Below are 60,948 nucleotides of genomic sequence, written 5' to 3'. Positions count from 1 at the left end.
AGTTCCCATCGCAGCACAAGAGTGCTGCACTGCAATAGTCTTTGCACCTGGCGGGGACCATCTCCGGATGTATCATATTGTGCGCTCGGGGATGGTATCCGCCATGTGTATCCCTTGCTTTTAGAGTAAACTGTCTTAAAGGGCCTCTGCGCTGTTGGCTTCGGCCCCACGCACGCCTCCCAAAGGTCCGGGACCCCATGGTCCCGAGATATGGAAAGGACAAACAAATAATAATAATATGTTTATTGCTTTCATATTGGTGTTTATACAGATGTTCTTAACTAATAATGTTCCACAATATGACACCCTGTAAGGGTATTGCAATGTTATCTAACACATAAAACAATTATACAAGTTACAGAATACACAACAAATAGTAGTCGCAAAAAAATTGTTTATAGTATACATATGCCTATTTATGGTATTTATATTAGAAAATAAGTATTGCGTTTTTGTTGCGAAGTTGCGATATTTGTTGCGATGCACATATTTTCTAAAATACGTGTAGGTACTTACATTTTTAAGGGAAGTTAATAAATGCACACTGCATTTTGAATACGCAATCCAAATAACTTTGTATTTTACAAATCATTTATTAGTATGTACAGTAAGTAGGTAAATCGAAAATAAAATGAGAATAAATAACTTTAATAACTGTAAATTGTCATCAACTTACCACGACAATAACGCGCCAATTAAAAATAAAAAAAGTTTTTTTTTTGTGTTTGTTGCCAGTAGCCACTGCATGAAAAAGCTTTCACAGACGGGCGTACCGGACCGCGAGTATGTTCCGGTTCAAGGCAAAGAATAAAATCTACTCGATAGACTTTATAAAGATGGTCAAGTAAATCTTGTCAATAGAAAAAGGCGCGAAATTCAAATTTTCTATGAGACAATATCGCTTCGCGTCTACATTTTTAAAATTTGCCGTCTTTTTCTACTGACAAGAGCTGCTTGACCGTCTATATCTATGGGTTCATCAGCGGCCACTCCACTCGTTTGACTACTTTTGTCCCATTCTAATTATGGAGTATAGAATTCTAATCATACATAAATAGATATAGATGGTCAAGCAAATCTTGTCAGTAGAAAAAGGCGCGAAATTCAAATTTTCTATGTGACGATATCCCTTCGCGCCTACATTTTTCAATTTTGCCGCCTTTTTCTACTGAGAAGATCTGCTTGACCAAGTATAGCAACCGTCTGTAGAGCCCAATAGCCCAATAGTGTGTAGCCTTTTTGATTTTCGTCCACACGCAACACTGTTCCTTTTTTGACAGACGTCATAAAAACAATAATTCTTTCGTTGTCGGTGTAATTGGTTATAAAATGAATTTTTATTTTACTAATGAATGTATTATTGATAACAATTGTTGTTTCTATCTATAAATAAGTTTAATATTGATGATATGGATAAGTTTAAGATGCTATCGTAAGTATAATTATAACAACGTCAGGCAAGTTACCACAGGAATGCAAATTTGCAGAAATTGATAATGGTTTTAATGTTTTTAGCGGCGAGGAGCTTGTTATTCAGGGAGCGAAAAAGGTCAATAGTTCTTTACCTGAATTAGGTTTGAAGGATGTAATCCCAAATGGTTCTTGGTTGGAACAGAAACAAATACAGAGCTCACTGGAAGCTCGTAGACACATCATTGAAGTAGAACGCGTAGAAAAGTGGTAAGCATTTTTTTAAATTAATTACAGATATGACAAATATACCGTAAAGGAAGTGTTTTTTCCTCAAACTTAGTGAATCACTTAATATTAATCTACCTACTTAGTACATCAGCACTAAAGCAGTCCAGTAAATTTGGAGTTATAAAAGGTCTATGCTTTGCCCTTTTGCGGATGTGGACTAATGGCCTGTCTATGGAGACAGGGCTGAGTGGAAAAGACAAAGGGGGAGGCCCTTTGTCAGAAGATTTTTTCTTCTGAAGAGGCTATAAACTGTGTGCTACTCTGCAGCGGCGCCACCATAATGAATACCAATGAATTATATGATGTACCTAAAAGGTATTATTATTATTATTAATTATTAAAGCCTTCTTTATTTCCTTAAATGCATTAAACTCTAACTTAAATGTATTTCGTTATATTATATATTTTTCATATTAAGGACCCCTGTCGGGTATAGGCCTCCTCCATGTTTTTCCATTTATCTCGGTCTTTGGCCTTAATTGCCCAATTTTCACCGGCTATGTCTATAATATCCTTTGACCATCTCGTTTTGGGTTTTCCTGCTGTTCTTTTCCCATATGGTCCTGGCCACTTAGTGATTTTGCTGGTCCATCTTCCATCTGTCATCCTGGCTATGTGGCCGGCCCACCTCCATTTTTGCTTGAGTATGAACTCTAATGCGTCTATGACATTTGTTTTGGATCTTATGTGTTTACTATTAACTTTCTCTTTTAGTTTTATTTTTAGGATGCTCCTTTCCATCGCTCTTTGACAGGTTCTAACTTTTAGTTTGTTCTTATTGGTGTGCACCCATGTTTGGCAACCATAAGTGAGACTTGGTAAGATGCATGTGTCCATCACTGTTTTTTTCATGTTTAGGTTGTAGTTTCCCTTTAAGAGCTCTTTGAAACTCCAGAATTTTCTCCAGTTGATATTAACTCTGCGATCTATCTCTTCGCTGTTGCTGTCGGTGCTGAATGAAATCCATTTTCCCAAGTAAATGTAATGGTCTACATATTCAAGTTCTTTGTTTTGTATGAAGATTTTTGTGTGTTCCCCGTTAGTCATGATTTTTGTTTTAGTATGGTTCATTTCCAATCCAACTATACAGCTTTCCTTGTCTAGGTCATTTAGCATTTGTTGTAGGTTTCTGGTATCTTCTGAAAAAATTGCTACGTCATCAGCAAATCGATAAACCTAAAAGGTATATCATGTACATATAATGTTTATGACTGTACCTGTGATAGGAAACGAAATAATCGGCATTGGAAGTGGTGCTGCTGGGGAGCATACTCCCCAGCGGCGTCACACAGTACTCATAGATAGAAATGATATTAGCAATTTTTTTCTTATGTAAATTGATGTACTAATGGTGTTTATTACGTACCTATTGAAAAAAAACAATTATTTTGCATTGATTAGTGATTTTAATTCCGCATTCCGCCTAAACGGTATGAGTTGTAAGAGAAGCGCGCGGGTGAGCGAGATGGAGATAGAAATTCTTCCCACGGGACCGCACTGTTTTTGCTTTCGTTATGTTTCTGTGTCTGTACTTCTGTATCAATTGAATTGCATTGAAAGTGGCGCCGCTGCAGAGCAGCACACTATAAACTGCCAATCTGCTCTTACACATGCCTAGTTCATATGTCGCTGGCCCTATATTACAGGGTTCTATTTATCACTTTTATCGAACTGAAATTTGAACATGGTCATAGTGACATTAAGTGGAATTTCAACTATCTTGAAAATGTAACATAGAACCCTGTAATATTGGGATAGGGATGTCTCAATTATGTTTGACTCTTTTTCAGTTCGACGGAGTTAAAAAAAAGCTGACAATATTAACTCACATTTATAGACGGGTCTAACGCGAATTTTAATCAATTTACCGATGTTTCGACACAGGTTTCACTGGTTGTGGTTGCGGCTGACTGATGTCCCAGCAAATTGTCAAAACAGACAATTAAGCTGACAATGTTTTTGATTGAATCATCAACTAGAAAACCTTTTTACTTACAGTGGTACTTTAAGCCAAGCAGATTGGAATGATGAGCTGCAGCTTGCCGAGGTGACAAAGAATACTGGTGGCCATTGGCAATATATTGGTCACAATATCGGCAGGCAATTATACCTTTATCCGGAGGAAGCACTATATTTGATGGAAGTTGTAAGTATTGTACTATGTATTATAATCCTTTAGTTGACAGTGGTTGGTTTCATTCTAAGGGCCGATACAGATGGACTGCAACCTAACTGCAGTTTGTATGGGAACTGCACGCCAACTGCAAGGTCAGTGTGCAGTTCCCATACAAATTGCAGTCAGGTTGCAGTCCTCCTTACTATAGCGAGTTTACTACTACTATGCTCAACAAGTGCAATGTAAAGCTGCCGAGTCCATGCATTGTTTATTAACTGAGACTTAACTTATTCTTGTGAGGATGTGCGGTTCAAGCTCCTATATCATGATATTTATTTTATTTGTTACAGAGTTGCCTTCAGTTGAAGTATAATGATGTCACGGTATCAATACAGCAAGCATATTCCTTACTTTTGAAGGATAATAACTCACTAATTCAATATAAAGTATATGCATCACTGAGTAGACTGGGATACAAGGTGTTAAGACACACTTATGTTAAAGCTAATGATTCTGAAAATGTTGAAGCTGAAGATAAAGTACAAGACTCATCAAGTAGTGAGAAAACATGTCAAGTAACAAATACCAGTAAGGAAAATGTAGAAACTAAGAGTATGAATGAAAACACAGAAGGAGATGGTGCAAACAAAATAAATGAAATAACAGACTGCCAAATGAGAAACATTTCTAATGATGAAAATAGTGATAGTACTAAAAATGCTGAAATAAAAGATGATACAGGTAAATTAGAAAGTGATGAAACAATTAAAGTAATTGCTATCACTGGAGAATTGAAGGGTAGAGATGAAGAAAATATAGCTATGGATCAAGACAAGCAGGAACTTTGCGTAAAAGAAAATGATCGAATTGCTGACTGTCAGATGAATGACGCTTCAAATGATCAAACAAGGGAAAATACGGAAATTGCAAACCCACCAGAACTTTTATCAAGTAGTGGTCAAGTATGTGAAGTAACTGTTATCACAGAAGAACAGAAGGACAATAAAACCTTGGATAATAAAAAAGAAGAAATTTTTGCAAAAGTAGCTGATGAAATTACTGACTGCCATATGTCTGATATTTCAATTAATGAAAGAGGTGATACTAATGAGAATATCGAAGGTACAGAGAAAGTAATAAAATCTATTAGTAGTGAACATACATGTGAAGTACCTGATATCATTGAGAAACGGGAGAAAAGTGAAGAAATGGATCAGAAAATGGAAGAGGATTATGCTGAACAAACTGATAACATTGCTGACTGTCAAATAACTAACAGTTTAAATCTGGAAAATACAGATAAAAATGATATCATTGAAGGATCTGATAAACTAAAAGACCATACAGAGAATATAAAAACAGGATATAAGACTGAAGAATGTATTGTAAGCAGTAAAGATATAGTTCAAAATATTGAATCTAGTGATGAACAAAGTTCATTAGTAGACATTAAAGAAAACTCCAAGTCGGATGACTGTGAAATTATATGTATGGAAAGTTGTTATACAGATGAAAGCAAAGTAAGCTCAAGTGTTTATTTGTGTGATGATGACTTCAAAGAAATTAAAGAAAACGATGTTGAAATAAGTGAAGAGATTGTTAATAGTAGTTCTGCAGTTATTATACAAAATAAAATAGAAATATTGACCTGTAGAGAGTTGAAACCCAGTAACCCAGTTATGGTTGATCATTGCATTACTGAAAACTTGCCTGATTTTTATCAAAAACAGATTGTTACCGTCAAGGCTCCAGATGAACAACTTATACCAAGAAATGTGTACCTAAACAATACTGCCTATGTTTTGAATTTAGAAAATTTGAAGCTGAAATCTGTAACTCCAGCACCATCTAGTACCCGAACATACAGTGTTTCTGATGAAGCTAATGAACAGCATGTGAGAAGAATAGGGGGTGCTTTCTCCGGAAGTACCCAGATTCATTTTAATCCACAATTCTTCCCTAATATGAGATTTCCTCAACAAACACCACAGTTTCGACCATACACGTACTGGAATCAATACCAATGGTCCTACCAAAGACCGTTTTTTACTAGCTTGCCTTTCAGGTTTCAATTCCTACCAAGAATGCAGCCTATGTTTAGGTGCATCCCTTCCCGTTCAATGATTCCTAATCTCGAAAATGCAGATTCAAGAAGAGCAAGAAAAAGAAAACTGGAAAATCCCAAAAAATACCACTTGGAATCCATTAAAAAGCTGGCTTTAAAGTTAAAAAGTTTAGTAGCATCAGGGAATAGGCAAGAACAGAATATTCAGGCCTTGCAAAGACTGATAGACACTTACAACGTAAGGTACAAAGCGAGAATAGAACTCACAGCCCAACTGGATATAGTAGAAAATGAAATAATCCTGGAGACAATTTACTTGGATGATGATGATCAGTCTAGTTCAAGAAAGAAAAAGAGAGAAGAGATGGAGTCATATGATGAGAATTTCAATTCCTTGAAACAATTTGCAGTCAAGATTAAAGATCTTGAAGCTAAAAAATTACTTACAACGCGGCATAAAAGAGCATTTTCGAATGTTGTCAAAACTTTTAACAAATCTTATAATGCTGACGTTTACTTCGATTCAAATTATGATATCATTGATAGAAGACGTATAGTTATTGCGTCATCATCTGACTCAGATGGTGCTGTTGAAGAAATTCAGATCTCTACGGAAGATACTTCAAAACCACGAAAAAGTAGAAAGCTGAGAAACCCTTTTTACATTCTGAAGCAACTCTCGGAGAAACAGAGCCCAGCCAAAAGTTCACAGGACGTAGTGAGTGAAAATTGTAGAATATCATTAAAAAAGAAGTTTCAATATAGTGAGCATTTGAAAAAGATGTTTAGTAAATATTGGTTGCCAAGTGAAGACGATTTTGGTAGAGCAGAAGTGCCTCTTAGAAGCGAAATTAGGAATCAAATGGACCAAAGTGAAGAATTTCTTTACCAATTCATAAAAAGTCAACCTGTAAAATTCAATAGCTGGCTGGAGGCAAAAATAGCATATTGGCATTCATGTAAAGAAGCAGCTCTAAAATACGAAGCTCATTCTCAAAACGAGAACATCAAACTAGATTCTATAGTAAAACCCGAAGACTGCACGGACCTTCGTAATGTGTTGAAGAAGTTGAGTATCATAAAGACAGCAACAGATGTTGAAGGAGAATGCAGCCTTAGTTTACATTTCGATGTCTACAACAGAGATGTGGCCAACTTTAAGAAAACCAAGAAACCAACACCACACTTCAGGGTGATCTGTATTGAGTGAGTATTTTTTTAGCCTAAGTTATGTTATGGCTAGGACTATAATATACAGGACAATTTCATTGATGAGCCGTATACATAGACTAGGAATCCTCTAGCTAGGCCGAGTTTAGAGCAATTATTTCATGCAACTGATGATGCCAAAAAAGCGTGGGTGCGCGGGACGAGGTGAGCGAAGTCCCGTGCCGTGATTGGTCCGTTCAAAGACACGGATGTCACACGAAGACACTTTCGACTCGAACATGGAGTAAAACTACCGTATGCGTGGCAGGGTAGCGCGACCGTATTCTATCCCCTCTTTTCTGTGAATGCTCACACAGGTTGCTATGAAAAACGTATAAGTGAATGGAATCTAAATAAATAAGTATGATAGTTTTTAGAGTTCCATAAGTACCAACAGTAGTCGTGAAAAGGACTATGTAACTTCTCGGATGAAGGAAGCAATCTTTGAACTATATAATCATGCTCATTTAAAGCCCCGTCTCCATATCGCGCGGCAAACCATCGAACATTGGCTCGCGCGGCAGCCGCGCGCAATGGATACCGGGCTGCCGCGCGAGCCAATGTTCGATGGTTTGCCGCGCGATACGAGGCTTTATACACACTTTACAGAACAATTTATATTGCTTTCAGGGAATCATCTACATTTCCATCTGGCGTGGAGTTCGCTACGCTCCACTCGAAATACGACGATGATGTTGTAATTCTGTTCGCTATAGTAGGAACATCTTCAATCGCGTATCTTCAGATGAACCCAGTTGATTTGCCGATTTATTTACCCAGTAACAACCTACCGTAAGTTAATTTTATAAAAGGGAATATAATAAAACTGTTGATTTTATTAAATCTTTTATTTCAGTATACGGCAAAGGCATAGTAACAGCAGATAAGTTTGTATCGTTAATGGGGTAACTTCGAAATATGGGGTTACTTTGACAACTGATAGCTTCGGTAGTAAATACACCTTCGCAGATTTTTATTTCTGATGACAGGAGTTCTGGATTTCTGGGGTGCATGGCTAAAATAGGAACTTTTGTAGGCTTAATTTTTTATAAAATTTGACATACGTACGAGTATGTACGTCTACTAAATGTAGCCCAAATCAAAGCTCTGCAGAAAATTGTATGAGAAATATGTAAATTCCTATTTATTAGGTTATACGACTACCGCGACCGAATGCTGTAGTAAGTATCTATAAACTGTGAAGTAGTATAAGCATGTTTCGATAGTTACCCCAATGTAGGGTATTCTTTGTAGGATTTTACATAATATCTACCGCTGTACCATGGATAACTAAAAAGATTAAAGCTTTTATTCTTAAATGGTAATCTAAGCAACTATAATGGCACGTGTTTTCGGATGGCTTAGTGCAAGGTCCTAATTAAGTGTGTACACTACAAGCTATCTTACTAACTATAAAAGTTTACAAATCGTAATAGACAAGTAAATATATAAGACCAGTACAGCACTAAGGTCCACTGTTAACTGGCAAAATATTCGCAAACCTAATAAGGTCCAATAGCAAGTACATAAGCAACAGGTGTAAAATGAACGCGACTTTGTACATACTTATGGGATTGAGGTCTTTATTAATTACTTGTCTCTGAACTAGCTTATCAAATTTTCGTTGTAATGAATAAGGTTTTTTTTATTACTAAATGGATGATCGCGCATCGAGTATGCCGATAATCCAAGACTAAATAAAATGAATCTTAGGTGGCTTAATGCTTGATACAATTATACTAGAGGTATACATTGACAATATTTGAACTTTTCTTAATTGGACGTAATTTTGCAAACGGGAACCCCACAATAAAAAAAATCGAATTTTAGTGTTATTAAAGCATGAAGTAATTATTTTGAATGGATATTTTAGTATGGGTTTGTTCCCATTTGCAGAACTACGTCCAATCCTAATAGATGTTCAGAAAAAAAAACACCTGTAAATCACGACCTTAAAGTAATTTTCCCATCCTCGTAAGACCCAGGCCAATTATTGCGCTTTAGAAACTAGGATCTTTCTTTTATTTCTTTGTGAGTTCAAAACCTGAATTTAGTTTTTTGTACTTGTACACGTACGCTGGGACTTACGATGCTATAATAAGTACTAACACAACCATAAAGCAAAAGAAAAACTACATAGTAGTAAACTACTTAATTTAACTAATGAGGCAGATCAAGTTGAAGTGAGGCAAAGTTATTTAGGAAGCCTATATACCTACTATAAAATTATGCCTTAAAATAATATGAATAACACTAAAACTAATGGCATATGATGCATAACACTATAATAATACTGTTAATTACCGGTAGGTATTGCACTCGAGGAACAAAATTGCTTTAGTAACTATTTTATTATTAAATTATGATCTTTTAAATATATTAAATTACTAGTAATTTACTAGTAAACTTTTAAATATATTAAATTAAAAGTAATAGTAATATCAAGTAATAAGTGATTTGTGCTTTCAAACTGATAATTCTGGGTATCACAAAAAGTTGCTTTATAGGTACTCAAAATTATAATTAAACGTGTATAAAGTACTTAAAATGGAACGACAGTAGGAATCCATGTTATTATCGATTTATTTTATTTTAAGAACTAGGAATGAGCTACCTAAATATAGTCCAAAATGCTTTCTTAAGGAAAAACACATTAAAGGCCTGTCCACACCGGCTGCGTGTGCGTGACGTCCATGTGCGCGTGCGGCGTTGTAATACGTATACAGGGCTATAACCGCGAGAATCGAAGTTCGCAAATTGCGGGCATTTTTCTCTGTCACTCTAGTTACGCCTTCATTGGAGTAAAAGAGAAAGATCCCCGCAATTTGCAAATTTCGGTTTTCCCGCTAGCCCCTCTGATCATTATGAGAGACGGCACACCGCTTGCGTGTGCGGCTCTAATGGCTCCTCTACACGATGGCCCAGCGCCGGCCACTCCAAGGGACGCATTTATGCGTTAGAGGGAGCAAGTGATATTGCTATTTGATTCTACCGCATGGCTGCGTCCCTTGGAGTGGCCGGCGCTGGGCCATCGTGTAGAGGAGCCCTAACATTTTAGCGCACGCGCACGTCACGCAGTCGCAAGGCGGTGTGCACAGGCCTTAACCTTTTGAACGCCAAACGGCGCATTAATTTGCCGTGCCACTGACGCCACGGGGGTAAAATTTAGTTTTGCGAATAAACAATGCCAACCTAAAAGTCGGGTGTTTTTCAGTAGATTTTCATCAAAAAACGATCGACGCAAAATGCCGTCTTTGGAGTCGTCACGATTTTGCGTTGACGTCAAATGCCGTCTGTGGCGTTCAAAAGGTTAATTAGGTACTGTATTTTCCTGGAAACTAGAGTAGGTAATTGTTTATCATAATTTATTGCTAACCCATTCGATTCTCCAACTACAAACCTTTACAAAATGGAAGTTTTTTTTCTTACTAGCCGTTTCAAATTCGAATAGTTAACTAATTATAGGTCTTATATAAGGTTTACCCTAAGTAATTATGCAATAAAATTAATAGATTTGACTACTCTATGGTCTTGTTCCTAAATTGGAACAAGAACCAAAGTAACTCTTATTGTAATAGTTCCCTATCTCAAAAAGCTCACATAATATCTTGTGCTACTTACTCTCAAAGCAAAATCCAAAGATCGGTGGGCTTATTTGCCATACTTACCTATTACTGATGACCTACCTAAGGTAATATCTAATACCTTTTGTATTTTAACTGTACTTTGTATTTGTACTGTCAAAAATCAGTTTTCTCACTTCGACTACACTTCTGTTGTTGTTGCATTATTCCATGCTCACATCGTAACTGCAGCTACATTAAAATGATATCGTTACTAAATTAGGAACAAAGTACCTTAATACCCAGGCAATAGCCTACATCACAACACATCAAGGCCATCCAAAATTTATACCAGATAATTCGTAAAACTTCTCATTGAAGGGCCTGTAGAATTCCCTTAGAGTTTCTATGGTGGCGGGGTTGATATGGGGGTGGCTCCGGCCCTTGGTCTTGCCTAAACAGTGGGGAGTGGAACGGCTCTCTGACTTCAGGAGGCAGGGGAAGCCTTTGGAGGAGTTGAAGTAGAAATGCTTCTCGGTTATCACTCGTTTGAGGCCGAGGAATTCCTGAAATTAAAAGGAATATTGTTTAATGTTGCTAGAAAAATTTCTCCTTCGTGTAAAGGGATCAAATGTCTTAAAACTAGAAAATAATAAGTAGTATTCACATAAAGAGGGAGGTACAAAGATTAAGAAAGAAGTTCACCATCAGGGTAAGCTTCCACCTTAGCCTATATAGACGCAACTCCAATGGAGTCTCAAGCGCGCGGGTGTATGGCAAATAAATTCGCGACTAGTCATCAACAACACATCGAATCTGGAACTCTGGATCGTATTTCTTACCTTTCATTGTAGGTACAGGTAGGGAGGTCCCTCTATATGCGTCTACTTATTATGTATTTCCAGCACAGGGTCGATGTCGCAAACGTTCTGGTGTCATTTGAGCAGATAGGAAGGGTAGAAAGGATGGTGATAAACAGAGCTGGCAGTGAAATATTCCGCATACCTGCACCCTCGCCATCTCAGCAGCGGGATCGTCCACCAGCCGCTCCCCGTTGACGAGCAGCAGACTGCGGCGCGGGAAGCGGCGCAGCCAGCGCCGCAGCGGGCGCGCGTACACGCCGAGCCGCACGGGGGGCCACGCCGCCGATACTGCTCCGCCCCAGCTGCCGTTCACTACGGCTAGCTCTTCGAAACGAGGGAGCGAGGGGGTTTTACTGAAAATAGTAATGTACAGGTTTGTACTCTGTACTCACGAAGACTGATCATTATGATCGACATAAAGAGACCTATCTCTTTAATGTTACTAATGCTTTCAAATGGAAACAGATTGAAAGTAAAAATCGGTAACCGAGCTGGACGAAGGCCAAAGATGTTGCTAGATATTTTTGCAACTCTGAGGAGAAATACAAAATTTTATTTTTATTTATTTATTTAATAATCAACTATACCATACCACTTTACAGAGTAATCCGATACTTGATATGTATTACATAAAGGAAGACAAATAATATATAACAACACAATAAGAGTCAGTTCCGAAACTCCCAGAATAAAACTAAAGCTATGTGGCACATAATAAATAATGAGACAAATAAAGACACATCTAAAAATAAAGTAAATTTTAAAATCAAAACACCTCAACAAGGCGCAATAAACGATCCCCAAAAAATAGCCAACATCTTTAATGATTTTTTTCTCCTCCACTGGAAATAATAACCCCACCCCTATAAACAGAATACCTCTAATAAATTCAATAAACAACTCATTTTTCCTTCGGCCTACTCAACCTAAAGAAATATTTACAATTCTAAAAAACCTTAAAAATATATCGTCTTTTGGCATAGATGAAATCCCCCCAGCTTTATTAAAATCTTGCGCAGAATCTCTATGCAGCCCCTACTCCCTACTAATAAATCAATCTTTTTCACAAGGCATTTTTCCTGATGCATTGAAAATCTCATTAATAAAACCCATTCACAAAAAGGGAAATACCGCAGACATAAATAACTATCGTCCAATCTCTCTACTACCCACGTCATCTAAAATTTTTGAAACCGCGATGGTAAAGCGCCTTTATAGTTTCTGTGAAAAATTCAAAATTTTTAGTGAAAATCAATATGGCTTCAGAAAAAATCACTCAACTACCTTAGCAATCTATAAGTATGCCCTAGAGATATTCAATATTATAAACGACAAAAAATATGCTGTGGGGCTCTTACTCGACATGAGTAAGGCCTACGATAGAGTCCGATATGAAATCCTTCTAGACAAACTATATAACATAGGTGTTAGAGGTATTGCACTGGAGTGGTTTAAGTCATATTTGACCAATCGCTCCCAATATGTTAAAATAGAGCACAGATTTTGATAGAGCAATTACACAGCACATTAGATCTGAGAGAGTCCCCGTAAAGGGCTCTATCCCTCAAGGTAGCGTCTTAAGCTGTATTCTATTTATCATTTACATAAATGATCTTCCTAAAATATTAGACGAACATAGCACGCTTTTCGCAGATGACATATCTATAATGTTCCCATGCGATACTACTGTAGAAGTTCAGAATAAATTACAATTAACGCTAAATAAAATAACAAATTGGTTACAATCCCATAATCTACAGCTCAACATTAACAAAACAAAAATTATACAATTTAAACCACATCAAAAAACATCATTGGAAATAGACTTTGAATATAATAATACAAAATTAGATAACGTGAGTTCTGCCACCCTGTTAGGAATAGAATTAGACTCAAATATGAGCTGGAAAGACCATATTCTAAAATTGTCAAAAAAATTATCATCTTTTATATATGCCCTTGAGCATCTAAAGCGAGCTACAGACCTACAGACATCCCTTGCGGCATATTACGCATATGCTTATTCGCGAATATCATATGGCCTGGTCCTTTGGGGAAATAGCTGCGATATTGATAAAATATTTATTCTGCAAAAAAAATGCATCAGAATTCTAATAAACATAGATCAAATGGAGTCGTGTAAACCCTATTTTATCAAACATGAAATACTGACCGTTGCATCTATGTACATATTTGAATCATGTAAATTTGTAAGGAAACATTTAAACTTATATTTATTCAAAGATACAACTCAAATTAAGAGAAATAATCGTAATATTAATCAACTAAAAGTGCCTTTTTCGAAATTAAAACTTGTCACGAGTAGCCCCCGGGTCATTCTAAGTTAAGAGGTAATCGCTTGTATGAAGAAGTGGCACAACATAAATGTTAGTATTTTGATCTAATTATACAATATTTTTAGCTTTTAGCTTTTATATATATTTGTAAGCTAATCAGTCATTTTTTTAATTTTTTACCATTTTAGAAGACACCAGGGGAGAGACCGTACTTTTTCTATGTAATAAAGAGAGAAGGGTCTCTCCCCTGATCTCTTTAAAAGCATAAACAAAATCGAAATTTTGACCAGCCTTCTTAGAAATTCGAGCAAATTAAAGGGTAATGATTCATTTAAACAAGAATTCATACCTCCACTGTACATTTTGGAAAATTATGCGCCAGGGGAAAGACGCCAGGGGAAAGACGCCAGGGGAGTGACTTTTTCATGTCAAATCAGATATAATTGTGCAAGTATTTATTGTGAATAATAAAATTCAAGTATTTATATAATCTATGCATAAACTATAGTAAATATACAAATACAATTAAGCATTTATATCAATAATTTTGAAATAAAACTGACCAGGGGAGATATCACTTTCATAAAACAACATTGTCAAGTATAGAGGTCAATGATTTTTTTTATTTTTATTTATTAAGTACAACCACATCGTATGTATTACATATGTTGCATTACAATAGAACCAAAGTACTTCACCTGATACAGTACGACAATTATGGAGTACATAGCGTTGTCTAAGTAATATTGGGAACGAATTTACACTATAAAAACATAAAAAACATTAAATTTTAAATAATTAACTAATACCTATATACATTATTTACAATTTTGCGACAATCCTTAAACAAATAATTACAAATACTAATAATTTAATACAGATTATACCTATTTCTTGGAACTAAATATTATTTTTGGCAATATCTTAGATTTAAATGTGGGTAGACGGTCATGAAAGATGTCAATGGAACTTTTGTGAATGGTAAGACTGTTGTAACTCGAGCATATTCGTACCACGGGGGCCTGCAGACCAATATTTGTCCTGGTAACCGGTATAGAAAAGGGTTTAGCTATAGGCCGCCGCGGGTAGTTGTGGGGAGTGGTGAACGATATTTTTTCGAGTAGTTTGCTGCAATTTAGCTTTCCGTTGACTACCTTGTGTAGGAAGCACAAGTCTAGCATTCGGCGCCGATCACGTAAGCTGTGCATTTTGTATCTAGCAAGCCGGCAGTCATAGGTATTTCTGTGTGAAAATCCAGGTGTGTGAAATGCAAGATGTCTTGTGAATGCTCTCTGTATACTTTCAATACGCTGTGAGTGAACATGATAGTAGGGGCTCCATACTATTGAGGCGGATTCTAGGTGGCTACGTACAAGGGTGTTATATAAAATAATTTTAGTTTGTTCCTGTCTAAAACCACTAGAGTTTCTCCTTATAAAGCCAAGCATTTGTGCAGCCTTTTTAACTGCTGCGTCAATGTGTGCATTGAATTTCAATTCACTGTCAAGTGTAACTCCAAGGTCTCTAATTTCAGCAACTTCCGTTAGCTCGACGCCACCTATTTCATACTTACTCACAAGCGGTTTTTTCTTTCTGCAGTATTTTATAAAAAAGTACTTCTTCGCGTTTAGAGTCATTCTATTTTCCTTGCACCAGGACATTACGTTAGTTAGATCGTTTTGGAGCATTCTGGCATCCGACTCGCAAGACACTGTTTTATAGATTTTTAAGTCATCTGCGTATAGTGAATAGTTAGAATGTTTTATGTGGCCCGTAATATCGTTAATGAATATTAAGAAAAGCACCGGTCCCAAATGCGACCCTTGCGGAACTCCCGATTCGGCATAATAAGTCAGTGATTGGTAGCCATGTACAACAACACTTTGCGGCCTGTTAGCAAGATATGACTCAAACCAGCTCAACCAGTTATAACCTACACCAAAGTGACTCAGCTTTTTCAGTGGGATTGCGTGGTCGACTTTATCAAACGCACTACTGAAATCTGTGTATATAGTGTCTACTTGTGAACCTCTATCAACCTGCTGGCATAGATCAGTAACAAAAGGCACTAGATTGGTCACCACTGATCGACCAGGTCTGAACCCGTGTTGATAATCTGACAGACTGGATTCCGCCAATCCTGATAGTATAGGCACAATAAGGGACTCGAACAGCTTTGAGAAACATGACAAGATTGAAATCGGACGATAGTTTTGCACATCAGCCTCGTCGCCCTTCTTGTAAACTGGCACAATTCGAGCCTCTTTCCACGCATCAGGAAATCTGCCCTCTATGAGTGAGCGATTAAATATCAGATAGAGTGGTAAAGTCAAAGCCGGTCCACACCGTTTCACGAATATAGGGGGTATACCGTCGGGTCCAGCACCTTTTGAGCAATCGAGTTTTTTGATAGCCCGTAGTATTTCTGATTCAGTCAGATGTATTTTGTTGAATGATCAAAATGACTGACAATCGGAACCAAAAGATGACTGTCGCAGGGTTGGTTGTTAGTATTGAATGAAATGCATTTCTATTGGGATTAAAATGGAAATAATTAAAGCTATAAACCCAATATTTTTACATTTACATAATGGCCAGGGTAGGAGACATAGAATCTGGGGGACAAAATTTAACATAAATATTTTTTATGAATAAGAAAAGTTTTAAGGATTTTATTAATAACATTACAATCAATATCTGTTCTAATTTATGAAGTATATCAAATTTAACGGATTTATGGGAAATACATCTGGATAAAATTACTGATTTATTGAAAAACCTGCAAAGGAACAGGCCAGGGGAGAGACATTTTGCATGTTTGAGGTGCAATTGTGACAAAACTGAATTAATAAATAAATTGAAATTGACTGTATATAGAGGAAATGCAATCTTTTAAGGGAAATTACCATAATTTATTTAAATTGTTTAAGAAAAGTATGGATACGTATCATGGACACCATTAATACCTCTTAACTTAGAATGACCCCCCCATTATATGACTATAAAAATCTATAATCACCTTCCAAACTCTATCAAACATCTGGAAAATGAAAATCAATTTAAAAAACAGCTGAAAATGTTTTTAATTAGTGGATGTTTTTATAATATTAAAGAATTTTTTGACCAAGTCAGTAAATGAAAATATTACCGTGCTTAGTTTATGTAAGGAAATAATGTAATATTGCTATCAAATGATCATGTGTGAATATATGTACAATATTAATTTAATGAAATGTGTATAATAATTGTAATCAAATCACCTACTTGTAGCCCTCTTATATTGCCGTGCCCTTGCAGGGTGTCACATGTATACCTTTATTTATGTTCCATCCCAACCATGTCTGTAATGTGATATGCAATAAAGTATTCTATTCTATTCTATTCTTAAAAGTAAGTAAGTAAGTAAATACTCTTTATTGCACCACAAAGAAAAATACAATAACAGATTTACAGTGTAAATAGTGGTATGGTATGGTTTGTTTTAAGTATTACATTAAAACAAACTATAACTAAATATAAAACTATGTAACCTTCCTTATTGAGCTTTATCCAATGGTCAGAGGTCAATGAGGATATGAAGGGTTAGGATCGCCAACGCGCATGTAACACCTCTAAAGTTGCAGGCATCCATAGGCTATGGTGACTGCTTACCATCAGGCGGGCCGTACGCTTGTTTGCTTGCCACCAACGTAATGTAATGTAATAATCCTTTATTTCGGACAGTAAATTTCTTCTGTATTTATTTCCCTGTCTGTGTGCTACTTCTTATTGGCAAAATTTGCATGGCATTCGGATCCTCTCTATCCTTAGCAACTCTCGTCCCTATCCTTGACAACTTTCGTCCAACGTCTCCACTGACATAGTATAAAATAAAAAGAGAAATCTTAAAAAACAAATATTCAGCCCAGAACTAACTTGCTCTGCTCTGGCAACATGGTCCTACTGCCTTTGTCCTACCAATTGGACCACTAGTTTTAGTACCAATTGAACTACTGAGTTTGAGAGTAGTGAGTGTACTCACCTTGCCGACTGTGTGTAATCACTAATAGCCCTAGTGACAGGATCCCGGACAACTGCCAGCAGCTTCACTCCCGGATTCATGGCATGCACTCTCTTCGGAGCTGTCCGCGTCACCCAGTATGATGGCGTCTTCTCCATTGTAATCTGGCCTTCTAGAGTTGGTGGCATTCTGTCCCTGAAATTTTTTGCACATTACAATTTTTTCGGGACTTGAATACAATTTTTGCAAGTTTAAAATGTTTTTTCTGGATGCGAAAAGTCAAATATAATGTTTTTTGACTTGCAAAATTTCAATATTTTTCATTAAAGAGCAGCTTAGGAAGACCAATAGCATGGACAGAGACAAACAGGTCAATATAGGATGGCTCGAGTTTAAAGACTGCTTCAAAAACTCACCTGTACCATTCAAAGCCTTTATGATAAAATTTATCAAAAAAATGTACTTCAGAACCTGCGGCTCGCACATCTGGGTGTAACCTGAAATAAAAATTATCTATATTACCTACCTACCTACAATGGAGGAGGCCTTTACCCACTAGGGATTCATTAGTAAAACACATATTATAAGTCATAGTTTTATTTTAATTTTTTATGTAAACACTTTACAATGAATAAAGGGCTTTTTTATTTATTTTATTATTTTATTTTATTATATTACCTACAAAGTAGTTCTATCTGTCATGCTTTGGTAATTGTTTTCTACCAAAAAAGACATGGCACTATTTTATGTCTCTCTCTTTTTAAAATACAATGCTGTCCAATAAAAACATTTTTATTTAGTTTATATGCAGCATCAGGTTTCTCTGCATCCAACACTTTGGCAACTAGCCAAAATCTCAACAATGTCGGTTGGTGTAGTTGTTATACATAGGTAGTGCTGCAGAGCTAAAATCTGCATCCAACAACAGAGTTGTCTTTGAGCATTCTAATTTTATTGTTGTTGTGTATATTATGTTGGACTTACCTTAAAAACTCCAAGAGTGCTCTGGTTCCACATTTCTTAACACCTATAATTAATGCATCGGGCAATCTTTTCACTGGCATTACATTTTGATTTATTAGTCTGCGATATTTGTAATCAGTCGCATCTAGTGTGTTGAAACCCAGCAGAGAAACGAAACGAACTGCAGCACTTTTATACTTCGAATAATGATCCTTCAGCAGAAAACGTTTCAGGGAAAACTGCAATCAAAACATGCATGCAATTTTAATAAACTAAGCTAAAACATCTGCATTGTATTCTTTTATTTGTAGAACACAGGTGTGATGCTTACCTTTCGTTCGTCAACTAAACAAGTATTCAAAACATAAAATAAATATAATAGAAATAATAATATGAAATATATAAACAATGTTCGTTTCGAAAAAGCCGGAATCCATTTCATTGCTGTTTTTCGGTTTCATTCCTAGTTTGTACTTAATGTAAACAAACTGTTATCATGGTGTAGAAATCAGAGCTGTTTATTTATAAAACTTATCAGAGCAAGCAAAACACAATCATATGGGATTGTGTTTTGTAAAAAAGACATTTCAATCACCGAAATAACATAAAATCAATTCAGCGGACATCCTACCAGCCTATTTCCGATATCAGATTTTTCTCTAAATTTTCCTTTTCATTTTTTTTTTGCACGACAGTTTGACAATGGAGCATGTTTGAGCAATATATTAAAACGCTGTAGAATAAATAACTTTTTTATATGAATGGCAACATTATCTTTTGTTTTTAAATCTGGCAACTTTGTAATTACTAGAAAATGTTGCCAGATTGAGCTATTTACTGGATTTACAGTATTTATGTCAAAAAAATATGTATTACGAAGCGATAATATTTTCAACTACTCTGCAGCTGACACGGGTGGTTCACCGGGCAAAATTATTTACACAACGACAGACGACAGTTTAACAAAACATCTTGAGGTTATATCGCAATATAAAAATCAAAACGAAATTGAAGACTAAAAAATCAGATACTTTGTTACATGTTTGTTACACTAAAATAAAGAATTTTATTCTGCTGTACGTGACAACACCGGTTTCTTTTTTTTAATCTATTCAAGCGGTTGGTTGAGTTGAGTTCATAGTTGAGTAGTGTTTACGACGTTGACGTACTAAGTACGCTAGCGAAATATAGATTTGAGTAATTCTCTTTTGTTTTACTGCTTTAGTGTTGAATTGTTAATAATTTATAATCATCAGATTTAAGTTGTTGCTCTCAAATGTTTTCATATTTATTTAGAAGATAGCTTTATCTAAGTTGCTGTATAAGTTAGAAGCCAAAAGCAGCAATGGCGGTGCTGGCTGCAGCTCAGTTGCTGGACGAGTTGATGGGCAGGCATCGGAACACCAATCCAAATGAGAAAATAAAGAAACCTAATTGGGAAGACCAGGAGGTAAGTCTTTTTAAATGAGTTTCGCTTCAAAAATAGCTTTGTATGCGATTTTTTTGTCACTTAGGAAGATTTTGAGGTTATGAATTTATTGAATTAAGTACGCTGTTTCTAAGGCGACTGACCGGTTTGCAGTGATGCATGACTGCATTGCCGATTCTGAAATCTTAATTTTCTACAACGGCCGAGATTGATTTGAAAAAATGAAAATGAAAATGAAAAAATATTTATTCGCTAACAAGCAATATTTAACAAAATACAGGTTGGTGTCCCTTTTTAAGTATAAAAATACCTGTGTTAAGGAACACCGCTCTTCCTTAGTGATTAACTACAAGCTAAAAGAAAAACTATAATGATAAGTTTAATAACAATAATATAAATTAAATTAAACTAAATTAAACTAAACAAATTAATAAGTTAATAAGTTTTTTTTCAACATAGAGAAAAAATAAAATGATCATTTTATCTTATTTGTGGGTGTATTCAATACAATATTAATCCTTGAGGCTAGTTTTTCATAAATTTCACGTGTTGTTTCAGTACTGCAAATATTACATGGTGAAGTTCTGTCCACATGACCTCTTTGTGAACACGAGAGCCGACCTGGGCGTGTGCCCCAAGGTCCATGACGATGAGGTCAAGGACCTTTTTGAGAAGGCGGACGCTTCGTATAAGAAGTCGCAATATGTGGAGGAGTTTCTACGGTTCTGCCGGCACATGATAAATGATGTTGAAAGTATGTAATTTTGATATAATTTTAATTTAATAATTTAGTTACTATACGGTATTGATTGTGAGTTTGACTGGGTATAAAGAAAAGTCCTAGTATAACATACAGTATTTTATGAATCAAGTGAATTAATTATGTCTCATTGTGTAGGTACATCAAATAAATATAAATGAAATATTCATGTAAAAAACATTGTAAAACTAATTATTTTTCTGTTTTAGGGAAAATCCAAAAGGGCAAGCAAAGATTGGAGTTGATGAACTCTAAACCTGAAGGTCCACCGATGACCCAGGCACAAACTGAGAAAAATCAAGAACAGGTATTTACATTCAAATGTGTAAATTCTTTCCACTTCATATGACGGCCACACACTTGAAGACTGGAATGGGAAGTAGTGAGGGATGTAAGGTGGCCGATGATGAGTAATGTGGCCACACTACATCACAGATAGAGGAGTGTAGTGTCCAGATCTGCTGAATGCACACTTGGTGGTATTCCTTTTACCAAAGAGTTATTAACAGTAAATGGATTGAATTGTATGGATTGATTTTCAATCCACAAAATAAAATAAAACAATTGAATTGTCAGTCCAAAACCATTAGTAGCATCTTCTTTTCATCCTGTTACCCTCTGCTGAGTGTAGGTATCATATTCTTCCACTGACTCCAGTCCTGAGCAGCTTGGTTAACATAACTACCAACCATTAGTAGCATAACTAAGAAAAATTTAAATCTAATGCATAATCTTGACAGGTCCAACTTCTCTCTGAGAAGATACAAGCGTTGGTCCAAGAAGCCGAGGAGGCGGGTACGAGAGGCGATGTAGAACAAGCCCAGGGCCTCATGAAGCTGTGTGACCGGCTCAAAGAGGAGAAGGAGACTTTACTGAAACAACAGGAGAACAGGTAACTAATTAACTCTATTAAATATTTATCATTCTAACTCATCACTTAAAAGTCAATTCCACCAGCCAACTTGAGGTATCACCACTACCACCCTACCACCCATACCACACCAACTCAAAATTCGCATTAAGTTACTTTTGGATAAGATGCCACTTTCTCAGTTTTTGAATAATTAAGATAGTCTTAATGAGCTGGTATAGTAAAAAAAATAATATAAAAAAACCCTTACTCTACCAATCTACTTTGCTTATAGGTAGGTAGGTATGATGAGGTCGGAAGACCAAACTACTCAAGGAATCCTATCAAACCTTTGATGTTGAATAGAATCTCTCAGAGATTCAAGATGTTTGACCCTGTATGAAGCCACAACGCTGCAATCCAGCACCACATGAGTGCCTGTCTCTTCTGCCTCCATGCACCTTCGGCTTGGGGGACTGTCTGTATCACCTGAATGAAAAATGTTTGTTAAAAGGTCCACAACCTGTTATGACACTGGCTAGAAGAAGTTAATTGATTTATTATTGAGATATATAGGAGCCAGGAACACTAATTAAAGAAGCAAATACACGTCCGTTTGTATTCAAAGATATATTTCGAAGACAAGTTAAAACTATCACCAAATTATGGCATTACATTATTTATAAAATCTTAACCTACCCGCATTCACTGACAGAGTGATCAGCTGTGATACATGTACATATATCACAATTATGTTTACAGCCATTGGTCCATGACCGCAGAGCTGGCTGCCGCCCAAGAGAAGCAGATGGAGGTGTGCCCGGTGTGCGGCGCCTTCCTCATCGTTGGTGACGCCCAGCAGCGCATCGATGACCACCTCTCCGGGAAGCAGCATGTTGGGTAAGTCTTAGTTCTTTAGCTGACCATGGCAAAGCCAAGAGGAAGGGCAGGGCAGACTGCACATGGAGACGCCCTTGCACATCCCTATCGCGTACTACGTTCGACGTGATGCCTCCCTGTTACAGTTACGTACAAATTTACAAGTGCGACAGAGAGGCAACACGTCGACTATGGTTCGTGGTAGGCGCCCTGTGTGTGCCCAGCCTGTGTCGTGTGTTCAACCGTAGCTTCAATGATATATTGTGCCGATTCTGATGAATACGACTACTGTTTCAACCAACTTCGACCAAAAATTCGTCAGCAATAGTGAAACAAAATCTTGAGTTCTAAGTGTTCTTACTCACCAAGAGCAACATTGTATTCTCAGAGACTATACACCATGGTTGTAAATACTTACGATGTACAAATCTTATTTTGGACCATATTATTTCAATGACTTTTGTTATTATTTAAATATTCCTCCGTCTATAGTACGTTCTTTTTAGCATTAGAAAGAAGGTAAGCGATCTTGACATGTCTTTTAATTGCAAAACGCTTTTTAAAAATCAGTTATAGACCAGCGGTGGAACAAAAATGGGTTTTAATAACATTAAAGTTTTTTCTTTTTTGATATGTTATTGTAAGCATGTTAAATAACATTCATGTAAAAAGTTAGAAAATTTTAGGTGGAGCGTTCGGCCATATTTAAATTTTCAATTTTTGCTAAATAACTATGTAAATATAAAATTAAAGTTACAAAAAAACTTTAACATATTCAATAACACTTTAATTTATTCACAATATTCGGTTTTTAGAAATCTGGAACAGCTGCTTTCTGGTGAACGTAAAAACAGGAATTATTATGTAAATACAGAATTAGAGTAGCTGATATTGCAAAATTACGATATTATCTATCAACTTAGTATACATGTAAAAAGTTAGAAATTTAGACAATGTGCTTGTCTAGATATTGATTTCTCGTTAAGCAGTATAGCCAATATTGAATTAAAGTTTGTAGAGTTAATATTACACGGTCATAATAAAGATCTTAATTCTCACACAAAAGATTAGAAATATAAAATCACGGCGACACTAAATACTGATACGTAAGTATGCATTCCGAGCTTATATTAAGTTACATTTCAAACGCGCGGCGTTTGCGCGCGCGGCGTTTGCGCGCGCCGCGCTGTGCGCCGTGGCAGGAGGTAGCGATCGACGGTCGCGGGCTAGCGGTTAGCGCGGTGCCCTTAAAAATGCGCAAAGCGTTTATAAAATTATTATCAATGGTACTTAAATAGTTATTTTACACAGTACACTAATGGAAACTTACCTTCCCTTATTTATTTCTATATGTACTAGGGATTGCCCGCGGTTTCGTTTACGTAGAATTCGTTATCGTGTTAAGTATAGAAATAATAGATACATTTGAAAATTATTTTAGGTGCATTGTCATACAGATAACTACCCTTGTTAAAGTATTCTTCAAATTCAATACACAGGTGTCATTTCAATATAATTTTGCGTAATTTGGCGCTTTTAGGTTATAAATGACTAGCGACATATATTTTTTAAGAGCGATCATCTCCGATAATATTTACTTTATCATAAAATCAATTTCAAACTAACGTTATTCAATATTTATCATTTTAAAGTCAATATTACCAACCAACTGATCCAATTTACCTACGGTAACAACTCAAAATTTGCATCAAATTAAATGCCACTTTTCTTATCCGTTTCGAACAATCAAGAGGGCCTTTACGAGCTGATGTGGTGAAAATTTTATTTAACCTTCGTCCCTTGAAACCTTCACTACGCTCAAGGTTCAACTTTACGAACCACTCGCTACGCTCGTGGTTCAATTTTAGAATGTTTGAATTAGTGAATGTGCTTCCTGCCTCGCACAGCCAAACTGTGGAATGAACTGTCCGATACGACCTTCAAACCTTCAAAGACCCCCATCTTAAAGGTCGGCAACGCGCTTGCAACCCTTCTGGTGTTGCGGGTGTCCATGGGCGGCGGTAATCGCTAACCACCAGGTGATCCGTCTGCTCGTTTGCCTCCTATTTAATAAAAAAAAATGTTTCGCTTGTTTGGGTATCAATATTAGCACGAGCGGTTAATCAACAACTTTTCCCCTTGTAAAACAAATGAATAAGGTAGGTGAGGTGCAGGCATATAAGGCCCGGCGGGTAACAAGGCCCAGCATTCAAAAATAGCAGTTGCTCCCTATTATTCCCAATTATTCTGAATTTGTACTTGTTGCTAAGAAGGCCCACTGTCAGTGCAGGTAAAAAGGTCTAGTCCCGGGCCTTATTGAACGTATGAGATGAAATATTAGATTAAAAAATTTTAAGATAATTTTCAATATTTTTAATCTCTTATTAATAAGGTCGATTTGAAGAAACTTCTATGAAATTATGACTTATAAATAACACTTGCACTGCGTGGGCTGTCAAAATTGCTGCAGACTTTTCTTGGTCTAACTCTAATAATTTTTCACTTGCTTTATTGACCTAAAGACGTTTTAAAGAATCAAAAAGTCTAATAACATTGAGGCACTTATACTTTTTAAAGGCAGTAACTAATTACAAGTGACTTTTTTTTGTTAATACATAGGTAGGTATTTACGATCATCATCATATATTTAAGAGTATGACTCTTGTCGGTGGAGCAATTTCCATGTTTGGCGGTCCTCCGCCTTCTCTTTGACAGCCCGATACGACACGACTTTGATCTTTTCCTTTATTTGATCCATGTACGCTCTCCTTGGTCTTCTCCTCTTCCTGTTTGCTTCAACTTTCCCTTCTATGATATTTTTGATAAATTCGTCGTGTCGTATCAGGTGCCCAAGCATCCTTCCTCTTCTATTGTCTGTAGTTCTTAACAAACTCCTCCTCTCTCCTACTACATAGGCCACACTGAATGTTTTGCACTACTGGCCACTGGTAAACATTTAAATTATGAATTGTATATTTAAAAAAAAATACAGGCTTTTGATTATGGAATGTGACAAATGTTGGCGACAAATCGATCGTCTTTTGTTTTTAATGGCTTGTCAAAGTAAGTCAGTGCGTTGAACGTGGCTTTAACGCGAACATATTTTTAGAGCTATGATTTTGTTATGATTTTAAAAGTTCGCTTACTCCGCAAGAGTGTAGTGCTTGCCTTCAAAATGCTTTTGGGATTGAAGCACCACATCTGAGCATCGTGAGGCGTTGGTATGGTGAATTTAGTAGAGACAGTATTATTCTAGATAATGATTTTCGTGAAGGTCCACCGTCCACGGCGATCATTCAAGGAAACGTGGCTACTGTGAGACGACTCATTGAAGAAAACCCACGAATCACCTATGACGAAATTTGAGGACAATTAGGGATAGGTATGAGACAAATACAAAAGATTTTACAAGAATATTTAAAAGTCGGGAAGCCTTGTTGTCTTTGGATTCCTCACGAATTAACTTCAGTCCAAAAACAGGTACTTTTTGACTGATGCCGAGAAATGCTGCTTATTGTTCAATAAATAAAAAAAATATATATATATATACAGGGTGATCAATCCAAATGGGTCAGTATGGAGAAGTTAGAAACTATGAGAGATAGCGAAATATGTTCTTAGGAACCATGGCTTCGATTTTAGATTTAATAATAATGGCATTCAATTTTTTTTTAAATTCTCTCATACATAACCGGGATTCGAACATGGTCAATATTCTTGTTGTTTGTTTGTATGGCAAGTTTTAAACGATGCGTGATAGCTGGGGGGTGCTCGACCAAATATCATAGAGGGCCCCGAGACAAAACAAACTAGATTAAAAAAAAACAAAATGGCCGATTTTTTTTTAATTTTTTCAGGGCTTTAAAAGGGCGAGCTTCAGGCCGGGAGACCGAAGGGTGACCCCGGCGGAAGGCCGAAGGCCCGGAGCCTCCACCCCGACTCCCAAAACGCGAGGCCGAAGGCCGAGCTGCGTGAATGCGGTGCTTCCAAGCGTTCTACCAAGTCAACTGTCTTGACGAGCGAAGCCGACGGGCCGAATGCCCGACGTCGAAGCGTCGAGGCTTGCGAAGGCCAAAGGCCGAGCTCCGCGTAGGGCGCCGAAGGCCCGAAGCGTCACATGATAGGGGGCAGTTGGAGCTTAAACACGACCCAACACTTTTCCTATTGGGAGTCGGGGTGGAGGCTCCGGGCCTTCAGCCCTCCGCCGGGGTCGGCCTTCGGCCTGCCGGCCTAAAGCTCGCCCTTCGGGCTCGCTTAACCTACTTGGAACTTTGACTTTGCCCGTGTCCGCCACCATTTTAGATTTTTTCAAAAAAATATTTTGACATGGTAATTTTGGACCCCAAGGCGCGGCTAGCATGCCAAATCTCAGCGCGCTCGGACCAACTTGAAAAATAAAAAAAAGTCGGCCATTTTGAATTTTTTTAATGTAGTTTGATTTGTCTCGGGGCCCTCTATGATATTTGTTCGAGCACCCCCCAGCTATCATTATATATCGTATCGTTTAAAACTTGCCATACAAACAAACAACAAGAATATTGACCATGTTCGAATCCAGGTTATGTATGATAGATTTTCAAAAAAAAATTAATGCCATTATTATTAAATCTAAAATCGAAGCCATGGTTTCTAAGAACAGATTTCGCTATCTCTTATAGTTTCTGACTTCTCCATACTGACCCATTTGGATTGATCACCCTGTATATCAAATGAAGGGGCTCATTGTAAGAATCTCAGATATATTTTTTCATAATTTTAAAATAAATAGTTTAGAAGTTATTTAAGAAAATACGCAAAAAATTACCATTCCCCCCCCCTTATCTCCGAAACTACTGGGTCTAAAATTATGAAAAAAATACACATATTAGCTCTTTTCCTATAGATGACAGGAAAACCTATTAGAAATGTGCAGTCAAGCGTGAGTCGGACTTAAGTACCTAGTTTTCCGATCCCTACGGGTTTTTTAAAGACATTTTACTCACTTTTCCCTAAAAAAAATATATTGTTAAAAATTGTGTAATCTACTGAACCCTTGGAACGCGAGTGCGACTCGCATTTGGGCGGTTTTTGTATTATACTTACATACAATAGTTCTTGTAGAAACGAAACGGCCAAGCCACACAATTTTGATGTAGAGCTAGTAAAGTTAGAGGGCTTATAGAGTTAGAAGCTTGGCAAGAGATCTGATAACTTTTTGACAGTGCGAGCCTTATGGTTTCGTTTGGGCAACATTTTACATCAAAATGTTTTTGATGGGATTTCACTTCTTTTTGTAAGTTGTTTATGACAATCTTCCATCCCCTAATTTAAAGGGTTGGGGGTGATTTACTATTAAAAATCCTGAAATAAGTATCTGGGGGCATCTGTTACACAATGTACTTCTTACTGATTCCCCATATAAACCCTTCACCCCGTAAGGGTAAACTTTGGGGTTGAAATCTGCCTTCACCCCGTAAGGGTAAACTTTGAGGTTGAAATCTATTCTATATCCTTCCCCATAACAATACCTATCTACATACCAAATTTCAACTAAATCGGTTCAGCGATTATTGATTTCCCATACAAAATTAAACCCCATCTTCATCCCCTTAGGGATAATTTTTTTTTTAATTTATTTGTTGTTTGTGTACTAAAACTATCTTACATACCAAATTTCAGCTTCTTAGAGGACTTCAGGAAGTACCCGGTATTGATGATCATCGAGTGAGTCAGTGACGAAATCGAAGTTTTTAGATATGAATAAAATCTAAAGTATAAGAGCTATGCAATTGATATGCTTAATAAGTCCGAGAACTTTGTTTATCTGGTATAATCCAACCCCAAGTTATGAGGGTTCCAAAAAATGACGAAGCGCTTCGAGAAAAGGTAGATAGTGCCCTTGCGCTTTTCTCGTCTTGGCGGGGGCACTGCCGTGCCCCCAGATGTTAAAAGATGAGACTACTGTAACTAATAAAGATTTATGTTTAGTTACCTACTATTTTCGCGTAAACTAGACAATTTTTATATCTTTAGTTATTAAGACCCAAAATAATTATTTTCACTTATTATAAATAAATCCTCCTGTTATGAAGTATCAAATATTGCTATTTGTATATGTATAACTCTTAAGTTAAAAACTGTCACATGTCAAAATGATTATTTTTTGCGGGATTAAGTAATACACTGGTAGTGTTCAATAAGGCCCATAATAGGACTTTTATAAAAGGTATATTTTCCAAGAGTATCGTAATATTTTTATAACTATTTTGGTATAATGAAGAAACTTAAATAAATGAGAAACCTATTTGAGTGAGTTTTTCATACTTCATATCCTGTTTATTAAAAAAAAACCATTTTAATTTAAGGTGGGCTGTATATAGGCATATACGGCCCACACGGAATATACAATAAGTTAAGTGAGGCCACTTACCTTATTGTATATTCAGGATGTATACCGTGTAATATTGAGCAGTTGGTTTATAATATATATACATATTATGATATTGACGTTGAATAGGACAGGACATGACAATAGGAACCAGAAATAGGTATAGTTGGTTAAACCAATTTGTCAGTAAATAAAAACAAAAAACTATATTCATCCTTTTCTTTTGGGTGCTAGTACTAGTGTAAGTCAAAGATAGTATGATGATTCTCCCTGTCTATGTTTGAAATGAGACAGTCCTTTGACAAACTATGTATAGTAAAAATAGTTGTGAATATCTTGTACATTTTTATTACAATATTAGTCAAGATAATCAGAATCAGAATCAGAATTATTTTATTTGCTAGAATACTTAAAACAACATGTAGTACAGGATGTTAAGGTACAGTAGGTGATAAAGTATTCAGTCGATGAACGACATGCAAAAATTATATAAACTAATAAGAAAATGTTATCAACAAGATAACGTTTTCTTAGATACACACTGAATTTAAAATAAATACAATACGATAAAATTACGATTCAAATAAAATTAAATTTAAAATTAAAATTAAATAAATGTAGTTAAAAACAATTTTATATAAAAGTAGTAATGTCAGTTATGAGTTATACAATTTAAAATCCATAAATTCCCGGATGCTATAAAAACAATTTTCACTGAGCCACTTAGTGATCACTGTTGCAAATTTATTATATTCCATTTGCCTCATGTCTTCAGGAAGGTTGTTATATAAAACAATGCACATATTATACGCATTTTTACGATAGATCGCAGTACGACAAGGAGGTTGGTACAGAAGGTCCAAGTATTGAGCTCTTTGGTTACCCGCAAAAACATCAGACCTGCGCCTAAAGAGTTCAGGATGTTTTTTAACAAATAGGCATGCTTTTTTTATGTACATACATGGTAGTGGTAAGACCGAGGTGTCCTGTTTCCATCTCAGTAACCAGCTGGCCGGCTATCAGCCAACAGTTTATATGAATGGCAAAGCTCTTAAATACAACCCCTGCCCCAAGTACTTAGGCGTCACCTTGGATAGGTCATTGACATTTAAACACCACCTATCAAAAATCTCTCAGAAGGTCGCCACGAGGAACAATCTTCTCCACAAACTATGCGGCACGAGCTGGGGAGCTTCAGCTGATTGTCTACGCACCTCCGCAATCGCGCTTGTGTACTCGGCAGCAGAATACTGCGCACCAGTGTGGCTTGAAAGTGCACATACCCATACAGTGGATGTTAAGCTCAACGAGACCATGCGTTGCATCTCTGGCACTATCCGACCCACACCCGTCCACTGGCTGCCGACATTGAGTCACATTGCCCCTCCTCACTTACGGCGACTCCAGGCGCTGAAGAGGGAGGCGGAGAAGATCACTAATAATCCCGCAATGCCTGTCCACGAGGAATTCTGCCGCCCACCCCCTAGGCGACTGAAGTCCCGGAACCCACCCTGTGCCGCAGCTGAGAGCCTAAGCAGCTTTAACGTTTCGGATAGGTGGAAAGCGGAATGGTCTGCTTCGGCAACCCTGAATAGCCTTATATCTGATCCGACTAAAAAACCTAAAGGATTTGACCTTCCTCGAAAAATCTGGTGTCGCCTGAACAGGCTGAGAACTGGACATGGCCGCTGCAATTCAGCCACACACAAATGGGGATGGACGGCATCCCCACTTTGCGAATGCGGAGAGGAAGAGCAGACCACCGAACATATCTTTCAACGCTGCCCACTCCACTCATACCCTGGGCCTGCTGAGGATCTGAACACCGTAACGCCTGACTTGGTTGCTTGGCTTGGTAACCTCAAGGCTACACTTTGATTGCCCTTAATGCACAAAATTGCCATACGATTAAATAAATGGTAGTGGTAAAATATTTAGTTTTTTAAAGACAGGCCTGCAGCTTTCCATGATAGAAATATTAGCTATAGCACGAATGCACTTTTTTTGTTTAATAAGGGCCCTAATTATGTCTACTGAATTCCCCCAGAGCAAAAGGCCATAGTTCAACAAAGAAATATAGCTGGTCAAGAAAATCTTGTCACTAAAAAAAGGTGCGAAATTCAAATTTTCTATGGAACGATATCCCTTCGCGCCTACATTTTTCAAATTTGCCGCCTCTTTTACTGACAAGATCTGATTGACCAGTTGTAGGTATTTTTACTTAATAAGATATTTTAATTTCACGTAATGTCCGCATCTAATTTATATATGTGCACGGTAAACAAACAAATGAATGATAAGAAAAGACAGACAGTGTTACTGAGCGGGAGGTGGGGCGAGGGGCGAGGTATCGAGCGCCGCGCCGGCGACTGACGGACCAGCGCGGCGTATGTATGAATTTCGCGCCTTTTTAACTAGATTTTACTATTACAATGCAAGCTACACACAGAAATTTCTTACTTTCCATAATATGGCTGCGTATATTATTTTATAGTAATAGACTTATTTTTACAGACTCTAATTCAATATTAGATCTTATAGGACAAAAAACGCATATTAATTCTAAAGCATATATCTTATTCTTCTAGCTTTTTAGCTTGCCTATTAACTTATAAATTTAGATATGTTGTTGTGGATTTATTAAACTTTAATTCAATATCGACAAAATAATAAGCTAATTGTAGTTTGACAAAGAAGCACATTAAAAAAAATTCTAATAATTTTTCATTATAAAGCGTCATACATATTATAAACAATGGAACTTAAATATTGCACTTTAATTCAATATTAAAAAATCATTACTAAAAATATATAAATACCTAATTTAAATCTAACGCTAGTTCTAACTTTTCATCATATATAGCATATATGCTTAAAAATATGTCCTATATCAGATCAGTATCACTTTTTCAACTTTAGAATTATCAAAACTTTTAGTGCAAAAATCAGGTCCCACTATTGAGCTATTACTATTACGAGCCCCGATGCATATGTTATCGTCCAGTGAGACCATTTTTTGAGGTTCTCGCGTTTGTACAAAAATAATGTTTTTGTTTAAAAATGACTAATATTTAATGCTTATACTAATGTAAAGAAATACCGTTTGTACTGAAAGGAAAAAAATCATGTTTTTTTATTTTTTTATTGACGAGTAGGATTACAACATATGTGAAAAGGGCTAGGGAAAGCAATAGGGCTCTGCCAATGTACTGACAATTTTGTTTCGAGCCCATGCATGCAGCAGTGCTGTAGGAGAGGACAATATGATTTGGACAACGTTTTTGAAAAGTCCTTTTTTTCAGCAATAAAAGTCTCATGCAATTTTATTATACGATCAAAATAAACTACATTAAACATTGCTATTATGGTTCCCATTACTGGGTCATTTTATGTTCATGTGTAAAATTTATTAAAATAAACAAAATTGTTGCGTGGAACTAGACGAAATAATTTGCATCGGGGCTCGTACTTATGAAAGCATAAGAGTATAAATGATTGTACTAGATTCATAATTGTTACATATTTGCCGAGACTTATTTTTAAAACGTATTTTTCAATTAAAAGACACATCAAGATTGTTTACCTTTTTTCTAATGTAAAAAAAAACTATAGTCTATCTGAAAGCCAACACTTGTCATTGCACTATTTACAGCTACTTCAAACTCCGTCAAGCCTACGAAGAAATGATGGAGTCTCGTGAAAAGGAGCTACAAGAGAAAGAGAAGAAGCGTCGCGAAGAGCGAGACAGAGAGCGCAGCTCCCGCGGCGGCGGGCTCGGCTCCGACCGGCGAGACAGGGAACGGATGGAGAGAGACAGAGAACGCGATCGCGGAGACAGGGATAATAAAGAGCGGGACAAGAAAGATGACAAGAGCGACAGGGATAAGGAGAGAGATAAGGATAGGGAGCGTCATCGGTAAGTTAACTTTGTTGAAAGTTCTTGCTTGCATGGGCGAAAGCGGCACGAGCGTAACGCTTTCTATGCCATGATTGAGGCCAATTCGATCTCGCTCGTACTTATTCGTACACTGTTTGTTAAATAATCAGCTGAATTTCAGTAAGAAAGAAATGTACTTTAACCACACCAACCTTCTTAGTAAATTATAATAGAGCTGTTGAGGACACCAACAATTGAGTCGCTTAACTTCAAACTCGAGTAAATCCATTGGGTAATCTGGCAGATAGATTTACTCGAGTTGGAATTTAAGCGATTTCTTCGTTGTAGGGAGTTAACAAGGGGGATAGAGTAGCAATACCGGATTTGCAACAAGTCAATAGCTACCAGTGGGCCTGTTTTTGAATTTCGAGCGCTTGATTTCGTGAGTTTCCCTTCAATATATCTTCACTACTAGGCATTTAAATTCTACGCTCGAAATTCATAAAACCGCCCCCAGTTCTGATGAATTATTTTGTAGGTCGAGCCGTGAAGAGAAGGGCGGCCGCCACGACGAGCGCGACCGCGAGCGGGACCGCGACCGCGACCGCAGATCGCGCAGGGAGAGAAGTAAGTACACGCCGATGCTCAATACTTGTACAAATATATCGGAGCGGCCAAGGTGCTCACAAATATCTGAGCACGCCTCTATAGGGAGTATTACTGCAATGTTCTACCGCCAGAGCGCAGCAGTAATTTGTTTAGTATAAACCATAGAGTAAATTAAATATACTAGGCCTTAAACAGTTTTTTGGCAAGTTTTGTTTAAATTTCTTTATCTGCCTCTCTATCGATCCAATAGGCAAGAGAGGCAGAAACCGAACTTTCGATTGTCGGTCTCACGGTAGGCCACGTGATTGGCCTAGTGACGCCCGCAACGCAGAGTTTTGCGTAATATACCTATTGTCAAGGTTAGACTGCTAGTTCAGATATTGTGAACACCTCTCCGATATATCTGCCGGCCTAGCCAAGGTTACAATCGCTATCGCTTCGACAACGAAAAGCATTATGTCTCTTTATCACTCTTCCATATTAGTGCGACAGTGACAGTTGCGTTTCGATCGCTACGGAGCGTAAGCGATCGTCATCTTGGCTACGCGGCCTGATGGCGACTGTACAAGCATGTAATCACTACATACTAGTGCCTCTGTGAGATGCATCATTAAACTTTTCCGAAAATAGAATCGACAAAAAAATCCTTATAATTTTCATTACCTGCTCCCTAAATTCCAAGAGAATCCACTGAGAAATGCGATCAATAGAAAAGATGGATAGATTGGATAGACGAATGCATATGTACAATCAGCAGCAAAAGTAGCTAAGCAGAAATACATTTAAAATGATCTATCTACACAGAACCTTATTCTCTTGACACTAGAGTCCGTGTGTAGATCATTTCGAGCCCTACGCTACTTGTGCTAACTGTAGCTAAGCTAAAACGAAACCATGTTTCCAGGGTCGTCCCACGATCGTTCGCGCCGCCGCTCACGCGAGCGCCACTAGCTACTGACTGAGGTATCACAAATAGCGCCTCACACCGGTACGTATACCCCCACCCCCCACCACTTACCCACCCACCCCCCACACTCCACACGACCGACCCCGCCCCATGTTGATCATGATGAGTAATAAACGAACATGTTGTTTTACAGCTTAATGTAATACCAAAATATATGGCAAGAGTCCTTTGTACTCTCGATTCGATAATTCGTCACACCGACGGACTTGGCAGGTATTTGATTGGTTATAATAGTTGCCGCGAGCTGGGAAAACGCATATTACTCGAGCGCTGTCCATTCAAATAGAATCCTTAGCGCTCGGGCAATAAGGTCGTTTATGATAGCAGCACGGCTTCGTCGTCGTTTGAGGTATTTCCAACATTTTTCGCCGCTACCTAAACAGAGTTGCCACGCGGATCGCGGGTCGCGTATGCCATGCCAGGTATTTGTTAGGGCTCCCAGACCCTTTTAGGACGTTGACAAACTGACTACATGAATAATAAATTACCTACGTGTCTCTTGTCTTTTCAGATTTCATGTTTATTCCTACAGATTATTTTTTCCAAATTAGTTAGTTAGGACATGATCATAGGTTGTCGTATTCGGTGTGTGACAGATTTGATTTGACAACTAAAATAAAATATTGTAAAGTAAACCATGAATGTGTATTTTGAACATTTTGTGTCTTAAAATAGGGCGGCGTGTGTCTTAAAATAGGGCGCCATCTAGTTCAGTGCTGTGATATTTTTGCAAGCAAAAATAATATTAACACATAACTACCTCAAAAATTGACATTGGTATTTATCGGTTGTAATCAGTGGGCTCCTGTGCTGCCCCCTACAGTTCACACACACCCTTGACCGTTAGAAGGTCCACCTTTGGACCTTTATTGGAATTATTAACTTGAGCTTGTCATTTTAACGTTAGAAGAAAGTTTTCCTATGCTGCCCCCTACCTTTTGCGACTGTTTCCCAATAAAGACAATGAATTAACTGAAGAGTAAACAAATCTCAAATCATTCACACCCTGAAAACCCCAGCCATTGGCCATGCTGCGTTTTCGATGTGAACCGTTGCAGCGTTATATCGCTATTAACTTGCCAACACATAACGCGCCACCGCGGCCCGTGCCTAGCCAATGCGAGGATAATACAACATCTACTATGTACTTCCAGGTACCCAAATCTTGTAATGTGTGGTAGCAGGGTATCACTTTACTAATTCATTAAATCTGGTTTGAAAACCTGCTGCCATAACATAAAATTTAACCCTTGCACCCCATTGGATGATATCTATCAATGATTGAATGTTTATAAAAAAAAATATTTCTCAAAACTTATAGGAATCCAATTTAACCCGTTGAACGCTTTACGTCATAAACAAAAACGTTACACGCCATGGTCACGGGCGCAATAGAGATAATGTAACCTATACACGGTGTAACATGAGGAAACCGAATAATTTTAACCACGCATTTCTGAGGTCAAAAGAAGGAAAAAATGTAATATGAGTTTAGGTCAATTTCGCCAAAAAGAATATTTTCTTTTTGTTTTTTCAATTTTTTGAATGTATTTGTTCATAGAAAATAAATGTTATTGGTAAACTTGTTACTTAAAATTGATTTTTATTAGTGTTCCGTACAAAACTTTGTTTACGGAACACTTATGGGATCACTTCGGTCTTGTTTTTCGTAAAACCTTCTTTTTGCAAAGTGTTACTTGTCACTTTTTGACATCTATCAATAAGGATATTTAAGTAGACTACGTCCTATAGCAGCAACATTACCATCAAAAAGGCCTTTTACATTATGTAAAAACAAAAACTTGTTTATTTTTAAATTAATATTATCCCTGAAACTAGGCGTTTTTTTTAAAAAGTTTATAGGACATTTTTGTCTCTAAATATGATCAGGAATACGCTGTTAAAATTATTCGGTTTACTTATGTTACACCGTGTATGTATGTGTTCATCGCGCTGTGGGCACAACTAGTTACGACGCGTGTTTTTAGCGTTCATAAGGTTAAGGATTTAAGCACAGAGTAGTACGTACAAAGACACAGAGTACCGGCTACTTAAAGTTGGCTGACTCATTGAAGTACAAGATCTCATTCATTGATAGATTCATCCATGTTAACATGCTCAAGTGCCCTTTACTAGCTGGCTTGATGGACTTTTCAGTTGGCACCCCCGTAGACGAAGACCGGACCCGGACCACAAAAAGAGGTACTTTTGAATTAAGCCATCTAACCACTGAAGACAGAAGGCCGCAAGCAATAATCCAGAAGTCCACAATACTCCCGCGTTCCGAGGTGACATAGAATTACCCGTAGTTATAAGGTACTCTGATTGTTGGTTAGATTACTTAAAAATCTACTAAACTGTCATTGGAATAGTTAATTATGATAGTTTTAAAATGCGTATAGGAATGCAAGCAAGCTTTAATATTACAGATACAATTTGTATTTTAGTTTATGTCACAATCTGTCAGTCTTGTTTAATATTTATTAACCAATATTTATTATTTATTACCAATGCAGGTATTTACCTGCATTGGTAATCATTTAGGTCTTGAGTAACTACAAGATACAATGCGTTTTCCATAAATAAAAATGCCTCGCACAGCTAAACTGTGGAATGAACTGTCGCCCAAGGTATTTCTGGATCGATACCACCTTAAAATCATCAAGAAAAGAGCGTACTCCCATTTTAAGGGCCTCTTCTGCTCATTTGACTCCAATATCATAAAAAAACAACACTGTAATTGTCAATGCTGGCGAGACTCGATGACACTGATTTATTTTCGGTAGATTTTTTGTAATCTAATTACCAATCGGAGTTTAATAATAAATTAGGTGTTGTTCAAGACGGTTTACACAAAGTAGCGTCCTGCCTAGGACCTGTTATTTTTACGCTTAGAGAATAAATGTAAAGTGTAGACTTCTGTTTCCTAGGAAGCTCTGTAATGTTAAATATACCAGTTGCCACTGAGGAGTGATTCAGGTATTTATGCAATTATTATTTTTTCGTCATGATGATGTTTTTGTGATCGAATTTTGTTGGACGACTTGAATGTGTGAACTATGAATTATTTCGAAGGAATAAAAAATATAACCATTTGTTTGTTTCATTTATTTAACTTATTTCCTCTACTAAAGCTAAGCCGTAGGTATAGGTATATAACTGGTAAATAATGTAGCGTTTTTTCCAGTTATCGGCTCACATTTTATAAAAGGCTGGTATCCTGTAATCGCTGTTTGCTCCTCTTTCTAATAAATATGGATGTTATACCTGTAATTGTAAGTCTTTTATAAAATACGACTCTGGTAACAGAAGTGCAGACCTCTTAAAAATCCCATGAATTTAAAAGAAAGAAAAATGCACCCTATTTTGTTTGCCATACTTTTTTTCCGTGTAGTATTATATCCGGAGTACGTACACTACGTACAGCCAGCCAAGAAAGTGGTTTACCACTTTTTGACTCTATTATCTGATTGATAGAGTCGAAAAGTGGTAAACCACTTCCTTGGCTGACTGTACGTACTCCGGATACCCATACCATAGCCATGCCTCCGCATCTCCGAACCTCCGTGCCATTATAACAATAAATGAAAACTTAAGGTTGCTGCCATCAAGTTAGTCTTCTTGATACATAAAGCTGGTCAAGCAGATCTTGTCAGTAAAAAAAGGCGCGATATTCAAATTTTCTATGGGACAATATCCCTTCACGCCTACATTTTTCAAATTTGCCGCCTTTTTCTACTGACAAGATCTGCTTGACCAAGTATAGCTCAATAGTTTGAATTACTGCTGAGAAATTTGTATGCAAAGCTGAACACTAGCAAAGTTTCAAAACTACTTCAGTCGCACCGTACAATTTCTAAAGATGTGCTTAACTACGGGATCTTTTTATTTAATTAGATTCTGAATAGGTAGCTATTCATTGGAAAAGAAAAGTGTCACCTAAGGAAATAAATGCGACGAGTCTCATTAAATAGACTAAAAATAAGAAGTAGGTTTCTAAAAGTTTGCGACGGGAACTTGCTTGAATATTTTATTTAAATTGAGGACGTGATCCGAACTTCAAACAGGTAAGACAATTGGTAAATGGTTACAATCGGCACTATCGGCAGTAAATATTTTAACCTTGGAAATATGCATGGTAAATCCTCAATACGGCATTTTATCTCAAGTCAGTCATTTCGTGATAAATTCACGAAATGACACTATAAAATTAAGAGATTAAATTAAGTATTAATTATTTAACTTTGTCACTACCACCAACTACTTTGTCAGGCACGGCACGAAACTTGAGTGTGGGGGGATAGATCCTTCCTTCGCCCCTACATTTTTATAATTTGCCGCCTTATTCTACTGAAAATACTGGCTTGCTAGAGTATAAACGTCATAACGTCATATGTATATTAGTCTGTAAGGTATTTGTAATATGGGCCTTGTTGCTTGAATTAAATTTCTAAATAAATAAATAAAAATAACACACTGCTACAACGCACCAAGGTTGCGTGCGGTGCGGTAGTGTGTTAGGGCTTTAAAATATAACTTGAAAACTAAACGCAGTTTGTCTATGTCATTGTAAAAACGTCACAATGAAATGACATTAGCACTTGACAGTTTGACCACAACAAATAATGATCGGTTCCTCAAAAGTTAGTCTTTAAAAATAACTTTATTTGTTCATCGCTATGTCCCATAAGCCAGAAATATCTCCAGTGGAACAGGAGGCTCGTGCGAAGCTACGGGAGAAGTTTCTTCAAGGGATCAGTGAGCTGCGTGGTAAGTTTATAGGTTACCGGCTAATATTCCGCATTAAAAACTGAGCTAGTAACAATTTCTGTTAAATAAGTGCGTCCCGCCAGTATCCATCGGGTTAAGCATGAGCGTCGATACCAGCAACATGGTACTTTAAGTATGTATATAATAGTATATATTGACTAGAATCTTGAATTCATATGATTATATTTACTTTGTTAGAATTTAGAAACATTGCATGAACCTTAACGCATTCCGTGCCTTAGTTATCTCGTTTGTTTGATAGTACATTTTTCTAAATTAGTATTATAAAATTTACAAATATTGAGTCTATATTTAGCTAGGTACTTACCTCTACTAGACCCATAAATATATGAACTCTATATATGTTTGATATTATACTAATTAAAAAAGAGAGCCTGAGGTGTAGTTACCCAATATATGTAGACTTATGTATGAGGATAGAGTCAGACTGAGCTAAATCTGTAAGGCCTATGACAAAGTGTGGTAATGTCAAACTTCTATGAATATAACATCTATAATACATAATTAGACATAGAGATTTTTCTAGCATGAACGAGGCATTGCTAGTGATTTCCTTCCCATATTTAGTTTATTCTTGTTCATTTATTTCCAAATGTGTTCTTTGTACTTATATGAAACTTATAAGATAGGTATCGATAAACTAAATACTGTAAGGAAGTCACTAGCATTGCCTCGTTCATGCTAGAAAAATCTGTATGTCTAATACACTCACTCACTCACACATCACTCACTCACATACATATCACTCATCACTCACATCATGTCACTTTGTTCTGTTCAAGTCAGTGCAAAGTAAGCTTAGACAGACTCTAGCTGTAGTTTCTTATTATTTGAAAAAACAAAATGAAGGTTTTTTTTTACAAATGCTTAATATACACCACATAAAAGTAAAAGCTGTGTCAATTTGTTTCTTAGGACAAAGCTGCACAATCCTTACATATGAGCAAACGGAGCTCAACGCAACATTCTCCGGATGGCAGCCCGATGGCACTGAAATGCTGGTCCGGGACTTAAAGACACCAGCCAGTACCATTCCTTCTGCACGTCTGAGAACTCCTGACGTGTTAGCAATACATTTTGATACAGATATACAGCTACCTTAGTTTACAATTCTCAAATAAATCCATAGGTTAATTATGTTTAAGAAGTCCAAGTTATTATTGTAAATATTACAACTAAGAAAATGAAAATGACAGTAATAAAGTTTGTATTTAACATAAAATTTAAAATGTTTAATTTGCAATTCTACGAGTTCTCTTGAGTTAAATACATGTACATTGTACATGTGCTTTTTGAAAAGAATGTTAGGTATAAGCATAATAAATGGCATTGTAGCAAATTATACAAGTCGAACTAGCATGAAGCACAACTATAGTCTGTATCTTTAGGTATTTAAATAAAAGTAAACAAACAATTTGTACATTTTCGGGTGGTTATAACATTTATTGGCTAACCAACCAAATACAAAACCGCCTGGATCTGTCACTGAACTACCTGACTTTAACCTACATTATTCGATCATGTAATGTTTTCATCTACCCTCAACTAGCTTAAGGAGCCATTTGAGGGTATATTTTGTTTACTTTTATTTAAATACCTAAAGATACGGAGTATAGTGGGTAGAAAAGGATTTAAAAATTAGAGCCAACAAAATTTACTTTTGCTTCATCTAACCCTTGAAGGTTCTCCAAACTTTTTTACCTGAGGGCCATAATATTGCGCCTCTGATACTTTCGCGCGGGCCACCGTCGGTTTTTGCACCGGGGGAGGGTGTCTGGTTGCTGCTGTTAGGAACAGTTTCACTCTCAATGAATGCTGAACCCACGGAGCCTGGCTTCTGCGGGCCGGACAGTGGGCACTCGCTTTGGGTGTCGGCGGGCCGGATTGGAACGCGTCGCGGGCTGGATTAGGCCGGCGGGCCGGGGTTTGGATCGAGATGATAATAATAATAACCCCGCGGGGGCAGCTTGTGGCGAGCTGACGGTGAGTGGCGACACCGCGGAGCCCTATTCCAGAGGGCCCTGTCATCTGGCCCTCGCCTCTGTGCTTGCCTTGATTGGCCGGCCAAAGTGGAGTCGCAAGAGCGGGACCTATGCTCCAGGTTGGAAGTGTAAAATGTCATAATGCCGGCGGCCTGCTGAACGGATCACCGGGATCTGGCTACCGCAGACTCACCTCTCGACAACCTTACAGCCGCTCCGAAGTGTTGCCCTATTGTCGCACTGTGCGTGCGGCCGTTGTAGGGCCCACTAAATGAGTAGGCGAGTCCCCACCTGTCATTTACAATTTTGAGACTGTCACAGCAGGTGTCCGCTAGTCTCTCCCATAGCCCATTATCCAGTCCATCCAACTTTCAAATCTATAGCCCATGACCTTAGTTCCCATCGCAGCACAAAAGTGCTGCACTGCAATAGTCTTTGCACCTGGCGGGGACCATCTCCAGATGTATCACATTGTGCGTTCGGGGATGGTATCCGCCACGTGTATCCCTTGCTTTTAGATTAAAGTGTCTTAAATGGGCTTCTGCGCTGTTGGCTTCGGCCCCACGTACGCCTCCCAAAGGTCCGGGACCCCATGGTCCCGAGATATGGAAAAGACATACAAATAATAATAATATATTCTTTATTGTGCACCACATTATTTAATCATTCTAATTTAATGATTTAATCGGACTACAATTTATTTTTATTTTTTACTCGCCAACAGACGCGGCGTTGGTAGTTACCCAAGGTAAAAGGGGTCCACTCATGCTTCGATTAATCGCATCGATCAATCTGACGAGAATCGTGACGATCAGTGGCTTCGAAGTTGACAGCCACAGCCAGCGTTACGATCGATGAGAGATTGATATAAGGTTCTATACCCGTGCGAAGCCCGGCCGGGTCGCTAGTTAAATACAAATTAAATATTCTATCCACGCTTGCTTTAAGACACCTAGATTACATTTCCCACGAAAAATAAGCGAAAACAAAACACACGTATCCGACATTACCATAACGAGATCCACCGAGCATTCGATCTGGATCCGAGTTAATCTAAATTCATCCGTGCAAGATTGGCAAGTAATCCCTACTTGGGGAGTGCGACTTGCGGAACTTTTTCTGCGCGATCAATTGACTATTAAGCTACAGATTTGGAGATACGATAACCTAGATGTTTGATACACGTTTTATCGTCGACTGTACTTTTCTTTTAATTGAGACGATTCCAACACCCAAAGTAACTATACCTAGTACTTCTTTTTTAGAATTTGTAAGCTAGAAACCACAGATCACCAATGGCTATGTAAGAGCCAATTGCTAGGGTAGAGACTAGGTAACCTCCAGTGCCTGTGCTAAAATCATTTCAAGAATTTACTATCTACCTACCTAGGTACGCCGCCGTGCTAAAAATAGAGTCACCGCAGAGCTACGGTCGTAGCGCTACGTCGTAGCCGATAACATGGGTTTCCCGGTAAGTAGCGAAAATGCATCGTAAGAGGCCAAACGACAACGTGTCGTGATTAGCAATGAATGGGATAATACCCATAGGTACGATATACGGAAAATTGAAACATTGAAACAGTTTTTATAAGACCTCGAGTTTTTCTAGGAAAACCCACGAGGAAAGTCTAAAAATAAAAGTGACAGGTCGTTAGTTACCTACGGTTTCTATTCTTAGGTAATGTGGATTGTGATGGATACGAGTATATGTACGTACCTACTTATTCATATATAAATAGTTTGTAACAACGCTTCATCCACGCGTTAGGTATATGTATTATGTAGGGACTTATTAAGCTACAACAACGTCATTGTCATTGTTGTATTATTATAGGTATTATAATTAATCACGTAATTTAAGTTAGTACCTATTATTTAATTACCAACACAGTTATACAAGAAAGATAAACATCTCGACACTTTATTGTCATAACAATAATTCTAACATCTAACACAGTCCCAAAAAGGCATGATTTATTTTTAATACTTTGCACGCTTAGCTTTTGCTTCTTGCTTTTGGTCCTTGATATCACTTTCCATGTTTCTTCACACGAACGCAGCCCACACCAGCCACGTACCTATAACCGTCCAGGCATTTCGTGGAACCAGGGCAGGTGATGCAGGCCACTACACCTAACGATCTTCTTAGTCTTTCGGAAGAACCATTTAGGATGGGGTCTCTGTGACTGCTGATTTCTTGAGGTATTTCTTGGGTTCTTGGGTAGGCTTCCGGGGCGGGATGCGTAAGAGCGGCGGCTAGCGTCATCGCCACTACCAGTATGAATAGCCAGCGCATTCTTCTGAAATATTAATTAAATCTTGAAAACAGACGGGTAGGTACCTGGTATCTATCCTACCTACTTAAACATCCTATAACTAACTCGGTTCACATCCCTAAACAAATGCGAAAATGAAAATGCAATGATTATGTCTTGATAAAATATTATGATTTGAAGTTATTATATATAGGTACTTATGTGTAATTGTAGATGTTTTGTGTGATTTACAGATAATATGTAAGTATGCAAATAAAGGAATCGAGAGCTAAAGGAAACGATTCGAGTGAGCTTGAATAAAAATAAGAAATAAATAAATCTAGAATAACTTTACTACATTTTTTCTAAAACTCGCGGAAAATAATAAATATCGTAGGTAGGTATTTAATCATTTGATTCTATAATTTTTACCCGACTACGGCAACGCAAAAGGAGGGTTATGATTTTGACCGGTATGTATGTGGGTATGTATGTATGTATGTTTGTATGTTCATCTGTTCCCTCATAACTTCTAAAGTACTTATTATAATTTGACAAACGATGTGTCATTCGAATCGTCTTAATCGTCCGCTGGTTATAGGCTATATGGCGTCACAAAAAAATGAACACTGCGCCCTCTAGAGGTCATAAAGTCACGAACCAAAAAACTAAAATTAAGTAATGATGATATGTTATACATCATTGGAAAGAGCTCAAATAGCACATTTCAAATATATAAATATTGTTAGCTTTTGCACCCGGCTTTGCTTGCATGCGCCAGATAAAACATTAATTTATCGGTTTGGTGATTCGAACTATGAATCTACAAGCGCTCTGGATTCTATCCGCGTGTTACGCGACTACGGCGATACAAGAAGGTTTTTGCAAAAGAAATTTGTTTGGCTGCTATACATGGTGTTTTTTTAATGTCCTGCAACATTTTATAACGTGAATAGGTATAGAAATCCTGATCAGCCAAAATGTACGAGTATGAAACGGTCAATTTTTTTACAAGACACGTACGCGTTCCGAAGCCGGGCGCCTTCGGCGCCCTCATACTAAAAGTGTCGGGCGTAGCCCGACGTACGCGTTCGAAAGCCGGGCGCCTCATACTAAAAGAGTCGGGCGTAGCCCGACATACGCGTTCCAAAGCCGGGGGCGCATTCGGCGCCCTCATACTAAAAGAGTCGGGCGTAGCCCGACATACGCGTTCCAAAGCCGGGCGCCTTCGGCGCCCTCATACTAAAAGTGTCGGGCGTAGCCCGACGTACGCGTTGCAAAGCCGGGCGCCTTCGGCGCCCTCATACTAAAAGTGTCGGGCGTAGCCCGACGTACGCGTTCCAAAGCCGGGCGCCTTCGGCGCCCTCATACTAAAAGTGTCGGGCGTAGCCCGACGTACGCGTTCCAAAGCCGGGCGCCTTCGGCGCCCTCATACTAAAAGAGTCGAGCGTAGCTCGACATACGCGTTCCAAAGCCGGGCGCCTTCGGCGCCCTCAAACTAAAAGAGTCGGGCGTAGCCCGACATACGCGTTCCAAAGCCGGGCGCCTTCGGCGCCCTCACACTAAAAGAGTCGGGCGGAACCCGATGTACGCGTTCCAAAGCCGGGCGCCTTCGGCGCCCTCATACTAAAAGAGTCGGGCGTAGCTCGACGCACGCGTTCCAGAGCCGGGCGCCTTCGGCGCCCTCATTCTAAAAGAGTCGGGCGTAGCCCGACGTACGCGTTCCAAAACCGGGCGCCTTCGGCGCCCTCATACTAAAAGTGTCGAGCGTAACCCGACGTACGCGGTCCAAAGACGGCCGTCATCGGCGCCCTCATAGGCACTTAAGGAGTCGGGCGTAGCCCGATATAGGCGGCGCTCTGCGTGTATTTCTGTAATAGAAAGTGACTTCAAAAAGTTAGTAACGAAATCATGACCCCAAAATTAATTAAATAAAAAATAAGTTCAAAAACTAAAACCCGACTACTGCAAATCGCGCTCTAAAAAGTATGAAACAAGATAGAATTCTTATCTAAAATTATCAAGCAGAAAATATAATATATGTTACCATTTTTTTAATATAAAAATACAACGTAATATAATTTACTGAATTTTTTATATATTTACAGAGATTTAGAGGATCGCCGTGGTCGTATGCCACATTACTTTTAAGTTTATAATCGTGGCATACGACCACGGCGATCCTCTGAATCTCTGTAAATATCTATTTTCTATCTTGTTTCATACTTTTTAGAGCGCGATTTGCAGTAGTCGGGTTTTAGTTTTTGAACTTATTTTTTATTACTTACATTCTTGGTTGCGTGTTTTCCTTGACAGCTCACAAGCGTTATTAAACTGGTTTAGCAAATATCGGCTTTAAGTATTGTCATCAATTAGTTATTCATCAGAGGGGAAGACCGGGGAAAAAGGATTACGCAAGTTAAATATTTCAATGTGGAAATGACGTAGTTTCTAATACCTACTCACAGTGGGTAGGTACCAAAAAGTACGTCACAGCATACTTAGTACTTAGCTTTCCAAATGTTTTAACTAAATAGTTAAAAAGTTTTATAGGTAGGTACCCAAGTACCAAAGAATATAATACTCACTCCAAGTACATACCTACAAAAAACCGTAATCTGAAGATTTTGGACTATAAAACGTTAAAATATAAGACTCGAACTACAACTGGGTAGAGTTAGACAAAAAAAAGTCTGCAGTCATTTTGATAGCAGTGCAAGTGTTATTTTGAACGTTAAACTTCTATGAAATTATGACATGTCGTACCTATAAATAACACTTGCACTGCGTGGGCTATCAAATTCACTGCAGACTTTTTTTGGTCTAACTCTATAGAAACTTGCTCGTATTGTAGTAGCTGAGTGTATAAAAACCATGAATGCTAAATAAGAACTGTATGTTTAATGTGCCAAATCTTAGTTCAGAGGGATAAATTAGAATGTCGGATTTGGGTCAATTCTCCCAAACTTCCCCCTGCATAAATGCAAATCTATATTATGTACCTACGATACATTATATGGCCATTGCACGTAGTAGTAGGTAGCGCAACAGGTACAATATAGTCATTTAATTAATGCAAAAATGGAGCACAAGGAAAAACTCAAGTGTGCCCAGTCAGATAAGTTCACGTTAACTTGATTTTTATAAACGCCTGTCAGGTCTAATGTAAAGCTATACATATTTAAGATCAAGTGAAATATAATATGTAGGTAAATATTCTGTATCTACTTAAATATTTTATCTAGCATTACTTTATGTAGGTATCTACCGTAGGGCAAAAGTCACCTAGGCATTTTTCTTGTTAACTACTTCGGGGAATTTGAGACGTCTTAGTGAGATGATTCAAGTTATTTTTGACTTGAAATATAACTACAGGGACCGAAATTAATAAATTCTTTCATGAGCATTTGTTTCTTCAGGCTTTTTCAAGTTTATTTTTGATATTAGGTACGGTACGACGCCGGCAAAGTAACTTATGACAAGGGTCATTTTCCTGCTTTAATTCCTTATAGTTCGTTTTTTTTTAGCATTAGAAAGAACTTGCAAGAAGGTAAGCGATCTTGACATGTCTTTTAATTGAAAAACGCTTTTTAAAAATCAAAAACTTTTACTTATGAAAGCAGAAGAATATAAATGATCGTATTAGATTCATAATGTATATTTGCCGTATACTTATTTTTAAAATGTGTTTTTCAATAAAAAGACACATCAAGATTGTTTACCTAATTTCTAATGCTAAAAAAAACGAACTATAGACATGAATTAGTGGATTATTGTCATTTGATTGCGCGTCTGTAACCTAAAAATAATATCATTTGTAAAACATGGTAGTTTGTAGCTTTCTAATAGACCCCGACGGCTAATCCTTTGTCTATTGTTAAATAAAACCGCTCGTGCCACGTGCCACAAGTCCACAACCAACTGCATTAAATAAGTGGAATCCATGTCGGGCCATGCTTAATGTAGATTGTATTATGTATTACGTGCATCGCTTATAGGTTAGGCACTCTTACAGTACTTACCTAGCGAAAGTTTCTAAGCGGGCGAGGTGTCCAAAATAAATGATCTTAGCACAAAACTTTATTGTCAAGGGATTATGGGCGTGTATAGATTATTTAGACCACATCGTCCGCTTAGCTACTTACGTGCTGCTGAAGTGCTGACTGTACATGCTATGGATATAGAGGTGACAATCACTACTTTCATGATTTTTACATATGTTAAATTACACGAAGTTGGAGAAGGGCAGGGATTTTTGGACTTCAGAGCGATTATTTTTAAATTGGTATTAAAAATAGTGTTTAAACGTATAATATCGAACATTCGTATAGTATCGAACAGTGCAGGTACCATTTATGAAAGTACCGGTTAAAGGTAGCGCCGGGCTGAATCGATTGAGCAACAGGTCCGCCGGGCGAGGGTAAACAGGCGTGCGGCGCGCCTAAAAACTTCTACACATTCCGCGGGGTAACTCGGTTGCACCTTTTAACTGTACACAGATGTAGTGCGTAATTGTTTTCCTTCGTATTTTCTCGGAAACGTTCGTATTTGTAAAGATGCTGTACTTCTGCAGTGCTGCATTGCTGAGTAAAACACAAAATGCTTCACCTACGTCAGGAACTCATCATTCGCTTGCCCTTATCCCATTCATTTGGGGTCGGCGCAGCATATCTTTTTCTTCCATACCTCTCTCTCGCCCGTCATCTTATCATTCACTTGCGTTCGCTTCATATCATCTCTCACACAGTCCATCCACCCTTTTCTCGGTCTTCCTCTCCCATTACTTCCCTCCACATTCATTCGTAATACCTTTTTCGTCACATGACTTTCATCCCTCCGCATCACATGCCCGTACCACGCTAGGCGATTCGCTCTTACTTTTTCTACTATGGGTGCAACTTTTAGGCTTCCTCTTATATACTCATTCCTTATCCTATCCATTCTTGTCACACCACACATCCATCTTAACATTCTCATCTCCGCTACATGCAACCTCTTTTCATCCGTACCATACATGACGACAGGTCTTATGATGGTTTTATAAATTTTACCCTTCAATCGAAGAGGCATTCGGGCGTCGCAAATGGTTCCCGTGACCTGTCGCCATTTCATCCATCCCGTGCTAATCCGGTTTTTTACATCACGGTCAATATCGCCATCGCACTGTACTAGCGAACCGAGGTACTTCAGGAACTATTAAACAATAAATATATATTCAATATATTAAACAATAAGTAGGTACCTACTTGTATCTAGTACGTACAACAAGTTAGACATGTTTCAATTAAATCCCCGTAAATTTACTCTCTAATGAAAACAATAAATAAAATTAAATACTTACGTTAAAGAATACCTAACTAAATAATGAGTATATAATAACTTCTAGTTTATATTTTATTTTGTTTATATTACATGTATTTCTTGTTTGATTAAAATTTGTTTATACAGAAAAAAAAGAAATTAGATATATAATATATAATGTAGTATAGAAGAAACATAGTGCAAAGGTACCCACTTAATACTTTCATTATTATTGTGTTAAACAGCAATATATACAGGTTAAATAATAAATCTGAAATGCTCCTTCTTCTTGCTCTTTATCTACTTCTTAAATGTGGTAGGTAATTTGACCAAATTTTTAATTACTTTTTGCATTTTACCGAGAACGATTTTTTCCGCTGTTTACAACACAACCAAGTTTTGAACCCACGATTTTTAACCATCAGCACACACATATGATATGAAATGTTAACACGACCTCAGACAAAGTACTTACTTATTACTTCATGACCTAGGTAATATTATTAGTAAAGTTATTCTGTGACCTAGCTTAGCGAAGAGCAAAGTCTCCGAAAGTAGACCCTAAAGTTTTCAAATCAAAGGTCAGGTCAGGAGCTGCGTCTAGTCTGCAACCTTAGACCTGCGGTGGCAGCATGGTTGCATTGATATCGTCTTCCAAAACCACTAAACAGACACCGCAATCCACTACCAATACAGCTCTTACTGAAACAAAGAGCAAACGGCCGCCCGTATCTCTAGTAGCTAGGGTTCTATCTAAGTGACAAAAAAAGGTCGAACCTTTTTTTTCTTGATTAAAGCATGAAACTTGGCACAGTTGTTCCTTATATCAAAACAAGCCGATTTCGATCGGTAGCCCGAAGGAGCCTCCCCTCTGGGGCCCGAGAGGGGGGGGGGGTCAAAGTACCGCTCCGCCCGGCTTCATTCTTAAAATTCTAACAGGCCCCGTTTAGCTAATAGGTCATATTTGGTATCAATTTCGGATAAATCAATAACGTAGAATTCATTTCTGGTATAATAATTTAGCGATTTGTAGAAAAAATTAAAAAAAAACTCATAGTATCTAATTTTTCAAGTGTAATTTTTGTTTCTTATTTATTGTCAAAATTAACTGCCTGGTTTTTCTACATTAAAAAAATATGATGATAAAGCCTATTTAATGCAGATTTTAAAAACATAACTTTTACATACCTTTATTTAGAGGAAATCGCATAAAAAAAACTTTTATCGTCTCGCGCCGGTGAATATCTTTTTACTGACATCGGCATCGATATAGACAACATCCGAAGTACACACTCTGGAGACCGATTAAAAGTATTGTTTATTGTTGTAGATCCTATTATAAAGATAGAAAAGCGTACACATATTTTTTTATGTGTCGTTCAGTGAAAAAAGGGACCTTGGAACAAATTATCACAGAGCCTCGCGTTTGTATAGAAGCATACTCGTATTTAGTTAGTGCCAACCACTCCATGGACTCCATGGTCGCTGTTCTCAATATGGGATATTACTGCAATGTTCTGCCGCCAGAGTGCAGCACTACCGACTCTAGTAAATTCATAGACTAACTTATTCATGTAGATGTAGATGTAGTGTAGGGACGCCCGGTCAGAAGCAGGCGGGCTGTCGATCGCTTGTCGCGTTCATTCAGCCCAGTTCCCTGGAGTTGGAGCTTCAGGTTACTGTCCCGGCGGCATTCCCACACTATTCTCCTCAAATCTTCTTGTTTTCCTGCAGAATAAAAGGACATCTTCGAGTTCGACGTCCTTTAGTTCGTTTTCTTTTAGTGTGTCTCTACCGAATGTATTATATCGCGGTGCCGCGTACATAGTACATTCTGCTAGTAAGTGTAAGCTAGTCTCCTCCTTACCACAATGTGGATAGGAGGCGTCTCTACTAATTTCCATTATCTTGAGGTGTCTGTTGAGAGTATTGTGACCTTTAATGATACCTGTCAATAGTCTCAGACTGCTCTTACCTAGTTTCAGAAGATACCTGGTTCTCCTGTGGTCTATACCTTTGATCATCATCTTCGACTGTCTGCATCCAGTCTCTTCTTCCCATTCTCTCTGTGCTTCCATCTCTTTTACCTTCTCTATGACTCCCTTCGTGACATCCGCTGACATAGGCAGAGCCGGTTCCGGACCTATGTATTCCGTCTCCGCCCTTATCCTCGCCAGCTCGTCAGCTTTCTCGTTTCCCGTTACTCCCTGGTGTCCTGGAACCCATGCCACCGTGACACTTCTTTGCTTGCCTATCAAGTTGAGCTCCTCTCGACATTCTCTCACGAGAGAGGAGGTAACTGATATTTTCTTTAGTGCCTTTAGCGCTGCCTGGCTGTCTGTATATATTACGACAGCGCCCTCTTGTTTTACGCTCTTCTTGATTATGCTTGCGCAGCGCGTTATAGCACATACCTCGGCTTGGAACACGCTAGCATATCTACCCAGTGGTACTGATTCTCTCCCAGTTTGAGGATCACTATGCCCGCTCCTGCTAGTTTCATCGAGCTTCTTCTTGAGCCATCCGTGAAGCAGATGGTCGTCGGGTGTCCGACTTCCACCTTCCAGTTATCTCTGTCTCCTATGTGTATTCTATATTTCTTGTCAAATATCTCCTGCCTCTTTATAAGGTCATTATTGGCCATCAACATTTCAAGTTTTGATAGTGCCTCTCTTTGTATCAGCGCGTCATCATGAGGCACGCTAATCTCTGGACTTTGGTTAGGTGGTCTCTTTGGTTTTCTTTAATATGTGCTCTATACCACCATGTCACGGCTCCATATAGCACCCTGGGTAGTATTATCGCCTTTTAGATCCAGTGGATCATTCCTGGCTTCAGTCCCCAGTTCTTTCCTATTGCCCTTTTGCATTGGAACAGTGTTCTTATAGCTTTAGCCGTCTGCTCCTTGATGTAAGTTTTGTACCTGAGTTTACTGTCTAAAGTAACGCCCAGATATTTCAACTCCTCCACCATGTCTAGTTCTATACCTTGCATCTTTATGGGTTTCATCTCCTTTATTCTTCTATTAGTGAATAGCACCAGCTTTGTTTTCGATGGATTGAGATCCAACCCTCTCTCTCTACACCATCTCAGTACCTGTCTGAGACTTCTTATCATTATATCTCTTATCGCAGTGACAACCATTCCTCTCTCTAACAGCACTCCATCATCAGAGTAAGCCTGCATGTACATGCCTCCTCTGTTGAGCTCTTTTACCATTGAGTTTAGAAGTGGGCACCACATCAGGGGGGACAGGCATCCCCCTTGTGGGAACCCTCTTCTTGGACTAATCGTCTTTGTTACTCCTTCCAGCTCCGCCGTAATGGATCTACCTTTTAGCATTTTCCCTATCCATTGCGCTATTGCCGGTCAGATGCCCTCACTCTTCAGACTTTCCTCTACGGCCTCGAAGGTTGCTGTGTCAAAAGCCCCCTCAACGCTCAGTCTGTCTTCTTGGGAATGGAAGCAAAAAGCAAATGACTGTTTCCAAACTGTTCTGACAACCCTACTGTGGCCAGAATATGATTGAAACTGACATATATACTTACAGTTTACTTCTTATTCATTGAGAACAGCGACCATGGAGTCCTTGGAGTGGTTGGCACTAATTAAATACGAGTATGCTTCTATACAAACGCGAGGCTCTGTGATAATTTTTTCCTAGGTCCCTTTTTTCACTGAACGACACATAAATAATAATATATGTACGCTTTTCTATCTTTATAATAGGATCTACAACAATAAACAATACATTTAATCGGTCTCCAGAGTGTGTACTTCGGATGTTGTCTATAACGATGCCGATGTCGGTAAAAAGATATTCACCGGCGCGAGACGGTATAAGTTTTTTTATGCAATTTTCTTTTAATAAAGGTAAATAAAAGTTATGTTTTTAAAATCTGCATTAAATAGGCTTTATTGTCATATTTTTTGTATGTAGAAAAACCAGGCAGTTTAATTTTGACACCAAATAAAACATAAAAATTACACTTGAAAAATTAGATTATTTTTATTTTTTTTTAATTTTGTTCGACAAATTGCAATTTTTTAATAACAGAAATGAATTCTACGTTATTGATTTATCCGAAATTGATACCAAATATGACCTATTAGCTAAACGGGGCCTGTTAGATTTTTTAGAATGAAGCCGGGCGGAGCGGTTCTTTGACCCCCCTTCCCTGGCCCCAGAGGGGGGGGGTCCTTCGGGCTACCGATCTAAATCGGCTTATTTTGATATAAGGAACTGCTGTGCCAAGTTTCATGCTTTAATCAAACAAAAAAAGGTTGTTGCACTTAACATCCTCACTATAGCGAGGACCGTTTGACTCAAATCATTACTGAATTACAAAAAAAAAAAATTTATATCGTCTGTCACTTTCGCACTTACTTGTTAGAACGACCTACCGTTGAATCGTTGGACCTGTTACCATTGCTAAACGACTACTTGCCTCAGAGAAATAACGGCTCGATTCGGAAAATGAATTAGATTTCTACTACACTTCAACAAGTTACGATATGGATAATTTAAAGATATTTGTAATATAGATATGTCAAATTTGACGTTTCCGCGATTCTGGAGGTCCTCTGAACGATTTTGACAAGTTATGACGTAGATATCCAAGTCACATCTAGTCGATATCTAATAGTTGATCTCTAAATCGTCTCTAGATCTTGTGATTATCTCGAAATCCGAATAGGCCTGTAAATCTTGTACTGTATTGTACAGTCCAAGTCAAAGATATTGTATACACTTTTGCACCTTACTCCTTTGTGACAAGGCGAAAAATGTTACAAAAATAACTTTACAGTACATATGGTCCTATTTTCCCGCACTAGTGCGTAAAATAGCACTTTTCGTGCGATGTCAAAAGTTTAAAGGGCCATATGTACTGTAAAACGTTGTACGATACACGTGCGAATAGGTAATTCGCAACTCGTGTCCATTTAAAACACTCCCTTCGGTCGTGTTTTAATTTATCGCCACTCGTTTCGAATTTCCTCATTTTCGCACTTGTATCGTAAATAACTATTGACGTCGACTGTACAGTGCTTGCTGTGCTATGTATGTGCTTGGAAGTGTCTGGAAAATTTCACAGGAAATAAAGGAAGCTTTCATTTGGAAACGGACATTTTCGATTCCTTAGCAATAACATGAGCTATTTTCGAAATTTTGCAATGTGCACATGAGTATAGTACTGTAATGTATTATTTCTTATTGCACAATAGATAAAGGATAAAGTCCTTTCACAGTTTCCTACAAATCTTAACCTTTTAGACGCCAATAACCGATATATCCGCACCGCAGGTCCAACGCCAAAAACGGATTAATCGGTCACAAACCACAGAGCAACATAGACCTACGTACCTATGCATAAAGTTCAATTTCAGTCTTGACACTTCGGCGACGTGGCGTCCCAGAGACAGCTTTTCTGTTTGATAAAAAGGTTAATAAATCTAATTTCCTTAAAAATCTTCGAGTTCTTACCTTATTAACTGGTAGAGATTGGGAGGCCACTATAGAAAAGCACTCAAAGAACGTAATTGGTGACCGAAGCATGACGCGACTGCTCCGTAAGCGATAGGAATAACCCTACCTTCAGTTCTTACGCTCTATTTGTCTTTGTCACACTAATTAATTGCCGTCGATTTCTAGTTTAATCTGTGAAATTGGCTATATTAATTGAATGGATTTTAGAAATTAGAGACGTTGAAATTATTAGTCTGTGTGAATTTATTAAATGAAACATTACGTAACAAAGTAGGCATCATGTAAAATTTTTAACATCACAATTTTACGTACATAGTGAATCTCTCAAGACACTCTTCCGGTGGTTGGGGCAACGACAAGCGCCCTAAAGGCCACCCCACACTAACGGATTTCGAGCGTCGGCGTCTGGTCAACTTTATGGCTGCCGCTCGACGCAACGTTGGCGTAACTGCGTGACGTCATTTTCCATATCGTTGCCTAGACGCCGATGCTCAAGACACTAGTAGGATGGCTCTAATGGTGGATGGTGAAGCAATAAGGGTCGGCTATCCACAGCGAGGGCCGCAGCAGCTAGCACAGAGTCCGCTTTTGCAGCCCCCTATGCAACCATGACCGCAACTGAAGTAGGAGCCAGCGCAGCCGCCTCGGGATCTATGACAAACATTTCGTCGGGTGACAAGCAAAAGTCACTAAGTACTATCAAAAAATTAAAGTAACAATGCACTTTATTACACTTGTAACACGGTTCATTGTCCAATAATTTCAATGGTGTTACTTAGTGACTTTTGCTCGTCACCCGACGATTTATTAATTTACCCTCTTATTCATAAACGTTTACTAAAGTTGAGAAGCCGATAATAATCGTTTGTCCCTTTCCTACGTAGGTATCGGTATAATGGAAAGGGACAAACGATTATTATCGGTTTGTCAACTTTAGTAAACGTTAATGAATAAGGGGGTTAATCTTTATTGCAAAGGAAATGATGTAGAAAAAGTGGACTTAAGAAATTTACTAGTTCATTGCAATTTTACGTGCACAAAGTCAAGTTTCCGCATAATCATTATAGAGTATAGACAGTTTATGCTGATTCACCGATTCGGAAAGCGACAGAGTGTAAAGGTGCTATTAAAAGTAAAGTTCCTATAAAAACTACGTCACCACAAATTTATTGCTGAGTTAGCTTAGACAGATTGTAAGTATTTTGACTGTTGAGGAAACACTTTTATTGGCGCAACTGTGCAGCGACGCTATTTTCCATAGCTAGACGACGACGCTCAAAGTACGCAAAATAATAATAAGTGTCGGGGGGGTCCAATATTACTAACCCGTGTATGACGCCCCGGTCCCCGCAGGGCGAGCAGCAGTTAGCCCCGTACGAGTGTATGCAACAGGGGCCCGTTCCGCAATCCATGCGACCGCCGCAGCCTCCGCACGGGCTGCACATATTGCCTTGGCAACCGAGACAGCAGTTCCGGACTGGCATTTTGAAGTTAAGGATTGGTACTGAAATAATTACGTAAATGTTGCCGGTTTGAGAAAGGAAAGTAGATACCTAAAGCTTGTAAGTATAGTAAACCTTATAATGTCTGTGCGGCAAGAGTAGCGAAATGTATGAGATCCAATACATTCTACGACTCTTCTCTTTCCACAAGGACGAAATCACATGAATTATTCGGCGGAGTCTGGTGGAGTGAAAAACTACACCTGATAATTGCTCGACATAACAAGGGAAAAATTCTTGTACGTACCTTTATTTAATTTTAAAAATAAATTGAAAGCTATCGAAAATTTTTCAATTTTTTTTTGACTTTTGTATTATGCTACAATGCTTTAAAAATATATGGAAAACAAATGATTTCAATTTGTCAAAACCATAAATGTTGAAATATGAGGCGGTAGAAGACTATACCTATGGTTACTTAATGAGATAAAACCTCTGTAGTAAAACTCAGTACTTAACTCGCTAGAAGTGCTTTCTCTCCAGTACCTACCTATGGCCATTGCAACGAGGCCCCATGGGGCAGCACCAGTAGCCTGGGGGACTAGTAGCCCCCACACATTTCTAAAATCTTGAAAATAACAAAATCTCTGTAACGCATCCCTATGTTCGCCTTTTTATTTATGCCATTCGTACTTAGTAGAAAATAGAATCATCCTCGCATAGATACTGGCCGAAATTGTCAACTTGTAAACTCATCTTGACACTGATAATCAGTTTAAATTTATAGCAAAATCCAAAAAAACGTCAAAATCTAAAATTATATAAAAATTTGTTATATTTGAAGAAATAATAATAATTTCAGAACAATCTCAAGATGCCTACACAGTACGGTTGTTACCGTGACTTCAACATTGGAACTTTCGCGCGGTGCCCCGGAGGTTGCGACCGAGTGTGCTGTAGGGGCTGCGCCCCCTGTGTGGGGGGCTGCTGTTGCTGTCCCGTAGGGCCTTGCTGTAACTGCCATAGCGGAGAAGTGCCCTGAGGGCAGCGTCTGGGTTCTGTTACTGGTACTATAACATTGCTGTTTTTTGTTGATCTATTCTGTATTTGAGTCAATAAAATATTGAATAAACTTTAGTATTTTTTTCACAGCTATAACAGAATGCTGTAGTAACTACTTTATTTTTTAACAGCTTCAGACTTCGTCCATTTTTCGTTGCATAAACGAGTAAGGTAGCAGATGTTGACCGTCCAGTTGTCTCCTATAAAACGTTGCTACAGTACCTGATTGTCTATTTATCTAAAATATCAATACTTTACGTCTATAATCAAATATATAAGTACTTATAATTAACTTTTTTATAGCATGCGGACATCTAAATCTTCTTAATTAAATATCGGAAAACTCCATTCAAACTTTGTAATTTTTTGCCGATATTCCATTAATACTTAAAGTGAACAAGGTAGGTATTCAATCGGCCCCTGTGGATAGATAATCAAACTTTGTATCTTTGGTAAGCGCTGGTTCGATTGTTATCATAACTGACTGCTTATTCAATACTTTTACTCGAGTTTTCAGGGGTTATTTACTACTTGATTAAATCTGAAATTCCTGTATTCCTCTCTATCGAATATCGAAGTGAGATATCCAAAACATTTCTACTTTCAAAGTTTGTGGTAGGCCTCCTGATATCTAAAATGTAGCCGTCAAAATAATCTATTATTATCAAAACTGCCCACAAAATTTCACGAGAATCGGTTAAGAATTCTGCCGTAATAAGAAATCAAAGTATTTTTTCTTAAGATGAAAAGGAGACGCTTTGCGCTTGCTCGTTCAATTAATAGCAATGTTTACTTAGCTGTTCAACTTTGATTACTTAGTGATAACTGGTAAGTGGTAACTGTGTTAACTTTGCATAGTTATTTTCCCAATATAGTTACAAGACTGTTACATCATTATTTTAGGTTTTAAGTTGATACATAAACTACATAATTCCTCTGAGCATACACATTACTTTGTATGTAACTCAAAGGACGTTAAGCGGCTTCTTTTGTGTGTTCTGTGAAGTTTGCGACAAAATGAGACAAGTTACAGTAGCTGTGACAAGCGGGCTCGGGGACTCCAGGATTAATTATAGTTACGAGTTCGCCCAAAATAACTTAACTTACCTACTTGTATTTCGTGGCATATGTTGGGAAACTAAGTACGACATTGCCATTTGCCTTATTGTTTGTAAACACAATGTTTTTAGAATAGTTACATTTGTTCATGTTTGTGTTCGAGAGCATTAATTAGGTATCACTCGTCTTCATATGATCCTGGATATTGACCATATTGTCGTATATTGGGACGATGTTCGTGTAACACAGTTTCTTTTAGTAATATAATATCACTCATCGTTTCTAGTCAGATATTAAAGGATTTTGATTTAAAGCCCAACGTTCATCTTCTGGGAGTGGTTCATCTTTAGGGGTCACTACAAAAATAAGTACATTTTCATAACTCTTTATTTTATAAAATCTTATACCTAATGTTATGTAGGTACATATGTGTTAAGCACTTTGTATTTTATATAAAAAAAATAGTAGTCGAATGAAAGTTTAAAAGAATCCTAGGTTTGCCCAATCAGCGACCATGTCGTTGACAGTTTGTTTGTATTCTTCAGTCAAAGCATATGCTGCAGGGGATGAAAGCCTTTCTGGGAGAGTTAAATCAGGATTATTGAAAAAAGGTACAGCAATCATGAATACGACAATGCTTATCAACACCTGACTTTTCAGTTCCTCTTTGAATTGTTCGTAGGAACAAAAGTTGTTAACATCATAACCACAGAGCGACAGAAATCCTTTGAGTTCTGCATGGTATACGTCTACCAGCTGGTGGAAATGATTTCTTCTTAAATCTCCGGAGTCAGAGAAGAACAAATACATGAAATCGTGAGCTATCGACCCGTATCTTGACCACTGGAAGTCTATTGGTATTCCTTCTATTGGCTTGCCGTTCTAAAACAAAGAATAAGTACTAGTGTTAACTTTTCGACCGTCGAAGACAGTGAATCACTGAAAGATTTGCGTGAGAAGATCTGCGAAATCTTTTCGAGAGTATCAGATTTGGAGAGATTAACACTTTGTTTAAATCACACTGTAAGTGTTTTTAAAGCTTGATAGCAATCGCACACGAAGGGTTCCGTACCATAATGCAAAAAAAAACGGTCACCCATCCAAGTACTGACCCCGCCCGACGTTGCTTAACTTCGGTCAAAAATAACGTTTGTTGGATGGGAGCCCCACTTAAATCTTTATTTTATTCTGTTTTTAGTATTTGTTGTTATAGCGGCAACAGAAATACATCATCTGTGAAAATTTCAACTGTCTAGCTATCACGGTTCGTGAGATACAGCCTGGTGACAGACGGACGGACGGACGGACAGCAGAGTCTTAGTAATAGGGTCCCGTTTTACCCTTTGGGTACGGAACCCTAAAAAGGTTAAAATCATAAAAAAACTAAAATATCGAATATAAACAACTGTAGGTATGTCCTGAATACCTTTATTTTATGTAAGTAAATTTTTTTCGCTTTATGAATGGTCTTACCTTATACTTGAACATGTGGTTGCTATGCCAGTTATCACCGTGTAGAATAGCCATAGTTTTTCCAGCTTTCGCAAGTTCAATATGTTTGTTAAAAGAATTTGTTCCAGCGACTGTCTGAAATCGTTTCCGCAATGATTCGTCTGTAATGGCACTTATGAATTGTGACATAGTATTTTCTCCATGATGGATCATACATGTGGTAGTGAATTCTTCATCGTGTAATGGATTAAACAAGTGTCGACTTATTTGATTCGCCATTTCTCTAAATCTTTTCGGATAGCGTTGTTCGTAGATGAAAGACAAAGCATGTAGCTTTGCCATAGTCTGGAGCATGATCACAGCATGGTCGTAGTCTACACTCTGTATAGGCGCGACACTGAATCCTTTCTTAGTTAGGTCTTCGAGGATTACCATTTCCTGTCTGAAGTCGTCACAGACTCCATAACATTTAGGGAGAAATAATCTCATTTCCTGCGGCACACATAACTCGAATTGATCCTGTAGATTATCGTATATTGGGACGATTTTGTTGTAATACAAAGCTTCTCTTAGGAAGAAGTTTCTTACTGGCATGGTCTTGCGGAAGGTTATATTGGTGGGAGCGCACTTGATTACGGTTTCAAACTCCTGCGGGACTCCATCCTTGTCGACGGCACTGATAATGGCGTGAAATATGTCACCAACAATCCCTTCACCTTTCGTGGGTCCCGTTTCGAACTGGATATTAACATCAGAGAACCCTTTGCTGTAGAACATATCGATCACCCTCCTTCCGAGCACATAGATGCTTTTAGTTCCCATTGTTACACTGTTTCACTTAATTGTGTTTATTCCGATTTAATTACGTACTTGTTCCTTGCTGGAGATTGTAACAATGGAGTCTGTCAACTCATTTATTTAACTTTGTTATCTTGGCAAGAGTAGGTAAATTGAGTGTGATCATATGATACAAGGTGACATAATAGCAAATTACAATGAACCTTTGGTTCTAAAGGTTTTAACAGACTCCATTGTTACAATCTCCAGCAAGGAACAAGATGTCTTCAAGTTGATTTATTCAACATACTGTCCTAATCTAAAACAAGAATCATATTTAAAAAAAATCTTGCTTTGTTCAGATATTTGTAAACGCGTCGACTGCTCCGGTACCTATCTGATGGTATATAATCTGCTATTATTACTATTATTTCCATAAAATCAATAAACATTCATAATTATTCTGGAAAACTGACAAATTAAGCAGGTAACAGAGTAATAACCCCTATCAAGGAAGACGTCGAATTGCGTATCACCCTGTGGTCTACTGATTTAATGTAAATAACGTAGGTAAGTACTGATTTAGGTACATAGTCAAACTCAATAATGAATTTAAATTATACTGCGTCTTGAAAGTTAATTAAGCCGGTATAAGATAGTGGCTTATACATATTATAACCAGTGGCGGATTTGCAGTCTTTGCCGCCCTAGGCCCCAAGCCTTGTAGCCGCCCCTTTCTCAGCATCAGCACTACATTTAGATCAGGCAGCGAAAAGATATATTATAGAGGGAAATGCTTGGGACACATTTTATACTTAGTAACT

General features: G+C 37.9%; 4 protein-coding genes and 1 long non-coding RNA gene across 5 annotated transcripts; 2 read left to right on the top strand and 3 right to left on the bottom strand.

Annotated features, from left to right (window-relative positions):
* The first annotated feature begins 1,306 nt into the window (after nt 1–1,306).
* LOC134667483 (uncharacterized) lies at nt 1,307–7,927 on the top strand. Its single transcript, XM_063524903.1, has 5 exons — nt 1,307–1,432; nt 1,516–1,680; nt 3,700–3,847; nt 4,168–7,088; nt 7,722–7,927. Exons 1-5 carry the CDS (start codon nt 1,410–1,412, stop codon nt 7,885–7,887), a joined length of 3,423 nt encoding a protein of 1,140 aa, XP_063380973.1. The 5' UTR covers nt 1,307–1,409; the 3' UTR covers nt 7,888–7,927.
* A 2,234-nt stretch (nt 7,928–10,161) lies between these two features.
* LOC134667496 (heparan sulfate glucosamine 3-O-sulfotransferase 3B1) lies at nt 10,162–19,442 on the bottom strand. Its single transcript, XM_063524922.1, has 6 exons — nt 19,109–19,442; nt 18,799–19,016; nt 18,231–18,311; nt 17,836–18,009; nt 11,660–11,870; nt 10,162–11,220 (listed from the first exon to the last, which is right to left on the bottom strand). Exons 1-6 carry the CDS (start codon nt 19,217–19,219, stop codon nt 10,984–10,986), a joined length of 1,032 nt encoding a protein of 343 aa, XP_063380992.1. The 5' UTR covers nt 19,220–19,442; the 3' UTR covers nt 10,162–10,983.
* Nucleotides 19,443–19,936: 494 nt separating this feature from the next.
* Nucleotides 19,937–37,608, top strand: LOC134667472 (luc7-like protein 3). The gene is made up of 9 exons (XM_063524892.1): nt 19,937–20,227; nt 20,765–20,960; nt 21,176–21,273; nt 21,707–21,858; nt 22,579–22,716; nt 32,715–32,978; nt 33,478–33,566; nt 34,453–34,536; nt 36,673–37,608. The coding sequence occupies exons 1-8, from the start codon at nt 20,123–20,125 to the stop codon at nt 34,497–34,499; spliced, it is 1,089 nt and encodes a 362-aa protein (XP_063380962.1). The 5' UTR covers nt 19,937–20,122; the 3' UTR covers nt 34,500–34,536; nt 36,673–37,608.
* Nucleotides 37,609–43,143: 5,535 nt separating this feature from the next.
* Nucleotides 43,144–45,967, bottom strand: LOC134667713 (uncharacterized). The gene is made up of 2 exons (XR_010098677.1): nt 45,832–45,967; nt 43,144–43,588 (listed from the first exon to the last, which is right to left on the bottom strand). It is a non-coding gene; the product is annotated as an uncharacterized LOC134667713 (long non-coding RNA).
* A 12,391-nt stretch (nt 45,968–58,358) lies between these two features.
* LOC134667471 (uncharacterized) lies at nt 58,359–60,285 on the bottom strand. The gene is made up of 2 exons (XM_063524891.1): nt 59,369–60,285; nt 58,359–58,777 (listed from the first exon to the last, which is right to left on the bottom strand). The coding sequence occupies exons 1-2, from the start codon at nt 60,167–60,169 to the stop codon at nt 58,376–58,378; spliced, it is 1,203 nt and encodes a 400-aa protein (XP_063380961.1). The 5' UTR covers nt 60,170–60,285; the 3' UTR covers nt 58,359–58,375.
* Nucleotides 60,286–60,948: the final 663 nt, after the last annotated feature.

The sequence above is a fragment of the Cydia fagiglandana genome, chromosome 9, assembly GCF_963556715.1.
Source record: "Cydia fagiglandana chromosome 9, ilCydFagi1.1, whole genome shotgun sequence".
In the NCBI taxonomy this organism is placed as follows: domain Eukaryota; kingdom Metazoa; phylum Arthropoda; class Insecta; order Lepidoptera; family Tortricidae; genus Cydia; species Cydia fagiglandana.
The sequence above is the reverse complement of the archived record's forward strand: the minus strand, read 5'-3'. Positions and strand labels throughout refer to the sequence as shown.

Bases quoted from the DNA above. Each gene is read 5' to 3' on its own strand.
- LOC134667483 (XM_063524903.1), top strand. From the start codon at position 1,410: ATGGATAAGTTTAAGATGCTATC. The intron at 1,433-1,515 runs GTAAGTATAATT...TAATGTTTTTAG, and splicing joins GATAAGTTTAAGATGCTATC to CGGCGAGGAGCTTGTTATTC. The intron at 7,089-7,721 runs GTGAGTATTTTT...TATTGCTTTCAG, and splicing joins TTCAGGGTGATCTGTATTGA to GGAATCATCTACATTTCCAT.
- LOC134667496 (XM_063524922.1), bottom strand. From the start codon at position 19,219: ATGAAATGGATTCCGGCTTTTTCGAAACGAACATTGTTTATATATTTC. The intron at 11,871-17,835 runs GTGAGTACACTC...TACTATTTTCAG, and splicing joins GATTACACACAGTCGGCAAG to TAAAACCCCCTCGCTCCCTC. The intron at 11,221-11,659 runs GTATGCGGAATA...TTTTAATTTCAG, and splicing joins CTGAGATGGCGAGGGTGCAG to GAATTCCTCGGCCTCAAACG.
- LOC134667472 (XM_063524892.1), top strand. From the start codon at position 20,123: ATGGCGGTGCTGGCTGCAGCTCAGTTGCTGGACGAGTTGATGGGCAGG. The intron at 20,961-21,175 runs GTATGTAATTTT...TTTCTGTTTTAG, and splicing joins CATGATAAATGATGTTGAAA to GGAAAATCCAAAAGGGCAAG. The intron at 21,859-22,578 runs GTAACTAATTAA...TTATGTTTACAG, and splicing joins CTGAAACAACAGGAGAACAG to CCATTGGTCCATGACCGCAG.
- LOC134667471 (XM_063524891.1), bottom strand. From the start codon at position 60,169: ATGGGAACTAAAAGCATCTATGTGCTCGGAAGGAGGGTGATCGATATG. The intron at 58,778-59,368 runs GTAAGACCATTC...TCTTTGTTTTAG, and splicing joins ACCACATGTTCAAGTATAAG to AACGGCAAGCCAATAGAAGG.